Genomic DNA, 72089 nt, shown 5'->3' on the forward strand with positions numbered 1-72089 from the left:
GCCTGCTTTTATTCAGCAGGGATAAGGAAGATGGGAAAATGAATGGCGCCACATACAGGACCATTCTGGAAGAAAACCTGTTGGAGTCTGCCGCAGATGTGCGTCTGGCCGCTCTCACCCCTCAGCGAACCATCCCTATGTGAGTGCTGCAAGCATGTCTAAATCCCGCTGGCATACTTGATCCTGGGACCATGTTCCCGATCCGACTGAGAAGGAGCGACATGGTGGTGCTCTGTGTGAGGGAGCCCTGTAAACAGGTGGGCACCCGGCACCCCATTGTGCCCTATCAGGAAGGTCTGGGACTTTGGATAACGGCTGTAGACCTGTTGGCATCTCCAGGAGGGAGACTAGTTGGCAGTCTCGTTGAAGAAGTTGCTCGGTCTTTGCTCCGACCGCGGTGACTCAAGAATCCGCATCTCCAAGGAAGGAGGTGAGGAGGCTGGAAGAGGAACTCAGCGAGGAACGGATGGAGCATAATTGGCGTCTACGATGCAAGGCAATGATACTCCTGGTGTTTCATCTACCGGTTCCAGATAAGTTAATTAAGTGTTCCCTTTGGGTGGTCCTGTACTGAAGGGTCTTCCTTTTTTTGGTATAGACTCTGCTTTTAAGAAGAAGACCCTGCTGCTTCACCCCTAACAAATCTGCTGGCTGGTACCTAATCTTCAGCGGAGTACCTAACAAATATTTTGCTGCAACAACTGCTCGCTTGAGCTTCGCTAACAAACTCTGACACTACAACACTGACCCAATTGTGCAAACTTGAACTGGCCTGTTACCTATATCTTCTATATCTTGTTCGCTTTTCATCATATCTTGGATAACGTGATAATCTTTAACCTACTAACCTGCAAGGCTATACTCGTGTCTCTCGGACCTACTTATCATATCCATGTTATAATATATTTAATATCTGTCACAGCTGGGATACACTTCATCTAACCTTACCACAGTTCTGGACAATACTTGACTTTCAGATTGAATGTTATACTAACTTTTTGGGAGTCCGCCCTTTGTTGGATTCTGCTGTATATCCATAGACAACATTTGATTTGGTCTCTTTATTGATACAGTGGAATATAATATGGGTCTTGGATGATAATTTTTGATACCTGCTTCTCACCTCTAACTTCAAACCTGATGTCATGTGAATGAGTTACCCTTTTTTTTCCACAGCTTGTATATAATGTCTTGTTAATAAGGAATTTCAAAGGCTTAGGCTATATTTGCTGTTATATCTGTCTTCAGCATGTAATATGGTGGAATACCTATTAACTTGTATGTAATTAGTCATTCTCCGCCTAGGTTTAAGAAATATTTTCCACTAAAACAAGATGTTTAATTGCAGTGGATTTGGTGTTTATCTATTCTATGTATACCTATTGCTGGACCTATACAGACAATTCATTCGGACAGAAGTGTGGGAGCACATAACTCCCAGACATAAGTGGTTCCCGGAGAAAGATGCCAAATAACAAGAAACTGGCACAAGGTGGGTCGGGAGTCGCCTCCACTGCCCCAAAAGAACAAAGGAAAGTGGTGAAAGTCAGGGAAAACACAAAATCTAGATTGAACAAATTTGCTTTTTCCCCAAGACCAGTGGAATCTAATTGTGTTTCAGGTGGTGTAGAGAACGTCTTACAGTTAAAGGGGGTGTTGCCTATGGGTGGTTCAAAAGCTCATGTTGAGGACTCCACGGAGGAAATATCCCCCAATACCTCAATGAATAACATATCTGCAGGGGAGTTGCTAGGGTGGTAAAACATCCGGGGCATGGGCCCCAACACATATACCGTATTTTTCGGACTATAAGGCGCACCATCACTAAATGCCTGCTAAAACATCTAGGTTTGTATATAAGGCGCACCGGATTATAAGGCGCACCTGATTATAAGGATGAATGACCAGCAGGTGGCAGACCTGTGCACAGTTTAAGGCAGCTGTTGTCAGTAAGTAGGTTCATATATAAGGCGCACTGGACTGTAAGGCGCACCTTAGATTTCTGAGAAAATCAAAGGATTTTTTGTGCCCCTTATAGTCCGAAAAATACGGTACATAACACTTTCACTAATGCCCACCCCTGTACACAACACATACTGCTACATAAAACACAGGAGGAATCCCTACCTGTTACATCCAGTGCCAGGAGGTGCTTCCTAATATAACATGTTATAAAGCCATAAAACCTATATACAGGCGGTCCCCTACTTAAGAACACCTGACTTACAGATGACCCCTAGTTACAAAAAGACCTCTGGATGTTGGTTTTTAACTGTACTTTATCCTTAGGCTACAATAATCAGCTGTAACAGTTATCACAGGTGTCTGTAATGAAGATTTAATGTTAATTCTGGCTCTTATGACAATCCAACATTTTTTAAATCCAATTGTCACAGAGACCAAAAAAATTCTGTCTGGGGATACAATTATAATTAAATTATACAGTTCCGACTTACATACAAGTTCAACTTAAGAACAGTCCTGCAGAACCTATCCTGTACGTTACCCTGTATATATAAATACATTCTGGTTTACACACAAAAAAGCCACCCACCTAATAATGTTCCCTAATCTTGAACTAACAAGTAAGAATGCAATTTACACTAAATAACTGTGGCCCCCCACTAACTAGCTCACAATGTGACCCTAAACTAAATAATGCCCTGCCTAATCATGCCCACATAAAGAATCCCTCACCTAATAACTACACTAAGCAATGTCCATCAGCCCCCAATAAGATGTTCCCCGCAGCCCTGACTAAGAAGTCCCCCACAGTGCCCATTAATGTCCCCCACCCCGTGCCCATTAATGTCCCCCACGGCGCCCAATGTCGTCACAGCCCCTGATGTCCCCCACAGCCTCCAGTAATGTAGCCCATGCCCCCCCCCCCGTGTCATCATAGCCCACTAGTAATGTTCCCCACAGGCCCCCAATGTCATTACAGTCCTCTGTAATGACCCCCACATCCCCCCATGTCTTTGCAGCCCCTAGTAATGTCCCACACATCCCCCCAATGTCTTCACAGCCCCCAGTAATGTCTCCAAAGCCCCCTGTTATATTCCCCACATCCCCCCCCAAGTCTTCAAAGCCCTTAGTAATTTCTCCAAAACCCCTGTAATGTCCTCCACAGCACCCCTCTGCAATATGTTTACAGTAGCTTTACTGTCCCCAAAGCCCCCTGTGATGTCATAGAAAGCCCCTTGTAATGTAATGTTCCCCATAGACACCATAAAGTCTCCAATCTGCCCCCTCCACCTTGCATAATTAAAAAAAGAACACTGATACCCATCTTTGTGTCTCCCCCGGCTTCTCTCCATTCACTCCAGCACTGAGGCGCGGTGACGTCATAACCAGGCGCCCCGTGCTCCCGGCAGCTGTAGTGAGCTGCTTGAAGCAGGAGACGCTGTGTGATGGCGTCTCCTGCTCCCTGTAGTGGAGAAAGGAGCCGGCGGCTCCTTCCCCACTACAGTGTTCATCGCTATTTATTTCCTGAGGACGTAGATAGCGATCAGAGAAGGGAAATTTTTCCCGGACACCGGGACGTTCGGGGCACAGGTCAACGCCTGTTGACCTAGCAACGCCCCTGCATATCTGTATCTTCTACATAGATATAGTGGAAGGCCGAATCTCAGATGTGGAAAATAATCTAACTAAACTCTCGGCCGAATTCAAAACATTACAACTAGAATCACATGATAAATAAATAGATAAAAATCAAATAATAGATTAAGAGAACCGTTCTCGACGAGCAAATATAAGCTATGTGGGCGTCCCAGAGAAATCTGAGGGAAATCTTACCGAAAGAGCTCATCGTGTCCCCAGCCGTAATCCAGTCCCAGGTGGTTTATCTAGACCAATACTGATAAAACTGTTCTCTTCCAGAGATAGAGATCTAATTATGTATAGATCTAGAGAGAAGGGAAAACTAGAGTTTAATGGTCAGACGATTAGTCTATTTCCAGACTGTTTCTATTTTTCTAGAACCAGATGCAAAAGTTTTATAGTAGATCTGAGGAAGTTCAAGTTTGTAGGGAAAAATGGGGTAAATAAATATAGCAACAAAGAGGAAGAGGGAATGGGGGGGTGAGAAAAAAAAAGAAGAAAATTACTTAATGCTGGCAGGCTTGTATGGGGTGCGGAGGGTATTTGATGTTGAGTTCGGAAGTAAGAGTGGGTTCCGGATTTTGAGTTCTGGTGCGATTACTCTACCGAAGCGTGGGTAGTACATGGGGTGGGGGGTTTCTGGGTATGTGGTTTGTTTTTTTTGTTTTTTTTTTGCTTTTGTTTTTTCTCCTCCCTTCCTGCTCCTGCCTCTCCTCTGCCTTCGTCTCCTCTTGGTTCTCTCTCCCTCCCTCGGCGGTACTGCTCTGTGTTATGATAAGGTTTTGATTACTTTATATGAAAAAGCTGTCTTGGAATATTAGGGGCTTAGGTACCCAGAATAAGTGGGTCGCTGTATTCGATCTGATCAACAACCATCAACCTGACATTATCACCCTAGAAGAGACTTACCTGACTGTTGATACAGGTTATAAAATCAGAAAAAATGGATTGGTTGGATTTATCATTCCTGTCACTCCTCCTATTCAAGAGGGGTATCCCTCATGGTTCGCAGGGACCTAGATTTTCACGAAATTTGGGTGAAGGCGGATCCTGAGGGGCACTACATTTATTTGCACTGTACTATTGAGGGGTAGACATGGGTGATATATATATATATATATATATATATATATATCCCTCCACCATTCTTGATTGGTATTTTGATAGAATTTTATATTTTTTTCACTAAGGTGGGAGAGGGACACATGTTACTGATAGGGGATTTCAAAATTTTGGATCTGAACTTGGATGTGGTTCAGTTGGATTCAGACAAATCTTCACAGAACTTAATCGATACATTTGGATGGTACGAGATATGGCGTAAAATTAATAAGAAAAAAAAGAAATTTTCAAAAATGCACAAGATGTTCTCATGCTTAGATATTCACTAATATTAATACACTTAAACTTTGCACGCAGTGTTCATATGCAGTCAGGGGGGTTTCTGAACATTATTATATTATCATGTTCCACCTATTATAATTATAAATGGAAATAAAATTAAAGAATTTTTGGGGTAAAAAGGGAAACTATGTAGTAGATCCTTCACAACAGAATAGAGTAAAATGTGAAGAAGCACAAACTCTACAGTCAAATAGTAAAATCACCCCCGATGACAGACAAGGGTACGTTGAGTCAAACATGCCAGGGAAAATGCTAGCTAATTTAATTAAAGAAGAAAAAAAAACTATAATCAAAACTATAGAGAAACCAGGGGTATTTTACATCAATCGGAGAATATACAGGAGGCTTTTGTAGAATATTATGAAGACCGGTATAAATCTCATTTACGTCGGAAGAGATCTCGACGTACAGTATATCTTGGAGGCGCAACTATCACAATTAACTGAACAAGAGAGAACATCAATTAATGCCTGATAACCCAGGAGGAATTAGAGGAGACACTATCCCGCACAGCACACAGGATCCCATTGGAGTCATATGGATTATATAAAGACGAGCTTATAAGTCACCTCCTTGAAGTGTGGAACTACGCCTTTAAAAAGGGGGAGCTTCCTCCATCTTTGAGGGAGGCTCTCATAACCCTAATATTAAAAAATGGGAAGAATAGTAGTAAGCTTGATTCATATCGACCTATTTTGTTGATTAAAGGGGTTATCCGAGTTTACTAATGATTTAGGGCCAGGCTGGGACGGGCTATTTAAAAACAATAAATGTGTACTTACCTCCTCTGTCGCCGCTGATGTGCCGCACCGGGGACCGTTTGATCCATGCCCCTGTTTGTTTACAGGGGCACAGAAGCCGCACACAGGGACCATCGGGCCAGCAATATGGCTGGCTCCACCCATCCCTCCCTATCTATCAGCATTGTAAGCACTGGGAGATGGTGTTGGATGGGAGCTTACCGCTGGCCCTTGTAATCAAACCGGAGCATAGGTCAGATGGACCACAGTGCAGGACAACGGGAGCGCCGGAGGAGGTAAGTACACGTTTATTATTTTTAAATAACCCGACCCAGCCCGGTCCTAAATTATTAGTAAACTCGGATAACCCATTTAACACCAATAACAAGCTCCTCGCTAAATTATTAGCTGAGAGTTTTGTACATGCGGACCAGCGAGGCTTTATGCCTGGCTGTTCCACAATGGACAACCTTAGGAGATTGTTTCTTAATTTGCAGTTGGTTTTGTCCAGTCCTGGGGATTGACCCATTTTGATGTTCGATGCTTCTAAAGCATTTGATACAACAGAGTGGGATTTTTTTATGGATCACATTGGAGGCAATGGGTTTTGGCTATAGATTTATAACATGGCTAAAGATGCTGTACACTGATCCCTCAGCAAGGATACTAATTAATGGGGAGGTATTTTGGGCCTTTAAAATAAGCAAATGCTCGAGACTGGGTTGTCCCCTATCCCCCTTACTTTTTGCCATAGCTTTGGAGCCCCTGGTATGTAGGATCCGGCATTCTTCCAAGATAATCGGGTTTTAACAGGGTAAGGTACAATTGTAAGGAAAAAATTGTTATATGGGGAAGATATTCTGCTTTTTCTGGGCTCCCATGAGGCCATCTCAAGAGTATTTTCAATTTTTGGTGAGTTTGGGGAAAGATTCGGGCTAATGTTAAATTGCAAAAAGTCTGCTTGTCTTCTGGGTGATCCCAAGAGATATCAAAATTATTGATTCCGGTAGTTGTGTGGAATATTTAGGGATAAAGATTACAGTGGATATATCAGGATATACGTATTGGGAATAATATAATACCAGTGCTCGGGTATATCAGAAGCACTTGGAAAAAAATTACCTATTAACCTGCTTGGCAAAATTGCTTTGATTAAAATATTAAAATGCAGTTACTCCCAAAAACTTTCTTTGTGCCGTCTGCCGCCCCCATATGCATTCCTGTGAGGATCTTCAGGACTATGGAGAGTTCCTTCAGGGATCTGGTTTGGAGGGGCAGGCAACCTCATATTAAATTGGAGGTGATGATGCTTCTGCATGAGAAGGGGGGTTTTGAACTCTCGGACATGCAAGCCATTTTTTTAAAGAACAAATAAAGTATATTTTGACCTGGGACCGTTTTCCCCTGGCAGATCTTTCTGTTAGGTCACTGGGCTCAGGGGATTGTATAGTGAAACTTAATATACTGGAAATTCTGGAAACAGGTATTTGGAGGGGGCAATTATATTTAAAAAACTATTTAACCCTTTCTTTAATATGTCAAGTGTGGAGGGAGATTAAGAATCTTTGGCACTTAACATATATAATTCCATTCATCTTTGGAGAAACCAGGACTTAAAAACGCCCAAAATTAAAATTGATCCATGGATTGGAAAAAGGGTTATCTATATCCAACAGATCATTAGGAATGGAAGTAGAAAACCCTATCTCCACTATGCAGGAATAATTTTAGATTCCACAATCCTGTTTTTTCTCCTATTTGCAACTTGTTCATTGGTGAACTACAGTTAACAGTGATATAATGGGATGGGATAGAACACCCCTGTTAATAAACATAATGTGGGCATCATTAAATAAAAAAGGCAAGAGTAAAAACATTTACAATTTACTGGTAACTCAAAGACATAAGTAGGTAAACAGGGTGGCGGAGAGGTGGGTGGAGGAAGTGGGAGTCCTAGTGGAACAAGTTTGGTCAAATACCTGTAGAGACACTCGTAAGATATTGAAAATCCCGGCACATTGGTTGGAACATTTGTCAATTTTACACAGAATATATTATACATCCAATAAGATGTAAATGAAATTTTCGAGAGAAGTGATACGCTGTAAAAGATGTGGCCGGGAGAATGTTGATGATGCACATATTTTGTGGTTTTGCCCACCAATAACACGATATTGGGAAGAAATGGTTAAGGAAATTCGAAGGTGCTATGACTTTCAAATACTAATAAATATTATGACCTGTGTCCTGGGTATTTGGCAAGGATACTCCAAGGATGATAAAGGGAATTATGTAATTAAAAATTAGCTGTTTCTTGCAAGATTTTGCATCTTAAAAAAATGGATCTCACCTGATCTACCCTCTGTTGTTTTCTGGAAACGAATTGTAAATAAAACAATCATGGCTGAAGGCTTTGAGAATAGTAGAATTTGTTTCCAAGGTACATGTACATACATAAAACTATGGCATAAATGGATAGAGTTGTTTTTTTTTTCCCAGAAGAAAAAAGGTTACTGGGATGGTACATATTACATAACAGCATGCAAGGGGGGGGGGGGGGGATCCCCGGGGGAGGGAGGTAGACTTTCCTTTCTCCTTTTTTTTTCTTTTTAATTTTTAGATTTTGTTAACAGGCATGCAAGGTTGGAATGCTCGTCTATTTGTATACATTGGTTGAATTAATCCTGTCAAATTTGAGGGGGTGGGAGGTATTGGGTATAAAAACGTATTGATGTATTCCAGGATATTAACTATGGATTGTTATGTAATGGTTTAATGTATTATTTGAATGTTTATATTCTGTATCTAATATAATAAAAATGTATTTAAAAAAAAAATGGTTGTGTGGTGGGATGCCAGCTTCACATGTCCTGGACAGGACGTGTGGGGCTGAGGTCCCGCTGTACAAATTTCATATGCACATTTTTAAGTCTACTTTGTGAGTATATGCAATGAAATAAATTTTAAACTAGTTAGAACATTAAAAAAAACTTCACGGGCCAAAATAATATTGCATGCCCCACTTTTCAGTTTTTTTTTTTTTTAAAGTTTAAAATATACAAATACATTTTGTTTCACTTCATACTGCCACACTGCCAAAACAGCTAACTTTATTTTCCAGCCCCAAGCCATAGGATATTCCATAGTCCCGACCTTTTGGTCACACCCTGCGTATGTATATACTATATATATTGTATTTACTGTGTAACACAATAACACAATCAGATCATCCTCAGCCATCCTCAGTTTAACATTACCCATCCCCCCTTTTATGAGGGGCCACTGGTAAGTAAATCTGCCCTAATGTGTTACCTTCAAATGTGGAGAGGGCTCAGCCTGTTTGCCCTCTCCAAATATTGCCAGATGACGCATGATGTACTAATATGTCACACGTCGTTAAGGGGTTAAAGGACAAAACTTAATCACACTCTACTCCATTGGATTTTTGGGGATAATGTGGAGCTATTAATTGTGAAAGTTCAGTTTTTTCCATGTTCAGTTTAGAAAATGGAAAGATAAAATGGATGATTTGGAGATTAGACACTCTTATGTATGGTGAGTTAACAGAATGGCCACATAGGGCCATTCACCACCTGTGCAATGAAAATGTGTTATCGGTGGGTGTAGGGACCATGTTGTTTGCCGTGGCTGGTGTTGTTCCCACTAAGTCACTGTTCTTACTCCATGTGCCATGTTGAAATCAAAATAACATATAACCAAAAACGAGGGTAGTATATACTAATATGCTTAATATCAATTATGTTTAAAGACAGTGGTGTCTTCAGCATGTTGTAGTAGCATTCTCACTCCCAGACCGTTAGTGACAGGATTGCATGTGCAGTGGTGTCTAAACTAGTGTCTGCCATGTTAGATAAGGTCAAATGTCCTGGACTGCCTATCTTTACTAAAGATTTTTTTTACAATGAAAAAACAGTATAAAATTGCTATGCAAACCGAAAGAATATTCTATACCAAGAAAGTAATCCTGTAACTAAACGAGTTTAGAGGTAAGAACATACAGTAAGGGCATAACACCGGGGTGAATTAATTAGTCCCTGACCATCTGACAACCCTGATCACAATAAGTCTTTGTGACTTCGGATAGTGGGGCACATTTTACAGTGACGCTGGAGTTCACCGAAAGTGCATTGTCCAATGATGATACACTGTGCCGCAATTCACTAAGATCGCGTGCCTGATATTATGCATTAGTCACATCTTTTTAATGGTGCATCTAAGTGTTTGGGCTTGTGCCACAGTTTGAAAATTAAATCCCGCGCTCAGACTGAATCAATTGGACGGGCCGACGGCACACCCCCTAATTTGTGTTGCATGGAAGCAAGCGCAGCTGCCCCACAAAAGGATCATGTGCGCCAAAATTCCAGCGCAGACATCTTTTAAATACCTGTGCGAGTCGTGTAATCCCCGACAAAAGTGCACAGTCCGACAAAAGTGAGAAGCGCAACCCTTAGTAAATGAGCCCCATTTGTAACTCTTGCTGAAGTGGAATAAAACTTTTTCTTTATTTGAGGTGCTGCCTCACCTTTGAATTTATTAGCTTATTGATGGGTAAGGTCTGGCTAGTCTGACTTTTTATATATGTACTGTTCCCCCCAACCAATCTTCTTTCTGATAGAGCTAAACCATTGTTTCAGGCGCTTAATTAATCTATGTCTCAGGTCATAGGCTCACCTGTGCCCTGCGTCCTGCAGTTCTAACTTACCCTTCCTCACTTCTGCCTTCAGTCCATCAGCCGTGTGTGTGTGTCCCCGTCTCCTAGGGCACATGTGCGCCGGCTACGTTAGCATTAAAGGGCCAGCGTGCCGTTAATTGGTGCTGGCCATTTCCCAGAATGCCTTACAATCCAGCTTCTCCCTGCACATCCTGCCGGATCTTTGTGCCTTGTGCCCTAGAGAAAGCTTTGTTCCATTCTCTGTGCTGTTATTGTGATTTCCCGTTGTGACCCCGTTTCCGTTCCTGATTACGCTCCGCCGCTGCCTTGACCTATTGCTACATCCCCGACTCTGATCCCGTCCTGACCTCTTGCCTGTCCTCGACTACGATTCTACTCAACGGCTCTGTACCTCGCCTTCGCTACAACCGCGGACAAAGTTGCACCTGTGGAACGACCTGTACCACGCCGCAGCAAGTCCAACACGCTTTTTGGAAGGCTCTGGTGAAAACTGGGCACCACTTAGACTCCGGTCCCAGGTGTCGGCTTACGTAATCGTCTGTGGTGGTGAGGCACTGCCCCTGGAGCCTGACAATGTATTGCCCTACTGTGGACAGCGGAAAGGCTTATACTACAATTGTTTGTCTCATAGCCAAGCACAGGACTGTAAGTAGAACAAAAGAAAAAAGGTTTTGTATTTTAAAAATAGTATCCTAAACAAACAGAGTGTACAGTCGTTTATAACTAAAACATATTGTTATATCAACATGCTTTTGCCGTAGATGCATGCTATGGAGCCTTGATGTATCTTTCTACTAGTATGACCTGCTATTGTCCCAGAAAGAAGGATACAATATTATCCATAGGTTTACATTTTTCCCAGCAGATCATTTTCTGAATTCGCATTTGTTTACTAAAGTGAGTTTAGTTGAAAATTATTATTGTACCCAGTGAAGCATACTGCTATTTATTGTTCTGCAGCTATTGGGACAAAGTGTTCTTCTGCCTAAGTTTATTTCCCTTGTCCTCATTATTGTATGAAATATATTTGTATTGAAGTAAGATAGCGGAGTCAGTAGAATATTTAATATGTTCTTTATACATTACATGCTATTGCTTACTGCACATTATATTATTCTTTTTTATCAAGGACAAAAATAAATGGGCAATTGACACATCTGAATGGAAGACATGGTGAAAACCCATTGCTATAATATATCTTCATCTATTTAACAATTGTATTATGCATCCCTTCTTTTACAGTAACTGTGCGAAAGCTGTTTTTTTCTTATTCGAAAATCGTGAGAATCAGATAATATAGCAAAATGGTAAATAATGTGGTTATAGGCAACTTCCTTCCAAAATAGTCTTAGTCCAGTCTGTTACATGACAAAGATTTCTGGTTATTGAATGGGAAAAGGAAAACCATACGTCCTTTACTACCTCATTCCAGTTAGATTTTAATCATGAGATTAGGCTTCCTGAAAGTCGTGCTAAAAATGAAGGGGTCTTCATACAAGAAACAAGGGGTCTTCATACAAGAAACCAAAAGAGGTGTGGTTTTCCTTTTGGGATTCTGGAAAACGTATTTGCATATATTCCCAGAATCTCTTAGTGGAGCATCAATGGCTATAAGTCTCCACAGGCCTACAAGGCAGCCTTAATGGGCAAAGTCTCCCTAAAGGGAAAAAACATTGACAAGTTTCTTAAATGTACTCAGGATAAAAAATAACACATTCTCTAATTCACTGTTATTAACAAAAATACAGCATCCCACCTGTCTCTATCAGTTCTGGTGTACACAAATTCAGTTGCCCATAGACACAACCTTGTAACTTCTGACTTAGGGTTGGTGACGGCATCTTGGATTTCTGTGTGACGGCCGTGCTGCCGAGTTTCTCTGTCTCTGCTCCCTGCACTCTAGTCCCGCCCTCTGCAGTCCAGGAAGGAGCTCACTCACTAATGAACACTGAAACATAGGTAGTCATTTACTAAGGGCCCGAATCGCATTTTTACGGCGGGTTACCCGAATTTTGCGCCGATTTTCCCTGAATTTCCCCGGGTTTTTGGGTCACGTGATCGGACTGTGGCGCGCCGGCGTGCCCGTGACGGAAATCGGGGGGTGGCCGAACGAAGACCCGATGGATTCGGAAAAACAGCCGCATTTAAAAAAAAAAAAAAGTGTCCCTGGCTTACCTGCACCCAGCACCATGAACTCCGGCGGACCTCGGCGGATTTCAGCGCAGCAGCGACACCTGGTGGACATCGGAGGAACTGCCTTAGTGAATTGACGGAAGACCCGAATCCACTGCAGAGAACGCGCCGCTGAATCACGAATGGATCACAAGCTACAGAGAGGATTTGAATGGACAGAAGGCGCAACAAAACTAAAGTGCAATAATTAGTATCCGGGTATGTAGAGAAAGGTAGGATGTATATGATCATTTATTTGGGGAACTATATAAAGGATGTTTTATGTGGGGAATAGTGTATAATATAAATTTAGGAACACAATCTATTATACTGTGACTGGGGAACAAGCAATTTAACAAGCAAAGTCCGACAGCAATGTATTGCACGGCCTATGTTAAAGGTGTACCAAACAAAAAGCGGTGCACTCTGTCAGAGCAGTGTAGAGGGCAGCAGAATTATGAAGAACGGGCACCGGAAATCCTGAATCTGGCACAATCTGCACACTACACAGGCAAACTGTACAAAGTGCAGTTTTCACGGTTTTTAGTAAAAGTGTTTTTTTAGGGGAGCCGTGTGAAGTTAAGCTGCATTGAGCTGAAGACATTTGACTGTGAATTCATTATAGATAAACAATGGCCGGGAGAAATCGTAAGGAGCCGCACGACCCTGCCAGCGCCGCATGGCCACCAAATCCCATAGAGCCCATCAGAACCACAGTTCCAGATCCTGATCCTATGGCACCTTACAAAGCACCCACTTAGGTTCTACCCGCCGTGCATCAGAAGAAAAGGTCAGAGGATACCATCAGCAGCACCCGCCACAGTTGCACATGTGTTTTTTGAGGCTGGAGAATATCAGATGAGCAGTGCCAGATGCAGTACCCAATTGGGCACTGGTTCCAAGAGAAGGAAGGCATCAGGGTAGGAAGGTCAACGAGCCAGATGATTCCGCCACCAGCACTCCACCAGGAGTCCCCATGTGGTTTTAAGTTTGAAGAATACATCCTGTCCTGTGCCTGATGGACTGTGCCGGATGCAGTACTCAATTGGGAACTGGCTTTTTTCATATATTTGAATAGGATACATGGAGGAGCAGTTTCCTAAGGGTGGGGGTGAAATTGTTCCTTTCCAGCCACTCCCAGACGACGAGTGCCTAGTCACACAGCACATGGTATTGAAAGGTACTATAAAACATATCTTTTTTTCTATAAAACCTATTTTTATACAAAAACACTTTGGCAATGTATGTACAATGCTCTGTGGGAACTGGGGGAGTGCTAAAAATGGGTCTCTTGGTGACAGGTTCCCTTTAACGATCATGTGATCGTACTGATCCATACTAATAAAATCCATTAGTAGCTGCTGTATTAAGGATGTATGTATGTAAACTAACAGGTTACAACATGTATGGCTTTTTTTTTTAACAATACGGATAAAAACTAATACTCAGCTTTACCATAATTTAATATTAATAGGACCTGAAACTGTACATGAGACTTATGCAGAGAGAACTGCATTCTTTCCCTACTATTAATTATCTTGTAAGCCAGTTCAATCATCAACATTAGCACCCAGCGAGAAAAATGTTCTGAATACCTAAATGATATTTTAAGAATGTTTCAATCATTATAAGATTAGTTAATAGTTATCTTTTTGGAATTCTTCTTGTGTTGCTATGTGGAATGCCTAGGAAGCCAGTGGGACATAGTTTTGCTGATAAATTCTGTACTTTACTCAGTTTTCGGTTTTCAAGCTCATTGAATAACACATAACTATTCATATATTTAATATTTTTGGCAGAGGTTATTGTTTTCTTATTGTATTTTGTTATGGATACATTTTGTTAGTGCACAGTAACTTGTAGCTTCTGATTCCCAGTGCAAAAGCAGTTCAACCAGAAAATTTAAATTTTTGTACGTTTTTTCTGTATTATACAGTTTTCTCTGTGTGACTCCCCTAAGGCACTCAGACCTCTTTTCCTACCCTTTACAGCTTAAAATAGCTAGAAATAGCTAGATATGCCGGAGCCCCTTTATTATTATGTGGGTCACATATATGAAATGTGTAGGATTGGATGTCTGCAGTTTATGGGTGTCTGTACACAGAGTGCTCTGGCAACGGTAATGACATGAGAATTACCACTAGTTGCCATGATGTTCCGATGACCTCCTTCCCGCAGCCAGGCTGAATGTTGAGAGGCCTATAGTCTTGGCTCTTGTCGATGCTCCCATAGAGTTGAAAAGAGAATGTGTGGCAATTTCTCCATTCAGTCCATCTGCGGGAAGGAGTCTGGTTGATCTCTGTTTCGGAGATAGGTATGGGTCCATAGCAGCTGTTATGGCCGCTACAACAGTAGTTACACCCATGTCACCTTATGTAAAACTTGCGTGTATATTGCTGTAAATCTTAATTTCATGTGTGTCATGATTAAGCTGCCATCATATTGTTTAGAACGCATGTGTGAATAGTAGGAATAAAAGATCATGAGTAATATATTTAGTTCTTACAGACATATGCAACAGCTACTGAAGGTTATTTGGAAAATAAAAAATATGGCCTTCTAGTAATGTATATATGTAGTAATCTTGGTTCTAATTCCACACATCTATTTTAATCTTTGTTCTGGTGTCTTATCTATCCAGTAAGCTTGGTGCCAGTGTTTTATCATTGCAGTTAGATTGTATTTGGTACTGTCCACTCGTGATATGTTTATTTATGTTATAATTTCTATGCAAAAAGTTTAGCTCTATTACTGTTTTATTGATCATCATCAGATCATCTAAATCCTTTAGACCATTTGGGAGAACACAGTCTCTTTACAGTCCGAAGCCTAAAATAGTCTTAAACTCATGAATATGATGTGGTGCAGTAGTATAAGAGAAGAAACTTATACCTCTTGTTTGGTGTGTGTATGTATGAAGGGGGGGGGGGGGGAGGGGCAGTAAGAGGCCCCAAAATTTTTAGTGACAATCCTGAGCCAAACTGTCTAATATAGGTTTTCAAGATGAATTGTACTAGCCCTGAGAGTAGAAGGATTCTGTATTTCTTTTTTATGATGCCCAGGAAAAACAGCTTAGGGGAGCCTTATACCTTGCTCTGAGGAGAGATGAGACAACTCTAGCAGTGGCTTACTCCACTTAAAATAGATTCAGTACATAGGATTAAAAAACATGTTCCAATAGCATTGGAGCTTCAGCTTTTAGACTGAAATCATACTGCATACATACTGCATACACATTTCGACTAGGGCTCAGAAGCTTTTAGCCACGCATCCCACATAGACTTTAATATAGATACAATTGATAGAAAATTTTTGGCTGTAAAATTATGCTTTTGGTTCATTTCCATTAAAACCATATTGAATAATAACTGTTTCTGCTACCGTATGTTTGAATGATCACAGTTTTCTTTAATGAAAAATATTTGTCCAAATTGATGTGTGCTCCTTTGGTATATGCTATTTATAGTTGACCTAAAGAACTTTCATATTTTTATGTTTTTCCATCTAAGGGTCTTCATTATTTCTCCTATGCTTTTCATTTTTAGCTTTGCTGAAAATTAACCTCTTAAAAAAATTGCTTGTTAAATTATTCAGACTAACGCTACTGCATCTGCATGCACTTGACCTTCACGGCTTGCACTTCCAATTAAAGCACTTTCACTCTCACGGGTTCTGTGTTTCCCATTACACATAAGTTCCCCAAGGGTTTATCTTCTTCTGCCTTATACTATTATTTATTTCCTTACTGTTTGTACTTGGTTCAAGTACATTGTTAGTATTTAAAAGCTTCATCTTCTTTTGATTCACACTATCATTTACATTTACAACACGTGTACTTTGTTTTCTATTTGGAGCCCAGTTAAGAAGATCCTGGCAGCAGTGTTGCTTCTGAATAAATAATTCAAATACAATCCTGTTGACTTTTTTCTATAAAGAAACTGTTAAATAATTATAGATCACAATATTCTTTAATATAAGACCATGAAGATGTAATAGCCATACACGCGCTGCTGACTATACAATCTATATCAGCATTAGGGGTGAGCTCCTGTACATTGCATCAAGTCTAAATATATATGAATACCATATATAGGGACACAGAGGGGCACATTTACTTACCCGGTCCATTTGCGTTCCAGCGGCTGCTTCTCAGACGCATGTTCGGGTCTTCCGGCGATTCATGAAGGTCCTGCGCCCGATGTCCACCAGGTGTCGCTGCTGCGCCGAAGTGCCCCGGAGTTCATCATCTTCATCGTGGTGCATGTGAGTATGGCCCGTGTGACCATTTTTTTTTTTTTTTTTTAAATACGGCGGTTTTTCCGAATCCGTCGGGTTTTCCGACGGCCACGCCCCCCGATTTCCGTTGCGGGCATGCCAGCGCCGATGCGCCACAAACCGACCGCGTGCGCCAAAATCCTGGGGCAATTCAGGGAAAATCGGCGCAAATCGGAAATATTCGGGTAACACCCCGGGAAAACATGAATCGGGCCCTTAGTAAATGACCCCCAGAATGTCCAACACTACAAGACAAACCTCTACTATGACTGTATATGACAGACAGAAAGACAGACTGATGGAACGGCGGGTACGGAGAGGCTTCTACAATGAGGCTTCGACAGCTGGACGCCTCTCACTGCTGAAACTCTTGTGCTCTCACATCTCTCACAGACACATGGAGGAGACACAACAGGTGGATAAGGACATATGAAGAGCTACAGGAAAAGATGGAAGCCTCCTGGCCATCACCAGAACATATTGTCAATGAAACACTGACTGACATGGACACGTGACTGATAACCTTTGTAGTATCTTGTATCCTGATGGCAATAAAGGAGACTTTTTATACGTATTACCGAGTCCTTCTGGTGTTCCCTGATTGATGTATTTTGGGAATAATCCCTTTGACACCAAGTATAGTTATTTGTATCAAATTACCTTTAACAATACATAGAACCATAGAGACAATATTTAAGAATATTTTACAGAAACATAGCTTAGATCCTTCATTATAATTTTTAAATGCATAAAAATAATCAAATGTGAAGTCTTAAACATAAATATCCATAACTCTGAATAAACTTGACTGTTTGTATATATGTGCATTAGAGAATACTTATCACCTCTGTAGAGCATAGAAGCTTTCACTACTGTAAGCCCCTCCGTGCAGCTGACTCACAGGCCGTTACAGTGTGCAAGGAGCACATCCCCCTCTCACTGTGTGCTGAAACTTCCTGTGCTACAGAGAGATTACATCATGGATAAACAAATATAGGAAGCTGCTAATTGGTGGAGCTGCTGGCTGAAAGTTCACCAAGGTGTTCCATTCTGTTCTATGGGATTGGCCGGAGATATTCGAGTGCTTTGCTCTTCAATCTTCAGCTGCTCCATAGAATATAATTGAAATAAGCTGCCCTGTGCAAGCTTGGCCTGCTGTTCCACCCATCAGTGAGAATGGGTTCCTCATACCCTAATAGCTCGGGGTCCCGTTTTCATGATTGGTGGGGCTCCAGCTGACCGACCCCTCCTCGATAAGTTAACTCCTAAGTTGGGACAACCCCTTTAAGGTGTTGTACATTAATAAATGATATTAATTACATACCTAAAATGTCAAAAAATGAAAAATCAAATAATAAACTGTATATTTAAACACATTTAGTAACTAATAAAACAATCTATAGAAATATTAAGTAATAATTCCCAGCTTGTATACAGTACAGACCAAAAGTTTGGACACACCTTCTTATTCAAAGAGTTTTCTGTATTTTCATGACAAAAATTGTAGATTCACACTGAAGGCATCAAAAGTATTAATTAATACATGTGGAATTATATACTTAACAAAAAAGTGTGAAACAACTGAAAATATATCTTATGTACTAGGTTCTTCAAAGTAGGCACCTTTTGCTTTGATTACTACTTTGCACACTCTTAGCATTCTATTGATGACCTTCAAAAGGTAGTCACCTGAAATGGTCTTCCAACAGTCTTGAAGGAGTTTCCAGAGATACTTAGCACTTGTTGGCCCTTTTGCCTTCACTCTGTGGTCCAGCTCACTCTAAACCATCTCGATTAGGTTCAGGTCTGGTGACTGTGGAGGCCAGGTCATCTGACCTAGCACTCCATTACTCTTCTTCTTGGTCAAGTAGCTCTTACACAGCCTGGAGGTGTGTTTGGGGTTGTCCTTTTGAAAAATGATGGTCCAACTAATCGTAAACCGGATGGAATAGCATGCTGCTGCAAGATACTGTAGTAACCATACTGTTTCAGTATACCTTCAGTTTTGAATAAATCCACAACAGTGTCACCAGCAAAGCTCCCCCACACCATCACACCTCCTGCATGCTTCACAGTGGACTGCTGACCTTTATTTCTTAAAGTAATGATGGCCACTGGTTTTTCTAGCCATAATACAAATTCAAAACAGTCTATTCAGTAGGACTATCAGTAGGACTGTGTATCCACCTGACTTCTGCACAACACAATTGATGGTACCAACCCCATTTATAAGGCAAGAAATCCCACTTATTAAACCTGTGATGTGAAAACATTTTCTTGTGAGTACCTATTGAAGCTCATCAAGAGAATGCCAAGAGTGTGCAAAGCAGCTATCAAAGCAAAAAGTTTTTTGAAGAACCTGGAAAATAAGACATATTTTCAGTTGTTTCAAACTTTATTTGTTAAGTATATTATTCCACATGTGTTAATGCATAGTTTTGATGCCCTCAGTGTGTGAATCTATAATTTTTATTGTCATGAAAATACACAAAACACTTTGAATGAGGAGGTGTGTCCAAACTTTTGGTCTGGAGTGTAAGTAGACTATTCCAATACTTCATAAAGCTACTGCAAAGAGCGAGAGGTGCAGGCTTAACTTAGCCTCCTGCTCTTTCAGTAAATGACTCATGGGTTTTGCCTTCACTAGGTGTTCATGCCCTCCACCCCAAGACCATCCTAAAAAGACATTTTATAGTTTGCTCGTCGTCAAACGCAAAAATGCTAATAAAGTATTCTGCCTATTCATAGAAAAAGCTGATACACCTCTAAAGGAGTACCATCAGTTATCATTGTACCACCATTGATAAGACCATTAAACACTTTATGATTCTAGACTAGCAGAGATCTACCATCAATTCTTTAACCAGCTTAGATCACTTGTTTTACTCCTAGCTCATCTCCATAATGGAGCAAATTATAGAAAGGAAATTAATCCTGTTATATAAATTACTATTTACTGACCCTAGGAAGCAGGAAAATCTGTCCATGTTTTAGAGACTTATACAAAAGCATTTATACAAACAAACAATAAACAGGAGATAAAATATGTTATACATTTTTAACTTTGAAAAAAAGTGCTTTTTATAATTTACTTAAGCTCAAAACAAAAAAATAGCTTTTATATGCAAGTAAAGCACACCGGAATGTAAATCCTAGCACATTTAAAATAGACTTTCCACTTTTGATGGAATCTCTCAGATCTACAAAAGTTATTTGTTTACGTCTTGATTCTGACGGTAAAAGATTTCACAATCTAAATGGAATAAGAAAAATACTGAATTAGCTTTTTCTTCCACTAGTCAAAGGTTAATATGGACTGGAATAGTGTGAAATTGCATTCCATATTCTGTACTGTAAACACCTTCTTACTGCTCCCTAGATCAATCAAGCCAGACATGCATTAACATCATTGAGAGGAGTATTTCCTTTTTCTGTGAATTTTCAATGCTGTTAATGCAAACCATTTCAGCTTTCACTGCATCTATTATATACATTAGATGTTCGCAGAATATAGTATCTACTTCCAGAACAATATTTAGGTTGTTTTTCTTCAATAAACATGTTCACAAGTTTGATAGATAATGATTAATATTCCTCTCTTTTTATAAAAAAATGATAATTTAAGCAAAAAGTTTAAGAAAACTAAAAGGAATAAAAAGCCTTGTAAAATATGATGCATGAATTTTGCTCAGGGTTTTTAAATGAGTTTTCTGATAGTTCTGAATATCTCTAACAATCTTAAAGGGGTTATTGCTGTTTTTAGCTCCAATCACTCAGTGGGGTCAGTGTAAAATTCCAGAGAGTGGGTGGGACTCTCTAAGCAGACATTTAGTGATTCCTTTGTGCGGTGTGAGATGCTGTGTGCTGACAAAGTAATTAGATCAGGGTACAGGGTTTATATACACTTTCCCACTGTGTGGGTTCGAACCCAGGACCCCAGCGCTGCAGGGCAGAAGTGCTACCCACTCAGCCACCGCGCCAAACTAGAAGAAGCTGCCATGCCCGACCCTAGACAGAAGAAGATTTATGGTCGGAATCCGGGGCAACCAAAATTGTGTACACCAGGCCTGATAGAGAAAGGTTGGGATTATATCTGTGAAATGCTGTGTTTTGTTAACAGAGAATTAGAGAATGTGTTATTTTGTTATCCTTATCTAAAATAACACATTCTCTTAAGAATCTTGTCTTCCTGGGAATACCCCTCCCGCTCTGCGAAAGATATATTGGACACTGAGCCCAGTGACTTAGCGCTCAGCGTCCAATATATCGGACGCAGAGCCGATGCTGGTTCAGCTCAAGATCTGAGCCGAACTGACCTCGGGAAACACAGGTTGCCGGCCATAACTTATAGCCTACAACCCAGTGTAACACCCGCGGTCGGAGTGGGCTCTGATCGCAGGTGTTTAGCCCGTTAAATGCTGCAGTTAGTGCGACCGCGGCATTTAACTTGCCTTTGGGGGGTCTTTTCCCCACGATCGCTCCCCCCCCCCCGCACCATTTTCAGGGGTCGCCGATCATTGCTATGGCAACTCTGGGGTCTGATCAGGACTTTAAAGTTGCCTGTAAGAACTGCCTGTAAGATGGCGTCTCTGATGTCATCTTACGGTACCAGTGTTAGACTATAGGCTGACACTGCTAATACACTGCAATACATCAGTATTGCAGAGTATTATCATGAACAAGCAATCAGATGATTGCTTGTTCATGTCCCATTGTAGAAACTGCCCCATAACATATAAAGAGACATATAACGCAAAAAAAGGTCTAAATCATAACACAAACCCCACATATATAGTATCACTGCGTCCGTAACAATCCGTAGAATAAAAGTAAATTATTATTGAACCCGTATGATGAACGCCATTAAAAAAAACTTGTTCTAAACCCACCAAAAATTTTGATTTTTATCTATTCAATCCCACAAAAAATGCTATAAAAAGTGATAAAAAAACATATGTACTCCAGAATGATACTAGTGCAAAGTATCAACCAGCTAACAATGTTGTGCCACTTTGAAGATGGCCATGCAAAAATGATAGATTTTTCCCACATTAGGGTTTTATTTGACAAATTTAGTAAAACGTAAGAAAAAATATTCATGTATACTATCCCTGTAATAGTATTGACCCATAGAATAAAGATAACATGATTATTGGGCTATACGGTGAACACAAAAAAAAAAGTATTAAAGAATTTATGCTTTTTCTACTCCTGCCCTCAAAAAAAAGTTCCTAAATTTTCAACAATGGGAGATACCAACCCCAGCATGGTAACACTGGAAAAAGCATCTCATCCCGCAAAAAATGGCATCACATGGCCCCAATAAAGCAAAAGCTAAAATTTTATAGCCTACAAAAGTGGCCAATGAGGAAACTTAAATCCTGGCAGCTGCAGGGTGCTCCTTCCCTTCTGTGCCTCGCTGTGCGCCCATAAAACAAGTCATGGCCACATGTTGGGGGTCTCTGTACTCAGGAGAAATTATAAAACAAATTCTATGGTGGGTTTTCTCTTTTTCTCTTTTGGAAATGTGCAAATTTTAGGCCTAAATGAACGTATAACCGTCAAAATTTGACCATTCTAAATTTCACCTACATTTTGTTTCAATTACTATGAAGATCATAAGGGGTTAACAATCTTCCTAAAAGTTGTTTCTGATAGTTTGAGGGGTGCAGATTTGAAAATGGGCTGATTATATAGGGGGTTTCGATGCTAAATAAGTAAAATTTCATTCAAAACTGTATTTATCCCCAAAATAGTCAATTCTGAAACTCCGGAAAAGCGATATTCGATTTGTAAGCCGGTTGATGTCAAAATAAATTACCATATATTCTCGTGTATAAGCTGAGTTTTTCAGCACAAAAAATGTGCTGAAAAACGTCCCCTTGACTTATACATGAGTCGATACATACTTAATAAATACTTAAAAAATAATAAACTTATATACTCACCCTTCGGTGGCCCCGATGTGCAGCGCTGCTCCCCCGATGTCCGCGCGGGTCCTCTTCTGTCTTCCGCACCGGTCTTCTGTAAGATCGTGCTGGGCGCCGCCATTGCTTTCTCCCAGGCGGTGCCTATGACGTCAGCAGCAGCGCGTCATACTATGCGCCTGCCGGCCGTGAGAGGTCAGTGGCAGCGCCCAGCACGATCTTACAGAAGACTGGCGCGGAAGCCAGAAGAGGACCCCCGCGGACATCGGGGGAGCAGCGCTGCACATCGGGGCTACCGGAGGGTAAGTATATAATTTTTTTTTTTATTTTTAATGCTGGGCAGGCTGGGCTGTGCTGTATACTACTGGGGGCAGGCTGGGCTGTGCTGTATACTACTGGGGGAAGGCTGGGCTGTGCTGTATACTACTGGGGGCAGGCTGGGCTGTGCTGTATACTACTGGGGGCAGGCTGGGCTGTGCTGTATACTACTGGGGGCAGGCTGGGCTGTGCTGTATACTACTGGGGGCAGGCTGGGCTGTGCTGTATACTACTGGGGGCAGGCTGAGCTGTGCTGTATACTACTGGGGGCAGGCTGAGCTGTGCTGTATACTACTGGGGGCAGGCTGAGCTGTGCTGTATACTACTGGGGGCAGGCTGTGCTGTATACTACTGGGGGCAGGCTGTGCTTTATACTACTGGGGGCAGGCTGAGGTGGCTGTATACTACAGGGGTGGCTGTATTCTACAGGGGGCAGGCTGGGTGGCTGTATACTACTGGGGGCAAGCTGGGCTGGCTGTATACTACTGGGAGCAAGCTGGGCTGGCTGTATACTACTGGGGGCAAGCTGGGCTGACTGTATACTACTGGGGGCAAGCTGTATACTACTGGGGGCAAGCTGGGCTGGCTGTATACTACTTGGGGCAGGCTGTATACTATAGGGGGCAGGCTGGCTATATACTGGGGGGGGGTCTGTGACCAATGCATTTCCCACCCTCAACTCAGTCAATAGGGTCGGCTTATACTCGTGTATATCCAGACATTTCAAAAATTATGAAAATATAAAGTAGACATATGGGAAATGTTATTCCGTAATTTATTTATCATTCATAATTTTTTTTTTTTTTTTTAAATAAACGCAAAACTTATCTGCCAAAATTTACCACTAAAATGAAATGCAACATGTGGGGAAAAAAAAATAAATAAATCTCAGAATCACTTTGATAATTAACAGTGTTCAAAAGTAATAACCATATAAAGCGACAAGTCAGAATCCAAAAAATGGGGCTGTGCCTTAAGCTACAAAATGCGTCCTTAAGGGGTTAAGGGCATGCAGCTTGTTTTCACATACAGAGTTGTGTATAATGTATATTAACTATAAATAAATTATTAAAATAATAGTTTAGATATTATATGTTTTAGGCTAATTTCATGATGGGGCAACATGGAGTAGTTTAGCCATTTAAGTATATTGAACTTCATTTACGTCTTATATTTTTTAAAAAATATAGAAAATCTACATTTCAATCTGTAAATGGTGAGCGAGTAAATTAAGAAAATTTTACACCAGACATATAAATTATTACATATGTAATCATTGATGTGGATGGGCATGACTGCAGTAATCCTTGCAGATTACAAGAAAGAGCTGTTAGTGGTTGACTAGAAGTTGCCGGCTTCTAGTCTAGATTTGTACCGTGTTAGCCATAGAATGAAAGAAAGAAGAAAACAGGTGATACCTTTTCAAGGCTAACTGAGTATATTTGATGGTGAGCTTTTAAGAATACTAGTGTTCTTCATCAGACTAAGAGAACTAGTATGTAACATCCGTGCAAGCATGTTCTGTCCTCACTTTTGCATAGAAAGGGACTGTTTTCTATTTGTCCTGTAAGACCTTGGAAATGCATAGGCAAACAGGTAGGTTACAGTTTGGGGGTCCTGTTTTGGGCGCACCGTCTTGTCTGTCCTTCCTGAGTTCAGAGTTCACATTACATAGTATTCTCACAAGCTCACAATTAAATATACTCAGCCTCAAAAAGATATTGCCTGTTTTCTACACTCTTTATAAACTGCTTCATGGCCCCCCGGGCCACAGGATGCTATTTTACCAACTAAAGTCAAGTAAGGCTAACAGTAGACAAAGTGGAATGGGGTTTTCTCAGCATCTGCACTGTTGTGTGTATCCCACCCAATGGTCACTAGAGGCCTATCAAAGCTCTCCAAAAATAAGCCCTTTATTTCTGTAACAGATCATTTCAACACTACTTTTTCAATTATCCAAAGTTACAACTAAAATACTGAAATATAGTGTTAATATTTTGACAGAAATATAAAATAAAAGCAAAGGGCCTGAAAAGTACAAAACTTTTTGTTTTATGCTACTGTGGCTGCTTCAAATAAAGTATGATTAACAGCTCATTCTGCTGCTCTGAAAATCTAACTTTGAACCTTTACATTCATCATATAATTTAGGTGTCCTGGAGGAAATCTGCTGTCAGCATTTACTTGCACCCCAAATTAAAACTACAAACATGACATTTCCATGTTTATTTATATAAGCGAAAGCTAAGATTTTATTTCCCTTTATATGTGACATATACTTCCAAGCATCAAACTTTGTTACTTTCATACCTTCTGGGGCTGTCCCTCCTTGAACAAATTCTGAGATTTACACGCTTTGCACTACCATGAGTTTTTAAGGGGTTTGTAATAGATGCTATCATACAGTATCTCAATGCAACTACATGAGTTTATGAGGGATTGGTCCTGTCAAACTAATCTGATCAGCTTCTTTGAGGAGGTAAGTTCTGGACCTGGGAGCCAAGTTGTAAATGTTGTGTTTCTAGGCTTTTCCAAGGCATTTGTTACCGTGCTACATAAAATGAGACTAATTGAAAATCTGTACATGTTGGCGAGCCATTGGCTTAGTGATAGTAAACAGAGGGTTGTGATTAACGGAACATTTGCAGACTGGGTTGAAGTTCCACAGGGGGCAGTATTGGGACCCCTTTCATATATTTTTATTCATGATCTCGATACCATTGGTTTCCACAGCAGAATTTCAATATTTGAAGCTAATATGAAGCTCTAAACTACAGAAGAAATTATTAAAGGTGGAGGCTTAGGCAGAGAAATGGCTAATAAAACAATTTTGTTACATTTTTTCACATAAAACTTTAAAATTACTTGGTAAAAGCTACAGCGGAATAAACCAGGGTTACCAGTGAACGGTACATTTCACTTTAGTGATCAGGGCTGGTCAGCTGCTAATTGAGCAAATAAAATTATGGGATTTATAAAAAGAGGCATAGATGCTCATGATAAGGATCTAGTTTTACCCTTATACAAATATAGTGATCAGACCACACAATTCCAGTGCACTATGGGTGCAGAGGTAAGCGACAAAGCTGAAAAAGTGAATGGGCAGACAGATTACCAAATTTGAGGTTATTTAGCTTAGAAAAAAGATGACTAAGGGTTGACCTCATAGCAATGCACAAATATCTGAATGGTAGTACAAAGATCTCTCCAAAGATCTTTTTATACCCAGGCTTGTAACTAGGACCAGGGGATATCTTCTACACCTAGAGAAGAGGCGGCTCTACCATCACCATAAACAGGGATTTTTTACTGTAAGAGCAGCAAGATTATGGAACTCTGTCGCAAGAAGTTGTGATAGTTCATACATTGTAGATGTTCAAGAGGGATCTGGAAAAATCATGTGTTGTGGGAACAAATAATTTTTTTCTACTATAAAACTATTAAACTTCAAAGATACCTCATAGTCATATGTTCACATGAATAAATCATCATAATATCACTAAAACTGAACTAAATATCTGCTTTTCAGTTTTCAATTTTAAGACCGTCCCAACCTGCAAAATATAACAATAAAGCATATTAACAGGCACCCCTGAAACCTATATATTCTTTGAAAGCAGAGAACCAGGTGATTGCATTTGCCTTGATCAACAGTTGACAGCCTGTACCACCGTAATGTAACTTTGTGACAAACACTAATTATTTTTTAAAAATGCATTGAAAATGGTATGAAAACATACATTTAAACATAAAACTCACATCAAATCAGAGGTTTACGCACAAAAATGAGCAGATTTATATATACCACATTACACAACATCCACAAGAATTTAATCTCCCAAAAATGCTTAACCTGTTCACGACCCGTGACGTAATAGCACGTCACGAGTCGGCCGCGGGTGCATGGAGAGGGCTCACGCGCTGAGCCCTCTCAATAGCAGGTAAGTTTTTGCTGCATATTGCAGCAAAGGCTTACCGGTAACACCCGACTGGCACCGATCGCTGGTGTTATCTCGCTGATCGCCACCGGCAAAGCTGCCGGTGGCTTCAAAAAGACGGTGGCTCATGGGCGCCGCCATCTTTTCGAGGATCGCCGGTCCCCATGACATCATCGGGGAGCAGCGATCCGTCGCCATTGTAGCTACTTCGGATTAACCCATGCATTACAAGGTGCTATCAGCACATTGTAATGTATGAGAAGTAAAATCTACATATACTGCCATACTGTAGTATGGCAGTATATGATAGGATCGTACAGACAACCTAGGGCTAAAGTACCCTAGGCAGTCAGAAAAATAGTAAAATAATAAGTAAAAAAAAAAAATTATAATAAAAAAACCCTAAAAACTCAAATCACCCCCCTTTCCCTAGAACTGATATAAATAAACAGTAAAAATCTGAAACACATTAGGTATCGCCACGTCCGAAAATGCCCGATCTATCAAAATATGATAACGGTTTTTCACTGCGTTTAATCCCGTAACGGAAAATCACGCTCAAAGTCGAAAATGCCACTTTTTTTTTCATTTTAAAAAAAATTTAAAATTCTATAAAAAGTGATCACAAGGTCATACAGTCCTAAAATTGATAACATTGTAAACGTCATCAAAATCCGCAAAAAAATACTTCACCCACAGCTCTGTACACCAAAGTATAAAAAAGTTATTAGCGCCAGAAGATGGCAAAATCCCCCCCCCAAAATTTTGTACAGGTGGTTTTAATTTTTTTAAATGTATGATAACATTATAAAACCTATATAAATTTGTTATCCCCGTAATCGTACCAACCCAAAGAATAAAGTAGACATGTCATTTGGGGTGCACAGTGAAATCCGTAAGATCCAAGCCCAAAAGAAAATGGCACAAATGCGTTTTTTTACCAATTTCACTGCATTTGGAATTTTTCTCCCGCTTCCCAGTACACGGCATGGAATAATAAATACTATCTCTATGATAGAGCTGAGCTCTCTCCATATACAGCGGGTAACAGCTGTATAACACAGCTGACAGCCGCCTGTTACTGCCGCGGTCGGTGCTGACACGGATCGCGGCAGTTAACCCGTTAAGTGCCGCAGTCGAACCCAACCGCGGAACCTAACTTACCCATACATGGGCACCGCCATCTTGGATGGCCAATCGCTGCCCCCTGTGACATCATTAGAGGGCAGCGATTGCTTGGCATGGCAGCCTACAGTCTTATTGAGACTCACAGGCTTGACATGTGCAGTGATCTCTAATAGCCAGCAGATGGCAGGCTATTAGAAATCATTGTAATATTGGTATATACTGCAATATAGTAGTATCGCAGTGTATAGTATTAGCAATCGGACCCTGCAGGGTTAAATTACCCTGGAGGATCTTTATTAATGGTAAATTAAAAAAAAAATAAAAAATAGGAAAAAATAGGAAAAAAAGTAAAAGTTAAAATCACCCCCCTTTCCATATATAAAAGTAAGAATCAGAAATGTTTGGTATCATCACGTCCCATGATGTCCGATCTATCCGCTAACCTCGTAACGGAAAATGGCACCCAAAGTCGAAAGTGACACTTTTTTGGCATTTTGAAAAATATAAAAAATTATATAATAAGTGATCAAAAGGCCATACAGTCCTCAAAATGATAGCATTAAAAACATCATAAAAATTAGTAAAAATAACACCACCCACAGCTCCATGCACTGATGTATGAAAAAGTTATTAGTGCCAGAACGTAAATGTATGAAAACATAAAACCTATACAAATTTGGTATCCTCATGATCGTACCGAACCAAAGAATAAAGTAGACATGTCATTTAGTGAAAGCTGTAAAATACAAGTCTACAAGAATATGGCGCAAATGTGTATTTCCATCATTTTCACTGCATTCAGAATTTTTTTACCACTTACCAGTACATGACATGGAATATTCAATACCATCAATATAAAGTGCAACTTTTTACGCAGAAAACAAGCCCAAACACAGTTCTTTACATGGAAAAGTAAAAAATTTACAGATTTTTGAAGGTGGGGAGTGAAAAATGAAAATGCAAAAATGAAAAAGGGCCACGTCTTTAAGGGGTTAACCAAGATAATGAGATAACAAAAGTCACATTTAGATGTGCGCCAATGAATTAGCTGCACATTAATGGATCCCTCAGCAGTTCATAAGAAATTGATTAAGTACGCCATGACATAGGTATGGGATGGCACAAAATAAAAACTTTTTTCCGGAAAGTTTGTGTGTTTTTTAGTTACACTTGAGTTATAACTTTATGGACTTTATTGGGTCGCACTGTTAATATGTAGCCACATATGGAAATGAGGATCGAATGTTCACTGTTTCACCCAAATTGCATAAAAAAAACTATCACAAAATATAAGGCAATCAGAGCAACTGTGTTCTCAGATTGTTCTGGATAGCAGAGGGTTAACATGAACATTAGTTGATATTATCCCTATTATCAAAATTTAGTAACATATAAGGTCAATATTTACTTTATCTGTGAGGTGCAGCAGCTCCTGTGTGCAGCATTATCCAAATTCTCCCTGCAGCCTGATGGCCAAGAATCTGAAAGGGAGGAACATGTCAGAGGACCATATCTCTGGATCTGTGGCACCGAGAAACTCACTTATTTTGTTCCTATAAAAGAGGAGAACCTGCTCTTTCATAAATTTGCATTTCTAAGTTTTAGAAGACTGGGGAGATTAACAGTTAAAATGTTACAGTTAAACATAAATATTCTAGAAACAGAATTTTAGATTCATTTGAAAGAAGAGATTCTCCTCTTAAGCAAAAAGAAGTGTGTTTCTACACATAAGCTCCTTGCAACTTTTTGGTGGCAAAAAGTTCCAAAAATTATGATGCAACTTTTTCAAGCCAAAAAAGTTCTAGAAACTCAATGATAGATCTTTTTGTAAGATTTGTAAGGGGTTTCCAATGTTCTGGTGCCTTTGCACATGTGCAGTGACTTTGCACATGTGTAATTATATCCAAAAACTATTAAATTAAACTCTGCCCTCCAAAAACACAATGGCCATGCTTACCTTTTGTTTCCTGTTGTGGGCCCATACAAGGGTTTACATCCACACGATGGTTGGTTCTTTTTCTTCTTTTATCCTGTGTGAAAATGTACATTCAAGGGATAAATAATAATTTCAGTAAATAATTTGTGTTGTCAGACTAAACATGAATTTTGAAACTTTTGACAAGTTTCAGTTTTTTTCCTTAACTATTGGAAAATGAATTATATATAATTTTCCACTTACATAAAAAAAAAACTGTCTAAAATTTGCTTGAATAAATTAAAGCATTCTAAAGTCATTACGGCATTAAGTGACACGGCACATTTGTAAAATCAGGCTTGGTCCTAAAGGTGATTAAGTCTGGTCCTAAAGAGATTAACCCTTTACCCTCAATGGACTTTTTCCATTTTGCGTTTCCATTTTTCACTCCCCACCTTCAAAAATCTCATACAGATTTCTACATGGAAAAATAAAAAAAAGTTTGAGGGTTTGTTTTCTCTGTAATAGTGGCAGTATTTTATATTCCATGCCGTATGCTAAGAAGCTGGTAAAAAATCTCAAATGCTTTGAAATTGACGAAAAATTGCATTTGCACCATTTTCTTGTGGTCTCCGTTTTTGTGGTCAACATTTTTGCTGTGCGCTCCAAATGACAACTCTACTTTATTCTTTGGGTCGTTATAATCACATGGATACCAAAGGTTTATATAGGTTTTGAGAGATTTTAAAAACTTAAAACCTTTTATACTAAAAAACAAAATGTCTTCATTTTGCCATATTCTGACATCAATAACTTTTTCATACTTTGGTGTATGGAGCTGTGTAATTTGTCATTTTTTGCAGGACTAGATGATATTTTTATGCTACGGTTGAGGACCTTTTGTAAGACCCTTGAAATCACTTTTTATAAAAAAAAATTAAAATTTTTATGTCTTATTAAACGGCGAAAAAGTGCCAATTTATAATTTTCTATTGTGTGGTTCACTGCCTGAAATAACCACTTTAATATTTTGATATATTGGGACTTTGTGGCAATACTTAAAAATACACAAACACAATCATAAACATGTTATGTGAAATCTAGTGAAAGGTGGATGATTTAAACTTTAAGTTTTTAAATTTTTTTTACATGTTTATTAAACATTTTTTTTATTTATACTGTATTATTAGGCACCCGCGGATACTTGAATACTAAGGGGTCGGATCATTTATACAATATACTGAAATACTACAGCATTGCAGTGAAATACTACAGTATTGCATTGCCAATGGCAGCCTCCTTTACAGGCCTGCTATGACAGCCATGGATCCATGGAGCTCTCTGATGATGCCCTCTGGATCCAAGATGGCATGTCACTGGCTCCGTTCGTGGGTGTCAGACGTTGGTGTTAGCTGCATAATACAGCTGACACTAACTATGTATACAACTGCCTCAGCCTGTGAGCCCTATCAGATATGATACACGTGTACAGATATGTCAAATGTTGATCAAGTGTTAAGTATGCCGCTCTAGCACACTATATATGGAATTAAGTGAACTAGCTGTATCTAGGTTTATTTTAATCTGAGGCAACCTGAGTCTGCTGTTCTATCCATATATCTAAACAACTTATTTAAAGGAAATCTACCATCAAAATGCAGCATGATAAGCCAGGGACACTTACTCATAGATCCATACACTATGACTGTGGTAATGTTCTTATAAATTATATCCATTGTCTCGTTGATGCTAAAAGCACCTTAGTGAAATGGCTTCACAGGCTGTTAAAATGAGCAGCACTTGTCTGGACTGCTGCTGGTTTACACAGGCAGATTGCGGAGGGAGAGAGCAGGGGGTTGAGTGAGACATGTTTTGCTCCTTGTTGAGGAGTTCTGGAAAAAATCCACCAGAGCCCTTTGAGCTTCTATGAATAATAATAAAAGCTGATTTTAGAAAGAAGGATACCATGAATAACAAGTATAAGAACATTACCACAGTCATAGTGCCTGGATCTATGAGTAAGTGTCCCAGGTTTATCATGTGCAACACCCTCGCCGATGCAAGGCAGAGTGGTTGTTGCGAATACGTCCCACCATGTAGCTTGAAGCCTGCGTAGGGTCTGATCAGCCCCACAGCATGTCACTACATAGTCACTACATAACACAAATGAGCACTGCAGAGGTAGAGCCTGCCTGGTAAGGCAGGAGTTAATTGTTTTATGTGATGTAATTCCAGCAACCAATATACTGTATGTCTGTGAGCTGAGATGTAATTGGAGGAGTAGCCACCACCTGACCAGTGGGAGTAACAAAACCCTGGTCAGGAAACTTCTAGAGGGCAGTCAGACCCAGGAGTTTGAAGAAGAGAGTGCAGTGTGAGGAGAGAGTTCATTCTCTCAGATTAGAGACTCTGAGGAGTCAGTGCAGCTGGCACATCAGACCAGAGCAGGTGAGCCCAGCTCCCTGCTGAAGACTGTAGTGAGACAGTTAGTTAGGAAAGGGATATCATCCTACCTTCAAGGGTGATATATGAAGCAACCCAGGACAAGCTGAAGCATCCTTCTAGGACACAGCTACCTCCCAGCCTGCCTTTGCATCCAGGCTGATGATCTACATCCTGTGGCTCCCTCCAACTGCATTTCAGTAATCTACCATTCTGTTAAGGCACGTTGTTGCGGTTCCTGTCGGTTCCAATAAAGAACTGTAAGTTGTTTTTGTTCAACGTCTGCCTCCATCTGGTCCATGCTACTACGGCTGTCACCATCACGGGCACCCTGTCCACCACACAGAGACCCATACTCTAGACACCAAAGGGTTGCCCCAGGGAGAACCGCTATAGCAGCCTCTCCCTCATCATTTCTTGCCAACACCACCCTGCTGGAGACCTGCCAGTCTGTAGGACAGCCCTCCGGTTCCCCATACCAAGCACCGTGACACTAGCGTGCCTAGGCCGCAACGGCCAGCCACTCAGGTACTGCGGGCCCCGGCTGACTCCAGACCCCGAGAAAAGGCTAGGCCCCGGTGGGGGATGTTGCACATGTTTCATTTTTATGGTAGATTTTCTATAAAGCAGTTAACAAACTGGACATCAGATCTGGTAGCCACATTATACATGTTGAGGATATGTTTTTGTATCTTTGTATCTGAAAGTCATATCTGCAAAAAAAAAGACATTCATTGGTAGCAGATATGGTATAAAATAGAAACTTTATTTAACATGGAAAGAATATCAGAGATCTCATTCCATTTTGTTTTGACAGGACTAAATGTCTTTGCAGAATGCACACTGTGCGTCATATGCTACACTTCACATAATGTCTTCCATACTTGTGTTGATCATTTATGATTAATTGAGCAACTATTTGTTATTATTTCTGACATCCAAAAGCTTCTGTAATAATCGTTTTCAAGCTTTTCTTTCAAGACTATTTTTTCCTCTGAGTTATTCACATTATTATTCAACATAGTTTATACGTAGTGTACCATGCTAGAATGACAATAATAAAAAGTATATCAACATAAGGGTGCATTTGGTCTATGTAAGAAACAGAAAATCCAGCTCTCCACTCTTGTAGACTCCTGTGCAATCACATATTGAAATCCATGGTTAAAGTAAACCAAGATGGTCAGACACAAGGTGTAATCAAATCCAAAGCTTGCTTCATTCCAGCCAAATTATGATAAAGAATCACAACAGGACAATCATCACAAGAACTGACCATGCTCTAACTCAAGGCTGAGGGTCTCAGTGAGTCAATGGGGGACATAGTGGCTTAAACATAGAACCACTGCAAGCACAAAGAGGGCACGATCACATGATGCATCACGTCACGTTCTTTGATGTGTTTTTATGCATTTCAGCCTTGATCACATGCTGAGGTTACATTGTATTTTAGCAGATGCAGTGGAAATGCAATGTAACCTTAGCATGTGGTCAAGGCTGAAACCTCTGGAATGCTTCAAAAACGCATAAAAAAATGAGACACAACGCATCATATGAACGTGCTCAGGCAGATTCACTTAAGAAAAAAAACAACATACCCACTCCACTCCCACTTTAACCCCTTCCCGACATTTGACCTAATAGTACTGCATCGCGGGAGGTGTGTTCCCGCAAAATGCAGTACTATTACGTCATGCTTCTGGCACCGGCTCCTGAACGGAGCCGGTGCCAGAAGCAGTGGGTGTCAACCCCTGACACGCCGCCGTTGCGCTGACTGCGGCGTGCAAGGGGCATTTGAGAAGAATAGGACCCCCCCACGCTGCTCGGTGAAGGCCGTAAAAACAAAACCCGAAAAACACGCCAAAAATGTACATTTTTCATAAAATCTCTACACAAAAATGTTCTAAAAAGTGATCAAAAAAAGTTATGTGTGCAAAAATGGTACCACTGAAAAGAACAACTCAACACGTAAAAAAATAAACCCTAAGCTAGCTCTGTCAACCAAAAAATATTAAAGTTACATCTCTGAAAAGATGGCAATGCAAAAACAAATGAGATTTCCTCTATATTAGTTTTTATCCAGTAAAATTGTAAAAATAAATGAAAAACTATATAAATGAGGTATCACCGTAATCGCAGTGACCTATAGAACAAAGATAATATAGTATTTTTAGTGAATGATGTACGACCCCCAAAGAATACGAAAAGAAAGTAAACCAAAATGGACAATTTTCTTTTAACCCATACTTTCAAGAGTTAATAAAATCTCATCAATAAGCTAATGACCCACTAAAATGAAGTATTTGTAAAGTGCATCTCATGTTGCAGAAAATAAGCCCTTATATGTCCAAATTGCCAAAAAAATAAAGATTGTATAGTCAATAAAAAGTGACAATGCATAATCTGCTCTGAATGGCGCAGCTTCCCTTTGATGCCCTGGCGTCTGCCCATACCGCAGGTTACCACCACATTTGGGGTATTGTTATACGCGGGAGGGATTGGTTATCAAATTTTGTGGAGCGTTTTGGTATTTTATTCACTGAGAATTTGTACATTTTTTAAAAAACACATTAATTTAGCCAAAAAAATTTTACTTTCAAAATTGCATCCGATTTTGTTTTAACCCCTGTAAAACAATTAAAGGGTTAACAAACTTCATAAAAGTTGTTTTATGTACGTTGAGAGGTGTAGTTTCTATAATGGGATAATTTATGGGGTTTTACTTTTATTTAGGCCCCTCAAAGTGATTTGAAACCTGAACAGGTCTCTCAATAGCAGGATTTTGCGTTTTTTATGAAAATGTGAAAAATCGCACCTAACGTTCAAAGCCCCATAACATCCTACAAAATAAGAGTATGCATAAAAAACCATGTCCACATAAATTAGACATTTAGTGAATGTTAGTTATTATGTTTTTTGCGGTTATGACTATGTATGGAAAAAGTAGAACATTTTGAAGTTCGAAAATCAAGAATTTTTCCAAATTTTCACCAAATATCTGATTTTCTCACAAATAAATGCAAAACATACCACCAACATTTTTCAACTAACATGAAGTACAAAGTGTCACGAGAAAACAATTTTAAAAGCGTTCCGAAGTTATAACCACTTGTAGTGACAGGGCAGATTTGAAAAAATGGGCCGTGTCAGGAAGGTGAAAAGTGGCTTCAGCATTAAGGGGTTAATAAATCTGTCAGGCAGCAGAGCATCAAATAGCAGTCATAGAACAGTTATGTGGAATCGGTGTAATGATATCTAAATAGCCCCTTACATCTTAGCCAGGTAGTTAGCTGTTTGGGTCACATACAAAAATTGCTTAGATTTGATTTGGATTGAATAAAGTAGCTTAGTATTTGATCACACCTGGTGCGGTCAACTTTGTTTGTTTGCTTTAACCATATATTTGTTTTAGCTTTTCTTATTGAGATAACATTGGGCACATAATGAATGGCTATCCTATATACACAAAAGTCTTTTAGAGCAGCTGTCACAAACCTTTCCAGCAACAGCACAAACACAACCAGACTTGGTGCTAGGTGTCAGACTGCATAAGTGGTGGTAAACTCACCCTGCAATGTCTCTGCGGCCTGCTGAAAGACTAGAAGATCAAGTTTGCGATGAGGCATTACAGGATTATAGAGAAAAATAAATCCTGTAAAAAGCAGATAAAGGCCGCAAAAATAGAGAGAAATATTGCCAGGGAGAGCAAAAATAATCCCAAATTATTTTTCAAGTATATAAATGATAAGAAACTAAAGACAGAGAGTGTGGGTCCCCTTAGAAATAACATGGGGGTCATGGTGGAAGGAGATGAGGAAAGGGCCAATCTACTGAATGTCGCCTTCTCAACTGTCTTTACCCAGGAAAATCCCCTGGTGGAAGACACAATGAGGAATAATGTAAATTCTTTTTATAATGTCAACAGTTTAACCCAGGAAGAGGTACGGCGCCGCCTCACAACCACTAAGATAGATAAATCACCTGGGCCAGATGGCATACACCCCCGGGTTCTGCATGAATTATGTACGGTGATAGACAGACCGTTATTTTTAATATTTGAAGATTCACTGAGGACTGGTTATGTTCCACAGGAATGGCGCATAGCGAATGTGGTACCAATATACAAAAAAGGATCAAATAGCGATCCTGGAAACTACAGACCCGTAAGTCTAACTGCTGTGGTGGGGAAAATATTTGAGGGGTTTATTAGAGATGCTATCCTGGAGTATCTCACTGTGCACAACCTTATAACCCAGCGTCAGCATGGGTTTATGAGAGATCGGTCCTGTCAGACTAATCTGATTGGTTTCTACGAGGAGGTAAGTTCAAGACTGGATCTGGGGGACGCTGTGGATGTTGTATATCTGGACTTCTCAAAGGCATTTGACACCGTGCCACATAAAAGGTTGGTATATAAAATGCGACTGCTGGGAATAGGAGAAAATCTGGGTATCTGGGTAAGTAATTGGCTTAGTGATAGAAAACAGAGGGTGGTCATTAATGGCACATTCTCAGATTGGGTTGATGTTACCAGTGGAGTGCCACAGGGGTCAGTATTGGGGCCATTTCTTTTTAATATTTTTATTAATGACCTTGTAGTGGGTTTACACAGTCAAGTTTCAATATTTGCAGATGATACTAAGCTGTGTAAAGTAATAAATACTGAGGTCGATAGTTTGGCATTACAGAGGGATTTGTGGAAGCTTGAGGGATGGGCAGAGAAATGGTTGATGAGGTTTAATGTAGATAAATGTAAAGTTATGCACTTGGGCCATGGAAACAAAAAGTATAATTATGTTCTAAACGGTCAATTACTTAGTAAAACTGAAGCTGAAAAGGACTTGGGCGTATTGGTGGATGGTAAACTTAATTTTAGTGACCAGAGCCAGGCGGCTGCTGCTAAAGCAAATAAAATAATGGGATGTATCAAGAGAGGAATAGATTCTCATGATAAATACATAGTTCTGCCCTTATACAAATCCCTGGTCAGACAACACATGGAATATTGTGTACAGTTTTGGGCACCAGTGTATAAAAAGGATATAATAGAGCTGGAACGGGTGCAGAGGAGAGCAACCAGGATTATTAGGGGAATGGGGGGACTAGAATACAATGACAGATTACAAAATTTGGGATTATTCAGTTTAGAAAAAAGACGACTGAGGGGAGACCTCATTACAATGTATAAATACCTGAACGGACAGTACAAGGATCTCTCCAAAGATCTTTTTATACCTAGGCCTGTGACCAGGACAAGGGGGCATCCTCTACGCCTAGAGGAGAGGCGATTCTACCATCACCATAGACAAAGGTTCTTTACTGTAAGAGCAGTGAGACTATGGAACTCTCTGCTGCAGGAGGTTGTTATGGCCGACTCTATGTACATGTTCAAGAGAGGCCTGGATGACTTTCTGGAGAGAAAAAATATCACGGGTTATGGGGATAAAACATTTATTTAATTCTTGAAGGTTGGACTTGATGGACTTGCGTCTCCTTCCAGCCTTATATACTATGATACTATGAAGTTTGGAACAGTTACCAATATGACCATTTTGAGGTCTGCTTACATTTTATCTGGGTGCACACATCTGATGTTCCCGGCATATGCATAAGAGGAGAAAAAGCAGCAACAGATTCAAGTGTCAATGAATCAGAGGGGGTAATGTATCTCCATACTGACGGTTCCTTTACTAATCTTTGAGACTTTTTCGACAATAAATTCTCAACTAATATGTGAAAATTTGAAAAAAATTGATTTTCTGCTTGTGACTTATTGCTACAGAAGTGACCATCAGATGTCTTCAGCTACGTGCAGCACATCTCAAACCTGTGCCCCTAAAAACACCATTAACTTACAGTATATTGTCACAGTTATAAATGCTATCTCCTGATTTTTATATGGCAGCAACATTCTGTAATTGATTTTTGTTTACTCTATTCATTAATATTTAGAAAATCAGAACCTCCATTCATTTACATGTAACCCCGCCCCTCATTATAAATTAAAGTAGTAGAACAGTACTCCCTCACCATTCATATGTAGTACGTTTTCATTGCTACCATTTGAGGCCTGTGCAACATTTTGATCACTTTTTATTACATTTTTTATGTCATGTAAAAGGGTGTAAAAGTCGCAATTCGGACATTTGGGTGCCATTTCCAGTTTTGGAGGTCACCGTTGGCAATAACCGTTTTTATATCTTGATAGATTGGGAATTTTGGGACGCAGCAATACCCAATGTGTTTGTGCTTTTCTTTTACTGTTTATTATGTTTTATATCCGTTCTAGGGAAAGGGGGGTGATTTGAATTTTTAATAATTTATTAATTTTTAAAAATTTTTAAACTTTTTTTTTTTTTTCCTCACTATTCCTTTTTTATATTAACCCTAGATAGTCAGATCATTCCTACCATATACTGCAATACTACTGGCTCAATGTAACGAATCTCCTGAAACCATGCAGGGTCTGACAAAGACCCGAGGCTGTCATGGCAACCGATCACCACCCCCCGATGATGTTCGGGGGACTGACGATCTAAAGAAAAATGGTGGCACCCATCAAAAAAGGGGGAATAGGGAGAGAAGATATTACAAAAGAGGCATAATGGAGGTGTGTTATAAAAGAGGGCATAATAAGCGGGGACATTATGAATAGGGCATTACGAATGTGGCATAATGAGAGGGGGCATTAAAACTCTCAAATCATTCCAATGGCTCATGTGGCTCCATGGAAAAGTGCTGCTTTTTCTTCTTCGGCTAAAAGATACTTCACAGGTCTTGAGGAAAAAAGGATTAATACTGCTCTTTTTCCCAACTTTCTTATTTGTATTTATTTACCAGTTATAGGTCATTGTTTCATAGTGATTCATATGAAATACTTGCATGCTCTGTATAATGCATTTTATTTAACCAAATAACTACATTTTAATTACTTGGTAATAACTTTATTCCATTTTGAGAATTGTAGGGAAAGTGCCAAACTGTTCTTTCTTAAGAAGCACCTACGCAGATTTATTTTGTTCCCATACATTATTTTCCTTTATTGTTCTAGAGTTAATACAAACAAATATGTAAACAGGAAGCCTTTAAAAGTTTAGTGGTAAAGTAAGATCAGTATAATTTCTAAAGTGTTACTGAAAATATAAAAATAATCTCTCACAAAGATGCATTTAAGTTTCACAATTTTTAAAGCTAAATATAAAAGCCTCTTTTTCCTTGTGAGGAAAAGGAACACATTTAAATACTTATTGGTTTAACACTTACTTGTTAACACCAAGTTCTTTGTAACAAGAAATATTTTATTTTTTACTTTAAGGGTTCATACATTTAAGCAACCTTTTTCTATGAAAAAAAAATCCAAAAATAGATTTTGCCAATTTAAGAACATTTTTATAGAAAGTGCATATTCTTTTCAGATATACAAAAATAAAATTTATTTTACCTTAAAAATAGCAAATAAGTTCACACAAATTTCACAGTGTTAATAAAATTATCACAAGAACAGATATAGGATTAGCCAAAATCTAACATAAAAAAAAAAATAATCAAGCATTGATAAACCAGGGACACTTACTCAAAGATCCAGGCACTGTAACCTCCTTCTTTCTAAAATAAACTTTTAAAATTATATTAATTGCTGATCTGTGTCATACAGAGCGAAAGGGCAGTGCAGATGTATGAATCTGCATCTCAAAGGACTTCAGGTAATCTTCCGCCCCACTCCGGGCTCTGTCATATGCTGTCCGAGGCGGTATTTTCATCCCGCCTCAAGGCAGATCAGGCCCTACAGCTGCATCTTTGGAAATTAGCCAAGTAGGTTTCAAAAGTTTTTGGACCTTTAAACCCTTACTGACGTGCGCCGTAATAGTACAGTGCATGTACCATGCGGGTACATGAAGAGGGCTCACGGGCTGAGCCCTCTCCATAGCTGGTAAGTCTTTGCTGAATATTGCAGCAAAGAGTTAGTGGTAACATTTGTGATTGGTGTTAGCACCGAATTGACTATTTTGGGGATAAATACTGTTTTAAATAACATTTTAAATATTTAGCATTAAAACCACTCTACATAATCAACCCTTTTTCCCAAATCTGCACCCCTCAAAATATCAGAAACAGTTTTAGGAAGATTGTAAACCCCTTGAGATCTTCATAGTAATTGAAACAAAATGGAGGTAAAATTTAGAACGGTCAAATTTCGATGGTTATATGTTCATTTATCCCTAAAATTTACATATTTCCAAAAGATAAAAAACCCATCTTACAATTTGCTATGCAATTTTCTTTTGAGTACAGAGACCCCCAAACATGTGGCCGTTACATGTTTTATGGGCACACAGCGAGACGCTGGAGGGAAGGAGGCACCTGCAGCTGCCAGGATTTTAGTTTTTTCATTGGCTCCCTTATTAGACTATAAACATTTAGCTTTTTCGCTATCAGGGCCATGAGATGGCATTTTTTTGCGGGACGAGATGCTTTTTTCAGTGTTTCCATTTTGGGGTTGGAAAAGCATCAGTTCTGTACTGGATTTTTTACTTTGGTGTTCACCGTATAGCCTACCAATCCTGTTATCTTTATTCTATGGGTCGATACGATTACGGGGATACCATACTTGAATATTTTTTCTTATGTGTTTCTTAATTTGCCAAAAAATACCCTAATGTGTGTGTGTGGGGGGGGGGGGGACCAATCATTTTGGCATTTCCGTCTTCCAAGGGGCATAACAATTTTACTTTTTGGTTACAGAGCTGGTTGATGGCTTGTTTTTTGCAACAGTATCATTCTGGAGTACATATGTTGTTTTGATCACTTTTTATTACATTTTATGTGGGATTAAATGGGTAAAAATCAATTTTTTTCAGGTTTTATACATTTTTTTTACACCGTTCATCGGGTGCAATAATTATTTACTGTTTTTCTACGTTTTTTTATGGATGCAGTGATACTATATATGTGGGGTTTGTGTTAGGATTTGGACTATTTTTGTGTATTATATGTCTCTTTAATTGTTTTGGGGCTTATGGGCTTTTTTATTGATTTATGAATTTATTTTTTGTTGAATAACTATTTCTTTTACTTTTTCTTAGTTCCACCATGGGACATGAACAAGTAGTCATTTGATTGCTTGTTCAGAATAATACTCTGCAATACTGATGCACATGCATAGGCTGACACTGTGCCTTTAAAATGATGTCATAGACGCCATCTTAATGGCACCACCTGCAGGCAGCGCTGGGTTCCTGTTCGGACCCCAGGGCTGCCATAGCAATGATCAGGGCCCCCTGAAAATGGCACAAGGGGGGACGATTGTGGGGGAAAAACCCCCCAAAGGTAAGTAAAATGCCACGGTCGCACTGACCGTCACATTTAACGGGTTAAACACCTGCGATCGGAGCCCATTCCAACCGCGGGTGTTACTTGTGGATCTTAGCTGTAGATTACTGCTGACATCTCGTAACTCCCGATGCCAGTTCGGCTCTGGTGGAGAGCGCTAGTACAGTGCTGAGCGCTAACCACAGGAGCTCGTGCAATATTAGTACGGCGCTGAGCGCTACAGGGTTAATTTGTCCACACCAGAATTTTATCGTAGTTTGCACTAAAAAAAAAAAAAAAAACAAAAAAAAAAACAAAAAAAAAAAAAACACACCTATCTGCACCACACTTATAAAGGGGTTCAGACAGTTTTCGGGCTCTTCTACAAAAGGGTTGTAGCTTTAAAAAGGCAGCGTGGCCTTGCTAACTTTCTGCCATAAAGTAAGCCAACCAGTAGGAGGTGCAGAGTATGACTAGACAGTATTGTACTAGAGCAGATTTATAATCCAGCATTACGCTTTTAGAAATCTGGTGCTAACTCTAGTCTAACTCTGCACTGTCCAACATTAGAACACATTTTATAAATCTGCCTCATCATTTTTATGGTATAGTGAACGACCCCCCCCCCCACAAATCCTTAAACAGAATTGCTGATTTTCTTTTTCTCCATACATTCAAGACCCACTAAAATAAAGTGCATCTAATCTCACAGAATATATATATATCCAAATTTACAAATAAAAATAAAGATAGTATAGCCTTTAAATGACAGTGACAGTACACATCTGCTCCGAATGGGGCTCCTTCACTTTAATGTTATGGCATGTACAGCAGTTTACCACCACGTAGAAGGTATTAAAATACTCACACTTCGTATAGCATTTTGGTATTTTATCCACTGAGATTGTGTACATTTTTGAAAAATACATTCATTCAGCCAAAAAAAAAGTCAATTTAAAAATTGCACCCTATTTTGTTTTAACCCGTTTAAAAGGGCTAACAAACTTCATAGATGTTTTCTGCGTAACAAATTGTACTTCATAGTGACAGTATTTATTCTTCCATGCCGTGTACTGGGAAGCTGGAGAAAAATTCCAAATGCAGTGAAATTGGTGAAAAAACACATTTGTACCATTTTCTTTTGTAGGCTTCGATTTTACAGCTTTCCCTATGCGCCACAAATGACATGTCTCCTTTATTCTTTGGGTCGGTGTAATCACGGGAATACCAAATTTGTATAAGTTTTATGTTTTCACACATTTACAAAAATTAAAACCTCCTGTACAAAAATGTTTTTTTTTTTAGATTTTGCCATCTTCTGGCACTAATAACTTTTTTATGTAGGAGCTGTGGGTGGTGTCATTTTTTGTGACTTTTGATTAAGTTTTCAATACAAAAAGTGCCATTTTCAAATCCGTTACAGGGTTAAACAAAGTGAAAAACTGTAATTATTTTTTAATAGATTGTGCATTTTTAGACGCGGCCATACCTAATGTGTTTATGATTTTTACTGTTTATTTATATTTCTATTAGTTCTAGGAAAAGGAGGCGATTTGATTTTTTAGGTTTTGTGTTTCTACAAATGATTATCCGTTGAAGATTTTATGAGGATTTCCCAGTTGAATTTTTGCACTTCATTGTTAAAGAGTAATGAATATTGAAGAGTGGGTTTATTGAAATTCAGGGTCGTTGGGTTTGTCCGAATTTTGGGACAAAATTTGGTTCAGAACATGGACTTGTGGCTGAACTCTGAGCCGAACACAAACCCTATCGAAGTCATGGCGACCTGATTTTTAACACCCCAAAATGGTTGTAAAATGGGGCTACTAAAGTCTAGAGGGCTGAATTAAAAAACAAAACATAAAAAAAATATACAAAGAAATAATAAAATATAATAATGAACGCTGATGATGCCATCCTCATCAAAAAAAACTTTAGGCAATGACAGAGGAAGTAATGGTGGCACAGGAAGAAGTAAAATGTGTAAGGCAAGTCTACACATGGATGACAGAGTTGGGTACTGCACCAACAGTAGGCAATTACTCCATTGCCCAGCCTTGGGATAGTTTTGGAGAAGGATAATAGGACCATATTTGCCATCAGCAGGGTGTCACCTAGTGCTGCTCACGGCATTGCCTCTAGAAATCTTGGCTCACACTAGCCACTACATGCTTTAGTGGCCTTTTATATTTCTTTACTCTTTATTTTATATTCATTTTTGTTTTAAGTACTTTACCTAGCCTAATTTTTGCAGGGCAATTGCTTGTTTGGTGATGAATGGACCAGAAATCTGCCTGGATACAAATTGCATTTTTAGGGCAGTGAGAGGAAGGACTTGTTTTTTTCCCAATGTTTATTTTATGGATGTGAGAGAAAGAGCGCAGTTTTCCCATTGCATCTTTTATCAAAGTGGAAGGAAGTGTCCATTTTTTCCCATTGCATCTTTTAAGGCAGTGAGAGGAATATTTCACAATGTCCAGCAGTAGCAATTAGTGCCTGGCTACCCTGCTGGATCCACACTAAAGATAAAATAATATCCTTGATTCCACCACTGGTGCTCATGATAGAAAAATGAGAGAATGCCCTAGTGGTGGAGGTTACCATCTTTCAGTGATTGCTCAGTATTGGTTACAGATGGCTATGTTCCCCTCCTGGTAGATTACAGATGCCTCATACATAATTCATTACAGTTTTCTGAAAATGTTGGCGTTTTACGTATTTGCCTGTTTTCTTTAATTGATTATATTCAGTGTAGACTTGATAAGATCTCAATGGAGGATGACCACTATTCAAAGGCCAAATCTACTTTACTAATAATGGAAAACATGCAAGCTTTGCCGTTGATGATGTACTGAAAATCACTAGCCCCAAACTCATTGCTTTAGCTCAGGGGTTTCTGCAGGCTTGGGAAAACAAGAAGCAGAATGAGGAGCATTGCCCTAATCTTTGTAAAGCTTTGGATAACGCAACCAAGGCATTTATGCTTTTCTCATCTGCATCATATTAACCCTTCCTGGGAACTTCATTGTGGAGTACACATCTTAGAACAAACAAAAACTTTTCTGATTCATGACTTACTGCACAATATTCACTATGATGAACACTTTTATGATCCACTTATTACTGCACTCTGAAAGGAACAACTTTGCAATCAAGGTATGATTAATAATGATAATTCATGATGTATCTGGAGCTGAATAATACACAGATCTTGATAGATGATGTAATAAATGCGTATAATTCGGTGTGGTCTTTGTAGGTATTGCTGTGTGATAATCTATAACCTGTAAGACTATCCCTGTAGTCGAAGGAAAAATCTGTGGCAAGAATGGCTGTTTGAAATGAATATAAAAGCATCAAATCATTATTCACACGTACAGCACTAAGCAGCAATTATAGCTAGGGGTAAGAATGCATTAAAAATAGAAATGTTAATATTTACATTTTCCAAAATAAATTTCTGAAAATTCTTAAAAGAGAAATAGATCTCTTGAATAAACCTTTTATTCTCCTTAATTCCAGGAAGTCTTGGTCATATTATAATCAATATTCAGAGGGGAATTTATTAATGGATTGCCACATTTTTTGGCACAATTTTGTGCACAGATAAAACAGCTAAAAGCTGAAGTTCTATTTAACCTTCATGGATGTGGAGTTAGTTTAGACCCACTATGCACCCCATAATGCCCACTTGGCATGAAGGTAGCAAAAAGAGGGGGTTGCCAAGTTGGTGTTTAGGGGCATAGAGTGGGCTAGTATAAGCCCTCTTATATTACTTCCAAAAAATTCTTAATTCAAAGCTTACCCATAGCAGATTCCACATACTCATAAGCAATAGATGGCAAAACAAGATGGTAAACAATGATTGTCTACTTTAGCAATAATCCTACATGAACTTATCTTGTTAAACTTTCTGTATTTACTCGTGTATAAGCCGAGTTTTTCAGCACAAAAAATGTGCTAAAAACGTCTCCTCGGCTTATACAGGAGTCTATTAAAAAAAAAAAACTTATATACTCACCCTCCGATGTCCCCGCGTCCCATCTTCTTTCTTCTCCGCGGCTACTCTTCTTTCTTCTTGCTTCTGTCATGGATGTGGCCATGTTTTCTTCCTGGCCGCGCATACTATGACGTCAGCAGCAGCCGCGTCATAGTATGCGCCTGCTAGAACAAAACATGGCAGCGTCCATGCCGGAAGAAAGAAGAAAGAAGAGGAGCCGCGGAGAAGAAAGAAGACGGGACGCACTGACATCGGGGACATCGGTGAGCCGCACTGACATCGGGGAGCTGCGACGACATCGGAGGGTGAGTATAGAAGTTTATTTTTTTAAGGGCCGTGGGGGCAGGCTGTATACTACATGGGGGCAGGCTGTATACTACATGGGGGCAGGCTGTATACTACATGGGGGCAGGCTGTATACTACTAGGGGCTGCTGTATACTACATGGGGGCAGGCAGCATACTACTAGGGGCTACTGTATACTACATGGGGGCAGGCTGTATACTACTAGGGGCTGCTGTATACTACATGGGGACAGGCTGTATACTACTAGGGGCTGCTGTATACTACATGGGGACAGGCTGTATACTACTAGGGGCTGCTGTATACTACATGGGGGAAGGCAGGCTGTATACTACTGGGGGCTTGCTGGCTATATACTGGGGGGGGGGGGGTTGACCAATGCATTTCCCACCCCCGGCTTATACTCGAGTCAGTAGTTTTTCCCAGTTTTTGGTGGTAAAATTAGGGGTCTCGGCTTATACTTGAGTTGGCTTATACTAATACATATATATATATTTATATTAATACAAAAGGGGCTTTTTTTTAATTCAAATGATCTTTTATGTAAAACAAAAAAATGCCTCAGCTGTACCGCCAAAAAATTAGCCAAAGTAAAATTAAAACAAAAACATAATTTACTTTTAGAAGTTCCCATTCAGCATCAGTCACTGGTATTTCAAAATTTTTAACAGTATGACCTATGAAGTCTAAAAAACATCTACAAAGATAGGGATGTGGATGTTTTCTCTTTTGTTTTGCTCAATAAGACTTTTATAAGAGGAGAAGAGAGATGAGCCTGTCAGTTCATTTAATGTTTGAAGGCACATCAAGATTAAATCTGACAGAGCTACAGAAAAGTTGGAATAATAAATATTTTTCTTTTCTGAAATAATGGACAGATTTGACAAAAACTCCAAGAAATAATGATTATGGTGCATTGAAAAAATAAAGCAGGTTATATTTATTTGATTTATCTGATGTAATTTTAAGTTGTTTTTGATCATTTTAATGGACAAATTATTTGTACAAGTTATTATATCAAACAAAAATTAACATTTTTAAACGTCACTGTTACCTCATTGTGTTTGCCTTTAAGAAATTTTAATTTGAAAAAGCATTCAGTTACAAGTTTGTTACCTTTGTTGCGATATCGGCACAGTTGTCTAGGGTAAAGCAAAATGAAAAGCCAAATTACTTCTGTCAAATACTTGCTTTGTTATTTGCTTTGACTTTCAACTCTTCTACTTTTTATTTTCTACTTCAATATACATAACTAATTATGATATAGTTTTAACGTAATGGCATGTGACTTACCTGCACTTTAGATGTTGATTAAGGCTCTATGGAGTGGGCTCCCAGGTTGAGCATGATCAGAACACTTAAGAGATAGCACCACCATCGTTGATCCAGCCAGTGCACCCCCTGACGTCATATAAGACAGTTGTTATGACAGCCAGGACCCTAAGGCCTCTTTCACACCTGCGTTTTTCAGGGCCATATTCTGCGCATGTATTTGACGTGCATTCTGACCCATTGAGGCACATTTACTTGGACCCGGTCCAGTCGCGATCCAGCGGCGCATTCTACGACGCTGATTCGGGTCTGCCGGGATTCACCAGGTGTCGCTGCTGCGCCGAGGTCTGCCGGAGTTCACCTGCTTCGTCCCACTGCATGTAAGTGCTAATGTTCTGACACAAATTCTTTGTTTAAATTCCACGGTTTTTCCAAATACAACGGGTTGTCCGTCGGCCACGCTCCCCAATTTCTGTTGCGTGAAAGCCGGTGCCGATGTGCCAAAATCCGATCGCATGTGCCAAAATCCTGGAAATCGTAGGGAAACCCAACGAAAGTGCGGCAATTGGACCCTTAGTAAATGAGCCCCATTGTATTGCATGCTCTACTTTTGCAGGTCACTCGTGTGAAAAACGCACCACACAAGTCTATAGAGATGCATAAAAAATGCAAATGCAAAAGTGAAATTCGTTTTTTAACTGATCAATTGCTGTAGAAAAGATAGCTCTCAGTCCGGATTCTTTTTCCCGCACCAAAAGTGTGTTTTTTGAAAACACCAAAGAAACGCACGTGAAAAACTGAGACACTGAACAAACTGACTGAAAACTGATTGAGCTGTGATGAAAAATGTCAGTTATTCATAACCAGACCCTGATTGCACTCTGATCAGACTCTGATGTGATCTGCAACACAGATGTGAAAGAGTCCTGACTGTTCCATGGCTGTCCTAGCTGGATCTGCGAAAAAGCTAAAAAGATCTAAATCATCCCATCTTTTCCTAAAACTATTGAAACATATGATACCTATTTAATATATAAAGCTGAGTATACGTTTGTGTGTATGTATGTGTTTCCGCTAAAGGAATCTGCGGCGTCGCATTTACAATCACTAAATTTTGCACAGCCACTCCCTGTGACTCAGGGATTGTCAAAGACAATGTTTAAAGACAAAAAAAATTCACCACAATACACATTTTTAACCTCCATCAACAGAAAAATGTATCTGCTGGCTGCTGTGGCAGTTAGCAACAAGTCACAGCTCAGCTTCCAGCAACCAATCACAGCTCAGTTTTTATTTTGCCACAGGTCATTAATATGTGCTCTGAGCTTTGATTGGTTACCATAGTTAATATAAGATGTGTTCTCAGTTTTTATCTGTGATACTTCAGTTACATAAAAAGCTGAATTCATGTATCTACAGTTAGATTATCTTAGATGCCTTCTGCTCTGGTTGGGACTGAAGTATCAGTCTGCCTTTATTATTCTTAGTATATGGCAGCTGATATGTGAGGTAATATGTTTTCAATTGCAGCACATCATACGTGATGCATCCAGAGTTGCAGTTGAATCCATGCTGTTATAAGGAGTTGTAGAGAAAGTACTTCACATTACCTAGACAATTATTAAGTAAACCTGTGTTGTATATCTGTGGTATTGAATATAAAATTTGCTTCTTTTATTTTTTGATTCTTCAAAAAAACATCTGTCTTTAATTTGTGATCTTTATGTGCAAAATATTTTTTGGTTAACCCAATCTATTTCATTATAGCTAAGAACAGTTATTTGCTATCCCTGGCAACACCGATGGCTATAGCTGGCATCTTAGATAAGATGGTCACGGTGAACCCTGTAACCGAAAATAGTGCTCAAGTGTCTGAATTGCCTCTTTTTTGCTATTTTACAACACATACATTCGAATAAAACAATGATCAAAAAGTCATTCAGTCCCAAAAATGAAATGAAACGTCACCTCAGCGTTCCAAAAAAATTACAAAAATACAGAGAACAATGTATTTTAAAAGTTTTTTTTAAATCTATTAAAACCTTATAAAACCTATATCAATTTGGTATCATCATGATAATACTGACTCAATGAATAAAGCTGAGTTGTCATTTAGAAAACCTAGTGAAAGCAGTAAAAATGAAACCTGCAAGAAAATAGCGCAAATACATTTGTTGTCAATGTCACCACATTTGTAATTTTTTTCCAGCTTCCCAGAGCACAAAATGGGAATAAAATACTGCCACTGGGAAGTACAATTTATTACTCAGAAAAAGCCATCACACAGCTCTGTGAATGGAAAAATAACAAAGATATGGATAAAAATGTAAAAAAATCTATCGTAGTCAAGGGGGTAAACTATTTTTATTCCCCCAATCAATTCCTTACAACTAGCTTTTACGATCAGCAGAAGCAAATGTCTGGCTGTACAATAAAAAAAAAAAAAAAAAAAAAGCATATATACATAGGTTAGGCTGCAGGTGAGCAGTTCATAAAGAGTGTCCCTACCATAGCGGCTCACATATTAAAGTGCCCATACACCATAAAGGGCTATTCACAAAGTGATACTGTCATGGAAAGTTTCATTTTATGTGCTCAAAACAAGACTGCATGTGTATGCATTCATCAGAGGAAAATGTTTACTTCTAAACAAGGATACATTGAACAGATGCTTAAAGGGATTCAGCAAATAATTGATATTGTTTGTGTAATGAAAAGTTGTAAAATTTTCTTATAAAATTTATGTATACTCACGGTTTTCTAGATCTCTTTTATTCAACAGAAACCTCATCGTTTACTTCCTTCAGATACAAACAGGTCTGTCAATGTCACACAGGTGCAAGCTTCATTAGAATCCCTGCACAGTAATCAGAGCCGAACACCTGTGTGACATCACATGACTAGTGACCACAGGAAATAAACAATGAAGTTTCCTGTTGGTGAAAACAAGTTGTAGGAACGAGATATAGGAAAATTAAGATAGAGGAGCTGTTGTTTAGATACTAGTTATTTCCATGCACGTGCGCACTTATCTGGGTTAATCTCGATATATTAAATTGTCCATATGTGCTAAATAGGAATATATGCAATGTCTATACATGAAATAAAGGATGAAATAAGGTTGGTGTTAGAGTTATTTTATTATTGAAACACTTTTCACACTTCTGTATTGTATTTTCCTGACATAAGCCGTAGAAAATGTAAAGAGAAGGTTGTGAAAATAGCTGTGCATTAAATTTCAAGGCTACGCTTCAAGCCTATAACATCCATTTTGAAAAAAATGATTGTTATAGCTAAACAGGGTTTCTCTTCACCTTAATGATGCAGAACAACATTTGACCATTGTGACCTACCTGATACATATAGGATATTTCCCTTGAACACAAGTGGTCCTATAAATCCTCCACATCTGCACATATGATATTTAATCACATAAATGAAACTTTGTTATTATTCTTAGTTTAAGTCATTAGGGAAGCAATGAACATTTTTTAAGTAAGTGCTTCCTGTAGGCCTAGGATCTCATAGTAGTTCACTGATAATAATTTAACACCTATCATTCCTTTCAAATACAATATAAAATTATTGTTAATCAATTTGTTTACTGTGCCCTTATATGCATCCTATAATTCCGAACGGAGTCACCTTACATTTGTACACCCAACACAACTAAAGAACAGAGTGGCAAGTCGCTATTCATGATCCTTGAATTTTATTAGTGATTAAAAGCAGATACACAGGAACAATGTGGCTCTTGAGATAACAGGCCATGTCAGGGTTCTGAGTCTGTGGACCCGCTAGACCACTGCGGGAGATGGTACTAGCCGACACCTGGGACCGGAGTCCAAGTGGCACCTGGGCTTCACAAGAGCCCGGCGCAAAGCGGGATGGTCTTGCAGCCAAGGTAGTAATGCAGGACACAGTCTGGGCCCGGGTTGACAGCAGGAGAACAGCACAGGAAGGCACACTAGGACTCACGGCAGGAACAGAGGAGCTGGCACACGGAGCCGGAATGTAGGAACGGACAGGAACACAGAACAGAAACATGGGAACAAAGGAGTGGGAACACAGGGACAGAAGCAGGAACTGGAATGCAGGAACACAGGAATGGAACATGTGAACACTCAGGAACACAGGAACGCAAGAGGGCTTTCACTTCACTGGGAATGGCTTGAAGATCCGTCGGGGAATGATGGGAGCCGCCTGATTATATAGTAGAGCCGGAAGTGGCACGCGGCAATCACCTGTGTGCTGATCCTTTAAATTTCCGAGTGCCGCCATGCGCGAGTCCCTGCTCCCTAGGTCCTACCACAGATTTATCATACAGCAAGTAACACTTTCATAAATCTGATGCCTCATAAGACTGCCTAGTCTAACATGCAGAATTTGGTGAGTCAGCACCTGGCTTACTGTTCCTGTACACGTGGACAGGGTACAGAAACTTACATACAATGTAGTCCTGACACTTTTAGGATGGTAAATCACTTTTTTTTTTTCATATGTCTTACCATATGACACTTTTGCTTTGGGCAATCCATTTGGGCTGACAAATCTCTCCCTTTGCTGGTGGCAAAGGGAGAATGTGCTAGGTTAACATTTGGAGCATTGAACATCACATACAGTACATCCTTATAAATAAGATTCATCAATAATGTCCTAATAATCTAGAATAGAACATCAGAAGAATACAGGGAATTTGTGTCTACCGTATAATAATACTAATTCCTTTATTTATATAGCCCCCACAAATTCTGCAGCACTGCACAAAGGTTGCCAATGCAGTCCCTGATTGTGGGGCTCACAATCTAATCAACCTACCAGTATGTTTTGGAGTGTGGGAGGAAACCCTTACAAACACTCTTTGCAGTTGTTGACCTGGATGGGACTTGAACCCAGGACTCCAATGCTGCAAGGCTGTAGTGCTAACCACTGAGCCACCAAGCTGCCAATGCCTTAAACATGATGGAAGTGACTCACAAATGGCTCAAAGAAGCCGAGGTTGGCGAAACCCAGGGTCGGGTGATTAAGTGAAGCTGGCGTCCTGTTTTATGATTCTATATGCAAATTTTTACTTAGCCATTTGTGAGTATATTTTATATGAATAAATTTCAACTGTGTAAACATACTACGCGATCTGTGTGTGTGTTTCTTCCAGTGACCGACTGTGATGAACGGTGGAGTCAAGGGAGGATTAACCGCAACAAAGATGGTCTAAACAGTGATCTTATCTAGTATGGAGAAGAAAGATAACACTATAAAATTATTTTAGGACAACTTTTATTGAAGAAAGAATAGCTGTAATTCCTGGAGCTCTGGTCAGAGTTTTAATTTCTTTTTCTATGTGAAATTTGTGACTTTGTGTTTGGATCGGTCCTGGACTGTTGTGCAGCTCCATATAAGAGAAGTATGCAACACTTATCCATACAAGTTTACTTTCAGTGGGTGCTGGTTAATTAGTCGAATCTCTACTATCTAGTGCTTTTGCTATTTTGTTGTCATGTCAGCTGTGGTTGTTTGGAGAGGGTTCACGAGCTGAGCCCTCTCCAAACCCGATGAGTGTTTGCTGCATATTGCAGCATTCAACAGCTTGGGCGTGGCATTATTGGCTTAGATCGCCATTCCCCTTGATGTGATCGTGGAAAAGCGATCTGTTACCATAACAACCTTGGGTCATACAAGGACCCAAGGATGTCCGATTTTAGGCTATTACAGTATGTGATTTGCACATTGTGATATATGATGTGGAAAATCACCATATACTACAACACTGTAGCATGGAAGTACAGGCAGTCCCCGGGTTACATACAAGATAGGGTCCATAGGTTTCTTCTTAAGTTGAATTTGTAAGTCAAAACTGTATATTTTATAATTGTAGTTCTAGTCAATTTTTTTCTTTTGCCCCAGTGACAATTGGAGTTTCAAATTCTTTTGCTATAATGGGACCAAGAACTATGAATTACCCTTCATTACAGACAATTTACAGCTGATTATTGCACAACCACAACTTACTACCACCACTTACTCACGAGCAATTTTCTTTCCCCGTACTTCTCTCCACCACAGTGATGCATTCCTCTGCACTGCTCCACTCCGTTGCATTATTGTTTCATGTCACCACCCCCGGTCACTTAGCAACCTTTCGGTATACACCAACACATATTATTTTTTTGTACTTTATTAAATGTATATAGGGAATGTTGGCTTTAAGGGGAATTTGGGAACGGATTTTATGAAAGATTTACATTTTTGGCAAGTTTTTGGGGGTTTATATTATGGCGTTCATCAAGTGTGGCCAATATGCCTTGTTGCACAAATTGTTACAAACTTTGCGATAGAAAATTTGTGAATTTTTTAATATTGTGTTTTTTGTACTTTAAAATATGTGTATAGGAAATGTTGGTGTTAAGGGAACTTTTATTTTATTTAATTCATTTTTTTTATTGAAAAGAGTTTATTAACTGTTTTAAACTTTTTTTTCTTACAGGTTAGCTTGAACAAGCTCTTATTCATCTAAATCCGTAGAAAGAAGAATTCAATAGTCAGCACTGCTCACGCTGCAGCACGAGTTCCCACGCAGCAAGCGCACAACAGGAGACATGTGTCCGAGAAACAAGAACAGTCCGGGGTGCACATCCACAATCAATAGTATGCAAGATAGAGGAAATGAAGAGTGGCACTCACCGAACAATGTGCTGCCTCACCAAGGTAACAAGCCGTTTCGTCTGTGCGAGCGCGCTTTCTCAAGCCTAACTGAGGCTTAACGGGGTCGCCTTGGCGAGGCAGCACCTCACCCTTCCCTGATGCCTAAAAGAAGTTTGTTGAACATTGTTTCGGTGAGTGCCACACTTCATTTCCTCTACCTTGCATCTTAGTCATGTAACACAGTGCAATACAGACGTACAGATGCTGTGGAAGCTCAGTGTGCTACAACCCAGGAGAAAATTGCGCAGCCCTGGGGCACTGGTGGTCCAAATCACTTGGGATTGAAGGAATCTCTGATCACGGGTGTTAGAGGCGGGTGTCAACTGCAATATACAGCTGACATCCGCTGCTCCTGGTGCCGGTGCCAAAAGCTAGACGTAGTAGTACTTCTTATGTCTGAAAGTCACTGCCGACCGTGAGGTACTTCTATGTCCAATGTTGTTAAAGCTTTTACATTGTCTTATTCTCCCCCTGCTTCCTTAGCACGTGTTGTAGTGCTGAGGAGGCAAAGGGGAGGATGCGACAGTATAGCAGCCTGTAAAGCCAGATCACAGAGGGGTTAGGGCAACCCCTGCAGACTCATTAGCTTAGTTAAAAAGTTGAGTTTAGAAGGAAGGAGACCATGGATAACAAATATAAGATTACCACAGCCACAATACCTGGATCTATAAGTAAGCGTTATCATGCTGGATTTTGATGGTAGATTTCCTTTAAGGAATTTGAGAAATAAGCATTATACTGACCCTGTACCAGTAATGGATCCAAGGAATTTTTCAAGTTCAGCATACCTGCTGCATACCTTGCATTCTTCTCTACATGGGGCTGCGATTATAATGTACTTTGAGTCATGTGATGTAAGTATCTAGTTAGCAAGGTTTAACTAAAACTGGTTCTACGTAGTTGATTAAATGAATTATTAATTACCTGAGCCAACATAACAGACCTTTCTATTGACCTCTAACTTCTTTGTGGCGTGTGCACAGGCATCGGTGAATAAATGCAGTGTCACAGAATTTCGTTTCTAAGAAGTCTACAAGTTTTATAAGACATCATTATTAATACAATGTTGTAATCATTAACAACCAATCAGACATTTCATTTAATTATTTTGTAATTGTCAACAAAACATCCTTAATTTTGAGCAAGACATAATTTATAATCATTATTTATTTTTTAAGGAATTTTTATGTTGAAGTGCCATTCGTATCAAACGGATTCCAATTATAACATGAAACAAATACAATGACCATTCTATTTGTGCTGGTTATGTGGTATATTAGTGGTATACACTCACCGGCCACTTTATTAGGTACACCATGCTAGTAACGGGTTGGACCCCCTTTTGCCTTCAGAACTGCCTCAATTCTTCGTGGCATAGATTCAACAAGGTGCTGGAAGCATTCCTCAGAGATTTTGGTCCATATTGACATGATGGCATCACACAGTTGGCGCAGATTTGTCGGCTGCACATCCATGATGCAAATCTCCCGTTCCACCACATCCCAAAGATGCTCTATTGGATTGAGATCTGGTGACTGTGGAGGCCATTTGAGTACAGTGAACTCATTGTCATGTTTAAGAAACCAGTCTGAGATGATTCCAGCTTTATGACATGGCGCATTATCCTGCTGAAAGTAGCCATCAGATGTTGGGTACATTGTGGTCATAAAGGGATGGTCAGCAACAATACTCAGGTAGGCTGTGGCGTTGCAACGATGCTCAATTGGTACCAAGGGGCCCAAAGAGTGCCAAGAAAATATTCCCCAAACCATGACTCCACCACCACCAGCCTGAACCGTTGATACAAGGCGGGATGGATCCATGCTTTCATGTTGTTGATGCCAAATTCTGACCCTACCATCTGAATGTCGCAGCAGAAATCGAGACTCATCAGACCAGGCAACGTTTTTCCAATCTTCTACTGTCCAATTTAGATGAGCTTGTGCAAATTGTAGCCTCAGTTTCCTGTTCTTAGCTGAAAGGAGTGGCACCCGGTGTGGTCTTCTGCTGCTGTAGCCCATCTGCCTCAAAGTTCGACGTACTGTGCATTCAGAGATGCTCTTCTGTCTACCTTGGTTGTAACAGGTGGCGATTTGAGTCACTGTTGCCTTTCTATCAGCTCGAACCAGTCTGCCCATTCTCCTCTGACCTCTGGCATCAACAAGGCATTTCCACCCACATAACTGCCGATCACTGGATGTTTTTTCTTTTTTGGACCATTCTCTGTAAACCCTAAAGATGGTTGTGCGTGAAAATCCCAGTAGATCAGCAGTTTCTGAAATACTCACACCAGCAGTTCTGGCACCAATAACCATGTCTACATGCCTAAATGCACTGAGTTGCCGCCATGTGATTGGCTGATTAGAAATTAAGTGTTAACGAGCAGTTGGACAGTATGAAGAAGTATGTTTTCAAGTTGTTGAAGGCTCTCAGTAGGTTTTGTGTAGCAAACAAATGTGAATTAACTGGCAGCAGCCCTGAGAACACTAGTGTTAAATGAATGGCCATTGTATTTGTACGTGCAAGACAATCCTTTTCTTTACAAGAAAACATGGAACATATAAAAAATGTCATATATCATGAAACTTATATCAGAACAATTTATAATAGAGACTGTGTTAAAAATAGAGTAAGATGACAATGGCAAGCGATAGGTTGCAAAAGGGGATTAGAGCTGGCATAAAGATAGAAGCAAGTTTTGTGATGACATAATATACATAGGATAAAGTTCAGAGCAGATATTGGATTTGAAGAGCAGGGTGGTATTGGTAATGGTGTAATTTGGTTGCATCGACTGTGGGTCAATGTCTTTTTTCAGATTTTCTCAAATTTGTCTTTGAAATATATAGAAAATGTGTCATTTGCTGAGTTGAAAGATGTTGGGAGAAGCACAACAAGGTAGAACTGTAAAATAATTTTCTGTGATTGTGGGACAAAGAAAAAGCTGATAAAGGAGTGAAGCAATGCAAGAAGTTTAATTCATAAGAAAAAGGAGAGAAAAAGTCAGCTCACTCACCTAGGTTGTATGATCTTGTGTAGTCCACGGAAGAGGATGCACGGATAGAGACCGCTGTGTCGATCGGCAGGGAAGTTTCCAACAAGCAAACAAAACAAAAGGTTGTGTCCAGCACTCTAAATCATGCAATAAAACTTCACATTTATTTCATCATGATAAAAATAGGTCCTAGGGACATGATCCAAATGCAGACCTACACATTCAAAATATGTAGGTCTGCATTTGGATCATGTCCCAAATTTAAATCATGATGAAATAACCATGAAGTTTTATTGCATGATTTGAAGTGCTGAGTACAACCTTTTCTTTCATTTAATTGAAGAAGTTGATTATAAAACAAAAAAGCTTTCATTCCTATGAAACTAGAGGCAACCAGAGATATTGGGGCAGATTTATCAAGCAGTCTGAAAGTCAGAATATTTCCAGTTGCCCATGGCAACCAATCACAGCTCAGCTTTCATTTCACCAGTGCTCATGAATATTTTAAAGGGGAGCTGTGATTGGTTGCCATGGGCAATTGGAAATATTCTGACTTTCAGACTGCTTGATAAATCTGCCCCATTGAGTCATACACTGACATGAAAGCCACATAACATCTGAAACCAGTTGGATATAGCAGTAATGCTGAATAGCTATGTGCATCAGACCTTAAAGGGAACCTGTAAGTAAAATTTGATAAGATACTACCTGTTTGTTAACATGCAGCTTAACAACTTCCAGGTATTTAAACTGGGATGTTAAATGGTTGTATAAAGTCACAGAGGCAGAGCGCTCAGTGAAGTCCACCTCTCCACCCTAAGAATACCCAATTTGCTGTGTTTTAGGTCTTTGTGTTCAAAGACATAAGAAAATGTCTTTTCTGGATTATGACATCAATTACAGAAGAGGGAACATTGACTTCAGTGCTAGGCTCTGTGGCTTCTTGATTTTGAACAGCCAATTTACAAATCAAGATAACAAAAAGTTGCAGTTAGTAAGGTAAAAGCAAGGCAGGTGGGGGAGGCAAGGAAGCACACCCACATCCTTGAACATGAAACGCGTCTGCTTCCTTGCCCTCCTCTTGCCTTTACCTTACTAACTGAAGCTTTTTGTCATCTTTGGTATTATATAATTTAACACTTTATTGGTGCACCTCACTGTGTCATATACATATATTACAGTGTGTAGGTATAACTTGGATTTATAAGATGTCCAGATTTTGGAGGAATTTTTTTGGATGAATGTGGCCTATTCAATTAGCTATGGAAAGAAAAGTTGGTTATTCCAAGCCCATGATTCCTAGAATATTGCATCGTAACAGCATTACAAACTCATTCTCCAAGAAAGGTTGTCTTCTTTGAAAGGGAAATGGAAGTGAGCAAAGGAGAATCTCCATGGGTAATCATTTCAACACTGCTGCTGGAATTGCTTACCAATTTAATAGTAAACTAGGTAAGTATCTGTCTCATCATATGTCTCAACATTTAAATGCATTTGGACTGAAAGTCCACTCTGCAGTGACCAAACCTCTTATTCGCAGAAAGAATGAAAAAGCTTGACTCACCTTTTTGTGTGGACAGACCACGCATGTTGTGTGGACAGAGAAGTTGTCAACAGTTCATTTTAGTGATGAAAGCAAGTTCAGTTGGGAAACATTAAGGTTATCATCAAACTGGGGAAAGAATGATCCCAAAGTGTATAAAGAAGTCACTGAAAGGTGGTGGAGAAGTGTCACGGTTTGGGGAATGTTTTCTGCAGCAGGATTTGAACCTCTCCAACAGCTATATGGAATAGTGAATGAAAGTGTGTACCAGAACCTTCTTCAATAACACGTGGTTCCTTCCATGCATTTTTCATGCAAGACAATGTTCCCTATCACAACCAAAATTAGGTGAAGCTGTTCCTTGAAATAGAAAATAATGAAACAATCAATTGGCCTGGCCAGAGACCTAATATAAACTGAACAGAAAACCTTTTAAAAAATCATTGGTGTCACCGTTATGGCCAAGAAACCCACAAGTGACAGCACTGTGGAAGATACTGGAAGACATTTCTCTTCACCAATTATGTTCATCACATTTTTGCAAAATAAAGGTTTTATGTTGATTAGAGATGAGCGAGCACTAAAATACTCGGGTGCTCATTATTCGAGACGAACTTTTCCCGATGCTCGAGTGCTCATCTCGAATAACGAACCCCATTGAAGTCAATGGGAGACTCGAGCAATTTTCAAAGGGACCAAGGGTCTGCACAGGGAAACTTGGCCAAACACCTGGAAACCTCAGAAAATGATGGAATCACCACGGAAATGGGCAGGAAACAGCAGGGGCAGCATGCATGCCTCTGAGGCTGCTTAATCGCACCATTATGCCAAAATTATGGGCAACAGCATGGCGATGACAGAGTGACCGAATGAGGCTAGATAGCATCTAAAACATCCAATAATTTACCCTGACGCTGAGGCAGGCTAGAGAGTGGCATGGCGACATACCCCAAATGGACTCAGGCTTCAAACCAATTTTAAAAAATCCTTTTGGCGAGGATAACGTGTAGCACTGTATGTATCAGTATTTTGCCTGGTTAAGGCGGCAGAGAGGAACCAAAGGAGGTGAGCAAGAAGCACTGGAATGATTTCCTATGTGAACAAAAGGTTGACGGTATATTTAGTCGATAACACAGCATGGTGGCTACATAGTGACCAAGTAATGTATCTATTGAAACACCCGAAAAATTAGCCTGACACCACTCGTTTGATAAGGGGATGACATGTGGAGGCAGCCATGGAGAAGACTTCAACGACAGTATGGGGCATCCATATTGCGCTCCTGTGATTGAAACTTCAGGTCTCCAGCATGGCGGCGACATATGCGCCGAGTTCCATTATGTATCTGGTGAAACACCTGAAAATTCTGCTAGACACAGCTCGTTTGATAAGGGGATGGTGTGCTGTATTTCCTCTCGCGCTCCAGCATCTGGGGTATAGACAGTTGAAAGTTGCGCATGGAGACATTGGTGGATGCTGTGGAGGATCGTTGAGGCGAAATGGACAGGATACAGAAGGGGCAGTATGCATGGATGCCTCTGAGGCTGCCTAATCTTGGGATGGAGTTGGCGGTCCGCTGCCAGACGAGCTTTCACCTGTCCAAGCCCCTGTCTCTCGGCTCCTTCCCACCCAAAATGGGCCTGGGGGCCAGAAGCGCATACTTTGAAAAAATTATAATTTTCAAAGCAGGCGGGGTCGTTTGAATATTTCATCTAGGAATAATGGAATAGCATAGTGGTTCTGTTTTTAAGTGTTTTTTCGGAAATGGTTCCATGATTAAGAGCGACAGTATAGGGCATCCATATTGCACTGCTACGATTGCAACTTCAGGTCTCCAGCATTACGGCAACAGATGGGCCGAGTTCCATTATGTATCTGGTGAAACACCCAAAAATTCTGCCCGATATAGCTCGTTTGATAAGGGTACGATGTATGGAGGCAAAAAAGTAGTAGTAGATTAAAGGTGCTGCAGTTAAAACTATGTTAGTTGGATCTTGGGATGGAGCTGGCGGTCCGCTGTTAGGTGAGCTTTCTCCTGTCCAAGCCCCTGCCTCTTGGCTCCTCCCCACCCAAAATGGGCCTGGGGGCCAGAAGCGTTTACTTTGAAAAAATTATAATTTTCAAAGCAGGTGGGGGCTACAAAGAGCACTTCTAAGAACCTTTTGTATAAGATCAAGTGTAGTACTGTTCTTATAAGTAATTGGCTTGGTTATGGCGGTTATTCAGGTTGAGCTTCTTTCACCTGGTGGAGAATGGAAATGCTGAGAAATCCAGGCTTTATTCATCTTGATAAGCGTCAGCCTGTCAGCGCTGTCGGTCGGCAGGCGTGTATGCTTATCAGTGATGATGCCACCAGCTGCACTGAAAATCCGCTCAGACAACACGCTAGCGGCAGGGCAGGCAAGAACCTCCACAGCGTACAGCGCCAGTTCGTGCCACATGTCCAGCTTTGAAACCCAGTAGTTTTAGGGGGAGCTGTGTGATCATTTAGGACTATGGTATGGTCAGCTACGTACTCCCTCACCATCTTTCTGTAAAGATCAGCCCTTCTCTGCCGAGACTGGGGACAGGTGACAGTGTCTTGCTGTGGGGTGACATAAAACTGGCAAAGGCCTTGTAAAGTGTACCCCTGCCAGTGCTGGACAAGCTGCCTCGGCTACTCTCCCTCGCTACTTGTCCCGCAGAAGTACGCCCTCTGGCGCTAGCGCTGTTAGAAGGGAAATACTGTTCCAGCTTGTGCACCAGGGCCTGCTGGTATTCATGCATTCTCACACTCCTTTCCTCCACAGGGATGAGAGTGGAAAGACTTTGCTTGTACCGTGGGTCCAGGAGAGTGAATACCCAGTAATCGGTGCTGGAATAAATACTTTGAAAGCAAGGGTCACGGGATAGGCAGCCTTGCATGAAATCTGTCATATGCGCCAGAGTCCCAACGTGCAAGAATTCACTCCCCTCACTAGCCTGACTGCCCATTTCCTCCTCCTCCAACTCCTCCAACTCCTCTTCTTCTGCCCATACACGCTGAACAGTGAAGGACTGAGCAATGCTCCCTTTTTCTGTCTCGCCAACATCCTCCTCCTCTTCCTCCTCATCCTCCTCCGATATGCGCTGAGAAACAGACCTGAGGGTGCTTTGGCTATCAACAAGGGAATCTTCTTCCCCTGTCTCTTGTGACGAGCGCAAAGCTTCCGACTTCATGCTGACCAGAGAATTTTTCAACAGGCCAAGCAGCGAGATGGTGAGGCTGATGATGGCGGCATCGCCACTGACCATCTGTGTTGACTCCTCAAAGTTACTCAGCACCTGACCTGATATCAGACATCCACGTCCACTCCTCATTGTAGACTTGAGGAAGCTGACAGACCTGACTACCAGTTCTGGTGGAAGTGGACATCTGGCAGTCTACAATCGCTCTGCGCTGTTGGTAAACTCTGGATAACATGGTTAATGTTGAATTCCACCTTGTGGGCACGTCGCACAACAGTCGGTGAGTGGGCAGTTTGAGGCGGCACTGCGCTGCCCTGAGAGTGGCAGCATCTGTGCTGGACTTCTTTAAATGCACATAGATGTGGCGCACCTTCATGAGCAAATCAGATAGATTGGGGTATGTCTGAACGCGGTGCATGGAGACATTGGTGGATGCTGTGGAGGATCGTGGAGGCGAAGGTGTGGTTTTCGCACGGGAGGTGTTTGGGCCGGGGTCCTGGGCAGGGGGCTGACAAGCAGAGGCAGCAGATGACACAGGGGAAGGAGCAGTGGTGTGCCCGGCTGGAGGTGAACGGCCTTGGTTCCATTGAGTGGGGTGTTTAGCATTCATATGCCTGCGAATACTGGTGGTGGTTAAGCTGGTAGTGGTGGAACCCCTGCTGATCCTGGTGTGGCACAGTTTGCACACCACAGTCCGTCGGTCATCCGTGTTTCTTTAAAGAACCTCCAGACTTCCGAAAATCTAGCCCTCGCCACGGGAGCTTGACTACGTGAAACATTTGGCGCTGATGCACCAGCTCTGGCCCTGCCTCTTCCAACCTGTTCTCGTCGAGGACTCGCCTCCGTCTCAGAAGCACTGTGTTCACCCGACCTATGAACCCAGCTTGGGTCTTTTACCTCATCATCCTCCGATCTTTCAGTATACTCCCCCCTCGGACTTCCTGCCCTGACAACAACTTCACCACTGTCTGACAACCGTGTCTCCTCATCGTCCGACACCTCTTTACACACTTCTTCCACTACGTCAACAATGTCATCAACACTCACAGACTGCGATCGGTGGAAAACCTGGGCATCGGGAAAGAGCTCAGCAGCAACCGGACAAGTGGCTTGTGACTCTGGGAAGGGTCCAGAAAACAGTTCTTCAGAGTATGCCGGTTCAAATGCCAAATTTTTCTGGGAGGGGGCAGACTGGGGGGAAGGAGTCTGAGGTGAAGGAGCTGGAGGAGTGCTGATTTCGGTGACATGGGTGGACTGTGTGGAAGACTGACTGGTGGACAAATGGCTAGAAGCATTGTGCGTATTCCATGACATCACCTGTTCACACTGTTCTGGCCTCAACAGTGCTCTGGCCTCGTTCCCCTTCTCCCTCATCAGCAGGTGGTGTCTCACCCCGCCCAGGACCACTGCCTCTGCCCCCTGCAGTAGTTGGACGCCCACGCCCTCGTCCTCTACCCCTACCCTCGGGTTCAACATTTTCAAAATTAAGCTGTAAAGTTTTTTTTTGTTTTTTGTGTGTTTTTTTACAGCACACAACAGCACACAACAGCACACAACAGGATTTTGTGCTGTGCCTGTGATGACTTTCAGTTTTGAAAAAAAAAAATCGTTAGACTGTGCCTAATTCAATCAAACCCCTAATAAATTGTCCCATTTAGGTGTTTGAGATGGATATGTGTGTCACTAAGTGCTAAATAGAACGTTCGCAAGTCTCCCTGCAAATTTGTCACAATATGGTACTAGCTGCACTACTTGTGCCAGCAAGGCCAGCCACAAGCAAATAAAAAAAAAAATATATATATATATAATGCTATTGTAGCCCTAAGAAGGCCTGTTGGGTTCTTGTATGGATAGTTTCTAATCACATTGACAGTACACAACTGGATTTTGTGGTGTGCCTGTCACTTTAAGTTTTGAAAAAAAAAAAAAACAATCGGCAGACTGTGCCTAATTCAATCAAACCCCTAATAAATTGTCCCACTTAGGTGTTTGAGATGGATATGTGTGTCACTAAGAGCTAAATAGAACGTTCGTAAGTCTCCCTGCAAATTCGTCACAATATGGTACTAGCTGCACTACTAGTGCCATCAAGCCCAGCCATAAGCATCATCTGTTCTCGTGGCATGTTGATTTTAAAATCCATCAAATGTTGATCAATGCAGATTACATTATTTCTGAAAAAATAAAGTGATTATACATTGTTCTATAATTTTCATCTCCAAAGTGTATACGAATATAAAGAAATTCACAAATGAACATGCGTGATGAAGACTTTTGGTAACTTATAGAATCTTATACCACTGAATATTGTACATTATCATTTGAACACACAGCACTGATACAATGTATTGTAGCGGTTTTTGGCTTCTTGTCTCTGGTGCGCTACCTGCTGTGCCTTACATATTTGTATATTTGGAGCTACATGCCCATTGTGAGTATTCATTCCGAGCTCTTTCTACACTAGATTCAAAGATTTATATGAAAAGTAGCCTGATGCTGTGTGACATCAAACACCTACTGAATAAAACATGAAAACACAGCTTTGCTTGGCAGGGAACAAAGTCTGCCAGCTTGTTATATCCTGTGCTGGTAACCATGTAGAAGTACTAGACTGTTTGGGAGTAAAAATAATCAGCTGAATAAAGAAAAAAAGTTATGTAAAGACTTATTTATTTGTCTTAGCGAGTACAGCTCTCAATAGAAGTATCTGATTTTACATGGATATTGAGAAAATTTTGGCAGATTAATTACCATAGTTATTGGATTCTAAACAAACTCCTCCGGTTTTTGTTTAATATGCTTTGTTCATTGATATAATGTTTTTATGTCTCATGCTGGGCTATTAAATATTTCTTTAGAATTGATGCTAAAATTAGATAATTAATAAAAAAAAATATGTTATACTGTATATATGATATATCATATATACAGTATAACATATTTTTTTTTATTAATTATCTAATTTTAGCATCAATTCTAAAGAAATATTTAATAGCCCAGCATGAGACATGCTGCAATAAAAAAAAATATGTTATACTGTATATATGATATATCATATATACAGTATAACATATTTTTTTTTATTAATTATCTAATTTTAGCATCAATTCTAAAGAAATATATATATATATATATGTGTATATATATATATATATATATATATGTGTGTGTATATATATATATATATATATATATATATATATATATATGTATATATATATATATATATATAAAAATATAAATATTAGAATCATGGAGACTGTATGGACATATATTATTTCATGATTAATTTTTTACCAAATTCCCAGACAGACAGATATGTAAGCGCACCCTCACTTTCTTAGTTTGATTGACTGTGCATTGCATCCTGTGAATCTAGGCAAGAGAAGGTGAACAAGTCCTTGCAGTCATGTCCACAGTACAAAGAAGTGCTAATTTGCTTATATGTAAAATGCGGTTAAATCTGCATTCAGGTCAGAAATCCCTCAACAATTTCGAAACCCCAAATTATGGATTGCATAATTAGTTTTATGATTACTCAAATAGATATTGGTAATGTATTGATAATGCTATCTCTTTGGAACCTTAAAGGGAACCTACCACCACGAATCTACCTATAAAGGTAGATCGGGTGGTAGGTGGATGTAAGGGACGTGAGAATAGCTCTTTTTAGAGCTAATCCTCACGTCCCCGCTAACTTTAGGTACACTTTATTCCCCTAATATATAGATTTCGTTATGCGGCTACTGGGGCGTGGAGTAGCCGGCACGAGGCTACACAGCGTGGCTACTCCACGCCCCAGTAGCCACATTACTCCTCCTACCCGGTTGCTTGCGGCGCGCAGCTCCTCGTAGCTGCGCGCCCTCGTCCGACAAGCCGGCTACTGCGCATGCGCAGTAGCTCCGGCCTCGGAGCTGGGACTGCTCAGCCGTCGGCCGGCGTTCTGTGCATGCGCAGAACGCCATCATGACGGACGAGGGCGCGCAGCTACCAGGAGCTGCGCGCCGCACGCAACCGGGTAGGAGGAGTAATGTGGCTACTGGGGCGTGGAGTAGCCGCGCTGTGTAGCCTCGTGCCGGCTACTCCACGCCCCAGTAGCCGCATAACGAAATCTACATATTAGGGGAATAAAGTCTACATAAAGTTAGCGGGGACGTGAGGATTAGCTCTAAAAAGAGCTATCCTCATGTCCCTTACATCCACCTACCACCCGATCTACCTTTATAGGTAGATTCGTGGTGGTAGGTTCTCTTTAAGTTCTTTGAGGTTACAAGTAGAAACTTATTAAGTTTTAAAATTTTTTTACACTGATATGCAGTGAAAACATTAAAAATATACAATTTTCAGAAAAAGGATTAAAATGAATATACATACAATACAAACTTTGACAGTTGCTTTAAAAAAAGGAAATAAAACAAATAGGTCTTACTACTGAAATAGAAGTCTTATCCAGTCAGGAGGTTAGGTAGAAGAACTTTAGAACAGCCTGTTCAGTTCAAAAGAATGGCACCTCCAAAACAGACAATGGGCATTTTTATTTTCAAAGCCCGGTCATTTTTAGTTCATGGATTTTCCTTTCACTCCGCTTGTGATGTCACTGAGAGAGGTTAATATGCTAATAGGAACTATACTACCATCTCAGTGAGGCACATAGGTAAGTGAGTTGTTGAGTGAATAAGTGACTCATAAGTTTTTATAGGAGGATGATAATTCAATAATTGTGCAATTGCCTCCAGACCTCAGATCTTATCAGACCCACAACCATATCATACCAGGTCAGACCCACATCTGCCCATGTTCTGAAAAATGCAAGTAAAATAATCCACCCTGACCCTATCCTGTTAGTGGGGCTTCATAACTATAAAGTATGTCTGAGTTATTTGATAGACATGATTTCCTGCTGACACCTATACCACTCTCCTTTCTAAATGATCTACAGAAATAAAGTAGTTCACTGCCATCAGTGCAATGCTGCTCAGGAAATATTCTGTCAGGTGTGAGTTTATGACATCTGTTCAGAGTAAGGTAGCTCAATCCTGTATGAGCAACAGGCACTCCCCCATTTCCTGTCTTCTGTGACACAAAATGCTGTTTCCTCAGACAAAATTGAACCCAGACAAAACAAAAGGCAGGTAGTGTAAAGTTTATTCATTGTTGGTTCTTAGGAAGCAAGAACTGCATGTTTTGCATTAGCTACATGTAAAACACACAGGGGGCAGGGGATTTATTGTGTGCCGACACACCAAGAGGCATAGACCTTTTGCTGTGTCCATTGGGAAGCCTCACCACCGGACAAAACTACACCGAGCCCAAACTTGCAAACAAATGTTTGTCGGCTTTAGAAAGTGCACAGGCAAGAGGCAGAAATGCGGCTGACATCATAGTGTGTGCATGGTCAGCACTCACGGATTTGATGCTGCTCGTGCACAAACTATGAGTTAGCAGGTGGCTGGCATCACAGTGTGTGCAGCGTGCATGGACTGGGGGGCATGGCCAGGCTGGCTGGTTGTATACTAGGGGAACATAGCCTGGCTATATAATGGAGCATGGGCAGGCTGGCTTTATAGGAGGGGCAGGGGAGTGGCAGGCTAAATACTGGGGGGCAGGGGCTGGATAGCTATATATTGGGTCTGGGCTATGACAAATATAGTTCCCAACCTAGGCTTTTACTAGATTATGTACGGCTTATACTCGAGTATGTACAGTACATTAACTTTTGATAACTTTTTATACATTTTGTTACGGGTGGTAAAATGCTGAAAAGCAGTGATTCAGACATGTGTGCACCATTTTTTATTTTGATAAATTTTGTATTTTGAATACAAATTACAATTGAGTTGAATTTGTATGTAAGTCAGAACTGTATATTTTAGAATTGTAGCTCCAGACAATTTTTTTTCTGTTCCAGTGACAATTAGATTTTCAACATTTTTTGCTGTAATGGTAACATGGATTATCAATAAAACTTTATTACAGAGACACCTTACAGCTGATCATTGCAGTCTGGGACTAAAGTAAAGCATCCAGAGGGCTTAACTTAAGTAAACATCTGTAAATCACAGGGGATCTGATCGCTATACCAGGATGGTGGCCATGTTAGGTTCCAGGATCAATTGTGGCAGTTAAAGGCAGATGTCAGCTGATACCTGCCATGTATGAATTTGCTGACAGATACCTGTGTAAAATAAAATGACCAAAATAGTGCTGGCCAAAAGTAAATAATATTAAGTACTGTATATTAGTAGTTTTAGCAACCAAAACATCATTATGAATAGAGAAGGAATTTTTAAGTGGATCTTATTTTCTCTAATGCTGCTGGTAGTCTTGAGAATCCTTCTACCTCTGGCCACCCAGAGATGCGGTTGTAGATCTGTCAATCACTATGTAAGGCAATGGAAGAAACAGGACTAACAGGACTTTCTCAATGGGTTCTGCTTGCCTTTAAAAAAAACGTATAAAAAAATTAAAAAAATAAAAATATTTATATATATTGAATTTGAAAATAATAAAGCTCTGAACACTCACACTCTTTACTAAGCTGAGCATTTAAAGCGGACCCGTTGACACATTTTCACAAATACAGCTAGTGACAGCTCCATGAAGAGATCTATTAACTAACTGACCCTTCTTTTATAGCTAAAATTAGTTCTGCTTACATTTCCATAAATCAACATTTTCTTATGCTATCTGTAGATCCCTGCATTGCCCGGGATAGTAGATAACTGCTCTTAGCTATAACTAAATAGAATTGGTTAGTAAAAAAAGAATTATGTATCTATATCTCCCGATCTGTCTTTAACTCACTCTCCCTGTCTGCCGCTCTGTATCTTACTCACACTCCCTGCCTGTCTCTCACTCTCCTTGCCTGTATCTCTGTCTCTCACTCACTTTCCCTGTCTGTCTATCAATCACCCTCCCTGTCTGTCTCTCTGTCTCTTACTCACTCTCCCTTCCTGTTTTTCAGTTTCTCTCTCATGGCTTGTCCCTCAATTTCTATCTCTACCTGTCTCTCTCTTTTCCTGCTCGTCTCTCATTCTCCCTGTCTCTCTGTTTTTCTCTCACTCACTCTCCCTGCCTGTCTCTCTAGCTTTCAATCACTCTCCCAGGTGGTCTCTCTCACTCAATCACTCACCATCTCTACCCGCCTCTTACTCTCTCTGCTTGTCTCTCACTCTCCCTGTCTCTCTCTCCCTGCTTGTCTCTCTAGCTTTCATTTACTCTCCCTAACTGTCTCTCAATCACTCAATTTCCCTGCCTGTCTCTCTGTCTTTCACTCACTCTCCTTGCATATCTCTCACCCACTCTCCCTACCTGTCTCTGTCACTCAAGCACTCTCCCTGCCAATCTCTTTGTCACTTACTCACTCTCACTACCTGTCTATCTGTCTCTCACTCTTTATGTGTGTCTGTCACTCACTTTCCCTTTCTGTCTGTACTCACTTTCTCTTCCGGTGTGTCTGTCACTCACTCTCTCCCTGTATCTCACTCACTCATTCTATCTGTATCTCACTCACTCTCTCTGGCTGTCTCTCTTTCACTCACTCACTCTCCCTGCCTGTCTCTCTGTCTCCCTATCCATCTTACCTTGCACATAAGTTGTCTAATGCTAATTGCCTACAATAACTTATCAAAGCTCAGAACTTAATGACACCTGGCAAAATGTTAACCAATGTTAACCTGATAGCAGACAATGGCTCCTGTATATGGTGGTTAATAAGTGTATTTTGGAAACTGCTAGGTGAAAATTTGATTAAAAATCTAGTCTATGATGTTCCCCTCAGTCCCAGGGAATGACTTAGCATAATTTGGTGATTGCAAATGCAATGGTACAGATTCCTTTAGCAGACATACATAAACACAAACACACACATACACTCAGCTTTATATATTAGATTACCTGGCATTAGAGGGTGCGTGTCTTGCTCAGCCAGCCCCTTCCATCTACTCTTCCACATGTTCCATACCTCTTCTCAGCATGTCATGTGACCAGGCTGACATCATCTAAGTTCCATCATGGAGGTATTCTGTGATTAAATGTGATCAGATACATACATGGGGTACATGGTGCCCATGCTACAGGACCTTACATAACATTATCCTGAGCAAACATAACATTATCCTGAGCAGAGTATAAAGGGAACCTGTCACCACATTTTCACAAACACAACTAGTGACAAGTTCCTGAAGAGCTCTATTAACTAACGGACCCTTCTCTCATAGCGAAAAAAAAAAAATCTGACTTTATCACATGACTTTAATCAGCCAATGATGTTTCAGAGCTCTCTCTCAATTTTCCATACAGCAGAATATTATGGCTTAGACATTAGATATGCAAGTTTGATATTTCAATCAGGAACAAGGAGTTGGGGCAATGCAAGTAAATTTTAATATGCCTGACTCACTTATTGTATTACTCACAGCAGGTAAGTTGCATAGAAATTTACAAACTAATTTTTGTAACATTGCAGCCATGGAAAAGAACCATTTATGGATAAGGACAATGCTTTTTAATCATAGTTTATAATTAAGTCTTTATTTTGGATGGGTTAATTAGCATGGCAGGTTCGCTTTAACCCCTTCCTGACGCGCGCCGTACTAGTACGGCTCGCCCCGGGTCCCGGTGCATGGAGAGGGCTCGCGGGCATATTGCAGCAAAGGCTTACCGGCAACAACCGCGATCAGTGCTGCCGGAGGCTCCAAAAAGATGGCGCCGCATGGGCGCCGCCATCTTGCCACGGATCGCCGCTCCCCGATGACGTCACGGGAAGCGGTGATCCGTTGCCATGACAGCTTCGGGTCTCACAAAGGCCCAAAGCAGTCTCGTTTTAACCCATTCATTACAATGTGCTATCAGCACATTGTAATGAATGAGGAGTAAAATCCCCATATACTGCCATATTGCAGTATGGCAGTATATGGTAGGATCGATCAGACAACCTAGGGTTAAAGTACCCTAGGGAGTCTGAAAAATAGTAAAAGTAAAAAACAGTTTAAAAAAAAAAATTATAATAAAAAAACCTAAAAATTCAAATCACCTCCCTTTCCCTAGAACTGATATTAATATTAATAAACAGTGAAAATCATAAACACATTAGGTATTGCCGCGTCCGAAAATGTCCGATCTATCAAAATATAATTACGGTTTTTCACTGCGTTTAACCTCGTAACGGAAAATAGCGTCCAAAGTCAAAAATGGCATTTTTTTGCCATTTTGGAAAATATAAAAAAATGTATAAAAAGTGATCAAAAGGTCGCACAGTCCTAAAAATGATAGCAATGAAAACGCCATCAAAAGTCGCAAAAAATGACCTCATCCACAGCTCCGTACACCAAAGTATGAAAAAGTTATTGCCGCCCGAAATGGCAAAATCAAAAAAAACATTTTTGTACAGGAGGTTTTAATTTTTTAAATGTATGAAAACATTATAAAACCTATACAAATTTGGTATCCACATGATCGTACCGACCCAAAGAATAAATTAGACATGTCATTTGTGGCACACAGTGAAAGCTGTAAAATCCAAGCCCACAAGAAAGTGTTGCAAATGTGTTTTTTCACCATTTTCACTGCATTTGGAATTTTTTTCCCGCTTCCCAGTACGCGCCATGGAATATTGAATGCCGTCACTGCAAAGTGCAATTTGTTACGCAGAAAATAAGCCATAACAGAGCTCTTTATGTGGAAAAATAAAAAGGTTATAGATTTTTGAAGGTGGGGAGTGAAAAATGGAAGTGAAAAAACTAAAAAAGGCCAAGTCGTTAAGGGGTTAAGAGGATTTGTGAAAATTTTACAGTATAGCACCAAAATCATATACGAGTTGCCTTTTATTAAGAATAACTCAAAATATGTATTTAATCAAATTACTAAAACCTTTATAAAATATCATTAGATTTTTCATGGCTATTTTTGCTATAAGAAATACTTAACATGAAGATATTTTTTTAATACAAGACAATTTTTTCACAATGTTGCTTGCAGATGTCTTAATGGCTATTACAGCATACAGATGTAATAAATATTACTAGTCCCAATGGCCTGCAGTGGTGGGAAATGTATGAAACGTTAGGAAAAAAAAGCATTGCTGAGTATAGAGGGACTGGGTTGGTCCATTCCATCTACTTGTTCTGTCAATGGGTTCACTAATGAATAACACACCTACAGTATGTGGTTTCTAAATACAATAAATACATTACCGGGGGGGTT

General features: G+C 40.1%; 1 long non-coding RNA gene across 1 annotated transcript; it reads right to left on the reverse strand.

Moving 5' to 3' along the window:
* Window positions 1-29604: 29604 nt before the first annotated feature.
* Window positions 29605-50288, reverse strand: LOC140120471 (uncharacterized). The gene is made up of 3 exons (XR_011853815.1): window positions 50194-50288; window positions 30156-30228; window positions 29605-29679 (listed from the first exon to the last, which is right to left on the reverse strand). It is a non-coding gene; the product is annotated as an uncharacterized lncRNA (long non-coding RNA).
* Window positions 50289-72089: the final 21801 nt, after the last annotated feature.

Source organism: Engystomops pustulosus, chromosome 3 (genome assembly GCF_040894005.1).
Source record: "Engystomops pustulosus chromosome 3, aEngPut4.maternal, whole genome shotgun sequence".
Taxonomy (NCBI): Eukaryota; Metazoa; Chordata; class Amphibia; order Anura; family Leptodactylidae; genus Engystomops; species Engystomops pustulosus.